The following is a 71,425-nucleotide window of genomic DNA, read 5'->3' as shown; positions in this document are numbered from 1 at the left end:
TGCTCGCCACTATTGTGTGTCATTAGTGTATGAAAGATTTGTGTTTTGAGAAAGAGACGAGTGGGAGGTGCGCACACTGTCTTTTGATGTTGTCAGGTACTGAATGTCTCAGTGCAAATGGTTTTAGTGGTCAGAGGAACAAGTTATAGCAGCTCCCTGGTCTTCACACTATAATTGTGATGTTGTGTATGGAGAGGGTTAGATCCAGAACAAAGTGTTATGTAAAGAAACATAATGTGGAAAAATGCTTTGCTTAAAGCTAAACATTTTGACGGCACTGTTTTCCTTTCTTTCCCCAAAGACTGCAAGTTATCATTTTGCACAGACAACTGCTCAAAGCTTCAGTAATGAGTTAAAGCTTCTCTCATCAGCATTTGTATATGAACTATTAGTAAAAATCTGTCATGTGTGATACAGTATGTGGCTTACAATGAGTTAGCATCTCCTACGTCTGGGGGTCCAATTAGGTTTTTTGTTCAAGTTTTTAGCTTTATTTTGGGTGTCATGGCCAGCAAATGATCATTTCATCCACTGTTTTAAGCAAAACAGCTCTGTTGAACCTTTTCTATGCAACCTGCTGAGCTCCAGACCAGAGATCAGACAAAGTTACGATCTGGCTGATGAACAAAGGCAAACTTTTTTCTCTCAAAATTTGCTAAATGGAGCCAACAAAAACATCAAATGAGAGTCAGATAGGACGACTGATAACACTCTTGTTTCTACAACGAATATAAAGCTATCACCAGCTGCCAGTTAGCTTAGCTTAGCACAAAGACTGGACACAGCTCTGCAGTCCACATCCATCAGCCACAACATTAAAACCATCCGCCTAACATGGTATCGATCTACCCTGTGGTGCTAAAACAGCTCTGACTCATTGGGCCAGGGATATGGTACCTTTGGGGGTGTCCTGTGGTGTCTGGCACCAGGACGTTGGCGATGGATCCTTTGGGTCATGTGGGTGGTGGGGTGGGGCCTCAGTGGATCAGGCTTCAGGAAACTAGGGGGTTTGCAGGCTGGAGCAACACCTTTGACTCTTTGTCTTGTTCCTCAAACAATGTTCAGGTGGGTTGTATGTTATTCACATGAAAATCAGGACCCAGTATTTCCCAGCAGAACATTGCTTTGTAACGAGAGGCCCAATGTTGTTAATGTTTTGTCTGACTGGCGTATGTCCAAAGGTACCAGAATCCGCATAACAGCACCAAAAGCTCCTTATTTGCAATTTTCCATGTAAAACCAAAGTGTAAAATGAATCATTAGCAAATTTTCCAGGGGTTATATGCGATAACTTCCTCTGGACAAATTTATCTCCAACTGAAAACAATAAAATCAATAAGTGTATTTCCTAAAAGACCAGCCTTTTATTTTAATATTCTTCACATGGTCAAATACACATCTCTGAACAATTGCGAACATTGCTCTGTGTCTTTTAGGTACCGCTACTGTCTGCTATGTTTGCCAAAATAACTTTACATAAAGTATCTAAAAGTGAACTTTCTGCTTATTCTTCAGGAGCTTCAAAGGAAAAACTAAAATTGATCTATTATTTGAACCTGCATATTTCCACATAGTGTGCATTCTTTCAACACTTTGAATGAAACATCCTCTCCGTTTCTTTATTGTCTCCTTTTTCAACACTGTTCTTTTTTTACATTGTCAGTTAATTTTCTAGTAAACATCTTCAAACCTCCTCCACCAGTTTCTCCTCGTACAGTTGTTCAGCCACTTCAAACTTCCACACTCTTCAGCTTCCCAAGCCAAGAACCATCACCTTTTATCCTTTCCTCTTCCTTACATGTAACTTCACTGTCATTTCTTCTCTCTGTTTATTCTCGCTATCTGCTCTACATTATTTTCATCATCAGCCTCTGCAAATGGATTTTCCTGTAACCATCACTTTCTCCTCTTCTCGTCTCCATCATGCCTTTCTCCTCCCTCACAAATTTTTTCTTTTAATTTTACCCCACCGCCTCCGTTGCGTGCGATGAAGAGAGGTATACTCTTTCGTCAAGCCTGCACAAGTGGATGGAGGAGGGGGTCAGAATTAAGAGGGGAGGTGGTGGTGGTTGGTGGAGGGCTGCTGGGACAGATCCATTTTCAAAGCGCTATCTTTTCATTTGTTTTCCTTCTACATTTCATTGCTATTTAGGAGGAAGAGAAAAAAAAAGGGAGGGGAGTAAAGAAGAAAGGGAAACCATACACATGCTCACACATACCGAGAAATGGCCCAGATGGCCATCACTCATAAAGGCAATCTTTCAGGAACGACACACCAGCCCATCCACCATGTTAAGACAAGACACCCCAGCAGCCAGCCCCCACCCCAACAAACCGCAGCTGCCAAAAGGAGATTTGTATCTGCCTGGGAGAAAAAGCACAGAGCTCCCATCCAAATGTCACCCTAAGTGAGCATCAAACGGGACTCACCTGTAGTCACAGAGCATTTACTTTTATTTGAAACTCAACCCGTCCCAAAAGAGAACCACCTCCCCTCATCTTGGCAGGCAGTGCAGGCCTTAATATCTGTCTAGATTGTTCCTCTTTTCTTAAATCAATCCAAGAAGCATGAATTCGCCCCCTTGAGGCTGCTTTTAATCCCCTCATCATGAGACAAACCGCAAAATCTCCTCATAGTTGTCTCCAATCCCACAAGCATGCTTGGGACAAAAGCACATTTTCATTTATCTGGTGGAATCTCTTGTCAGTCACAGGCTGTTGTAAAAGCACAGGAGGAGGGAGGGATGGAAACGAACAACCAGGGGTGTAAGGATGAGAAGGGAAGAGGAAAGGGTCGCTTCTCCGAGAGCGATTACCTCAGTGGTTAGCACTTCATTACCTTGTGTCTCATGTTGTTTTATGTGCGCCGCTGTGTCTTAGGTGGGCTGTAATGGGATAGCGAATGTCAGGCCACACGTACTCCTGGGAAGTTTTTTTTTCCTCTTCCTTTTAAAGAGAGACAACGGTAGATGGACCACCCTGACAGGGATTAATGTGGATGGGGTCACGGGGTTGTACTACCAAGTTATCTGAATGTGGTGACGGTTCAGAGGGGTCAGGTAAACAAATAATTCCTGGTGATATGTGGTAATATGTACAGTGATTCTTGTGAGCAGATTATCAGCATGGACCGAGCACACAGTTTCAAACAAGCTGCTGAAACTTGACATTGGCTGAAAATGTGAAGTGGTGAACCGTCTGGATGTGAAAAAACAAGAACTACTTGTGTATTAGCAGTTGTATACTCATTTACCACTGAATATTTATTCTTATTTTTATTTATTTTTTTACTGTGGATTGACCTGATAACAAGCTGCCAGTGCTTTCCGGTTGTAATTCCAAGTATAATTTGGCTCCTGATGTCAAACAGGTCTACATTCCTCATGCAGATACATATGCTGTACCTGGGTATGACGTGGCATTTTCTATTCTGCCACTGCCTTGAAGAGCTAAAATCTCACACTTGAAATCTCATCAAGCCCCCCTCCGTGTGAAACTGCCACTTGTAGAGAGCAGTAAAGGAAGAGGAAGCAGAACAAGGAGTCCACACCCGCGCTCATATCAATCACTGTTAAGTCAGTCTGAGGATGGCCAGTCAGCTGGCGTAGATGGTGAAGCCATGTGAAGAGTTGCAGACTGTGAGAAAGCGTGATAGTGATGTTACAACATGTTATGTTGGTGCTGCATCACTGCACACTAAGCAAAGATAACATATTATCTACTGTTTGCTCCTGCAGATCCAGCAGCGTAATCGCTGGTGTGAGCTTTCAAATTGCTATATTTCTAGGATGAAACAATGCTTTAATTGGTGGTGAAGTGACAGCAGGACAGAGCTGGATGGGAGTTTCCCTGGTACATTTTTTGGGGCCATTTAAATTCACATGAAAACCAGATCGGCGAAAACGGCAGAGGGGAAACAACTGTGAATGGAAAGAGAGAGGAAAAACATAGGGAGGGGAAAAAGAAAAAGAAACTTTAATCACAGAAACACTGACCCATAAAGAAGGAGAAGCAGACACAAGTGGAAACCAGAGGAATGTAAGCCAGCTGGGGGATACATCCATCCATCCAGCTCTTTCTGCTGTATTTCTACTTAAAGCTATGGCTGAGCTGGATTGGGGTGGGGGTTGGTAAAAGAAAAGTCTCTGAAACAAAAGCCAAATTGAAGGATGGGCTAAAACCAGCAGTGCTAAAACCCTGCGGCCGTGGTATTGGGTCCCGGAGCAGCCAGGCCGCACATCTCTGAGTTTTAGCCAAGAACGACTTTGCTTCCCAGCCCTCGCCTTGGCCTTTCACACTCTGGAGAGACACAGCTCTCATACAGAGTCTTTTTAATTACCTGCCTGGCCAGTTAGATGGACAGCTCGGCCATGGCGTCTGACGGGCTTCCTCCCAGTCTCCATTCTTCCCTCTGCATGGCCTAAACTCGGCCCCATCATACTGCTGCTAAACCCACATCCTCTTATTAGAAGCCAAGACCAATTAGCTGCATCCATACTCACACACTGCTGACTATTCGCTTTTCATACTTGCCTGTGTACATCCTAATGCTAACAAGAACAAGATGTTTTGTGTTGGGAATTCTTATCAGTAGCTCAAGGATCGACGTGATGCAGAGTTCACTGATTTACAATGAAAGGATTACATGCCATAGAAGCATTTCCTCCGCTTGGCTTCTGAAGAGGCAACGAGTGCATAAATACATGTTTTAAAAGACTTGGCTGTGTCCCGTTGTGTTATTTTTACACCCTCCTGTTCATGCCCTAATCACTTGGCCTGAGGGAAACCACTCCCTTGCTGAGTGAAATCTCACCACCATTTCAAAGGCCGGGGTTCATTTCATTAAATATGATGTATGTAAGATACACCCTGTGGATTCAGATTGTGGCCTGGGGGAAAACATCTAGATAGCAATGATTTACTGAAGTGACAAGCAGCAGTATTGTTCTAAATAGCTGTATCATTTCTGATTGTGCAGGCGGCAAAAGAAAGTGTGCATCACTGCTGACCGCATCGCTACGATTGCATATCAATTCATGCTTGCCTATAATGCCCGTATTGCATTGTAGGGCATTGTCTCTGCTTGGGTAATCTTGCGGAATGAACGGGCCTGCCCAGTCCATTGATGTGATTGAGTGGCATACTGCAGTATGTCTCTCGACAAGGCCCAGCTCAAGCGGATCTCTGCAATCATGAGCAACAGGTGGGCTTGGACGGTGTTCCCTTCACTGCAAACAATTTTGCTTTGAAACCCCTTAAGCCTGATCCAAGACAGGAAAAACTTCCCATTAGTGCTGCTTATTTTCTTTTCGTGGACCACACACACACACACAAAGTGGGCACACACACACACACAAAGACAAACACACTAAAACTTGTAAGCAAGGTAACATTGCATTGACTTTCATTCATTTCCTGGAGACTTAACCAAACTTTAACTATAACCTACCTAACCCCAACCCTTACCTTTGCCTTAAAGAAATAGGCCAGTGTTTTGGGAGATTTATTTTGTGGCAGTGAGTTTCCATTGAGAAGACTGACTCACTTTCATCATGTAAGGCTTTAGTAGCCAGTGGCCAGTCAGCTTAGCTTAGCATAACAACTGGAAACAGGGGGAAGCAGGTACCCTGGCTCAGACAAAATGTAAAAAACAATTCAATGACCAGGACTTAAATCTGAAAATGACAGACCACCACTACACTGAAGATGCTAGGAGGGCACTGATCTTTGGACAGAGTCAAGCGAGTGGCTTCTTAAAGTTTCCAGATGTTTTGCTAATTTATACTGTAACAGACGATTGTGAGTGTGATCAATCTTCACATTCAAGTTGATGCCAGAGATTGAATATGCATATTTTTTTAAATAAGAAGTTACCCCAACTCTAGCCTTGCATAGCTAGCTGATTCGCTAACTGTAAAATGGTCTGACTGCACCTCATTTTCATTCTGTAATGCTGTGTTCACACCAGACGTGAGTAAAATCATTCGTACAAATGATTTACATGTAAAGTCAATGTGAAGATGCGATTAGACACGAGTAAATGTCCCGCGGTGCGAATTGCGTGATTAGTGCAGCGCGGATGACGCGAATTGAGCAAGTTATTTGCACAAATGATAATTGATGCAAATTCGCTTTAGACACGCAAGTGGAAAAATCTGAAATTTAGCAATCTTTCACGCCATAGTGGCTAATCAGCGTTGAGATACTCTGGTAGCGTCAAGAACATGATTCATTCAGTTTTTTGCAACTACACCATGAATACTGATTGAGAAGATAAGTAGCCACATTACTAGCCAAGGCAGATCCCACACACAAGAATTACACCCTTCAACTTAGCAAGCTGGCGAGCCGAGTTGCTAGCTATCGCAATGTTAGCGGGATTAACCTCCGCTGACTCCTCGTCGCTGTGGTCAACGTGCTCCTGCTGGTGGTCGCTCGTCGGTGTTATTGTTGTATGTGGCGAGGAAAAAACATCGCTCTATCCCAGCGAGCACCTGTAGTTGGTATCCTGGTACCGAGCCTCTCCAACAGCTCATCAAACTGGGTCCGGGTCGGCTGAAAATAGCGCTGGAAGTCCAGGCCGTCATCCAGGCGCAGCTCCTGGAGAGGGTGGTGGAATTCCCCGATCTGTGTGTGTCTCTGGAGGATCTGATGGACCCGAAAACGGCGACGTCTGGATTCGCGCGAATGCTGCAAATTCGAGTGAATGATGAGAATAATTTGCAGGAATCTAGCGAGTGAACTCAGTGCATACACGTGTCCAACTACGTGCGAATCACGCAAATAGCACGAATATCACGATGAATTCGCGTCTGATGTGAACACAGCATCATAGGGGGAAAAAGAAAGAAAACTACTGGGTCTCTATTTCTTTAAACCAATCACAGTCATCTTGGGTGGGTCTAGAGATGCTTCATTGCAAGATCCAAACCTTTGGTAAAACTTGAAATTTTTATGGTAGTTGGAAAGCTGTGCAAAATGTGCTGCCAATAGTTGGTTAATACCCACAATTTACATCCAATGAGTCAGACTAACCTTAACCCTAAAAGTTTATCTTGCTGTCACCAGTGCTCTGTGAGACGAATCCCCACAATAGCACTGTTTGAACCGGTTGCTTTTTCTCCAAAACAGAAAAGCTCATGTATAGAAAACACAAAGGTCAGTCACATAAAAGCACTTCAGCGGTAAAGGGCCCAGACAATTTCTCTTCTTGCTCCAGCTTTGTGTTTCTGCTGGAGGAAGAATGAGCTCCAGCTACAGCGGGTTTAAAGTTGTAATCAGAGCTCTGAGCCATCCGCCCTGCGCTGGGACTCTGGAGTGGTTTGAGAGTGGGCCAGACATTCCTGAAGAGATCGCCGCCCAGACACCAAGCAGCAGCCAGTCAGCAACAAATTCCAGAATAGCAGTGCTGCCGCTAAAAATAGTCATCTGGACAGGAGAGAGGGATGGAGAGCTGGGTGTGTGGAGGGGGCTGCTGGATGGAGGATGAGTGATAGAGGAGTGGAAGCTGAACAGGAAAGGAGGGTGGTTTATTCCATTCCATATCCAGTCACAATGTTATCACAGCGGCGCAGAGGAAAAGGAGTCCTGCAGGGATGTGAGTTAGGAACCTGTGTGAGCGCTTTCCGAAAGAGTGAGAAAGAATGAAAGCGGACTTATAAAAGTGTGCATGTGTGAGTGCGCGCGGGCATTTGTGTGTATGTGACCGTGATAAAGCATGGAAAGCGGCCTCTCAGACTGTTATTTCTAAAACAATGTGTCAGCTAACCGAGGGAACACATGCTCCACTGTACTCAGGACTTTCTTCAGGCCCGGCCCTCTGTTTATTTTTCCTGCAATGAACGGGCAGCTCAGTTTACAACAGCCACCCTAAACCTTCACTGTGGAACATCCTGCCTGCAACAGCAGTCAGATGCGCCAAGGCAGCACCGACGCTGCCAAATCCTCGCTGCTTTTTGCTCAATTTGCAGAATATCCCCCTACTTTCTTCATATGAAGCCATTTTTTTTTCTTCTTCTGGAGACAAAAGGAGTTGTAAACTGATTTGGAGTGCATGTAAATTCTTCTGCTTTCATGTCCCAAATCCCTCTGCGTGTGACGGCTTTTATCCGTTGCAGCTCGAGGGGGCTGCGGAGGGAGAGGCCTCTTTTAAAGTCGGGTGCTTCAAGCTAAAAGCAGAGAATAGCTTATATCCTCCAACATTATGCAGACTTCCATATCTGCGGGGCATAGAGTCAGGGTCACGCTAAAGGACCGGATGGGGTCTGGGGTGGTTTGGAGTGTGCAGTTGGGTATGCCGTCTCCCCCAATAAACCCTCACCCTCCACCTCCAGGGGCAAACAGGCTCACCTTCTGGAGATGGAGGGAGGAGGGTAAAGGAGGGAACAGTTCAGAGGGTCTAGCAGCTGGACTTTATTTAAGGGTCAAAAAGTGAACCAGAAATTGTTCGGAGGACATAAAAAAAAAATCCCTTTGAAACTCAGATCATATCAGTATCAGGGGTGCAGCCGCTGAGGTTTCAAAAGAAGTTTTTTTTTTTTGTTTTAATCCACATACCACGGTCTGTTTTGGCCTTTGTATATGACTGATAATAAATTACTGTAAGCATTCAAATTCTTGCATAATTGCCGTATTATTGTTTGTCCTTGCTGTATTACATCGCCTTTCACTTAGACAGCTGGAATTTGCATTGAAACAAAAAGTGGCCTGTGCCGGTTCCAAAAGATAATTATCGTGCTCCTTTTGAGAAAACATCCCAAAAGAAATAATGACTTTAGACGATGATTGATGTAATTTTCTGTAGTTTACCGTCAGCGTGACAAAAATGAATATTGATGTAGGTGGGATTTATAAATAGAAGGCTTAACTGCTGCTTTTGTAGCTCAGACTAGCTTACAAAGGCCAATTTCGGACTTAGGATAACAGTTTCGATGTGTGTTTGAGGAAACCTAAATCCTGTTCTGCACTGTACTCTCAAGGTATTTCATGTTGTCCTCATTCAAGGCCTTGCAGCTTGTGTCTGGCCAGCACAAGTTGGGGATGCTGCCCTGCTCATCAGTACCAAAACCCTGAAAGACTTGCAGAGCTCCCACCCATCCACCCACTCCCCCTTGCAAAAATGTGGATCATATTAGCCCAGCAGCAGCAGCAGCAGCAGCAACGTTCTCCCTCGACAATCATTGACTCTCAAAGTCCTAAAAACAGACACTCGTGTTTCTTCCCTGAGCCAGACATGAACTGTGTCCTCTGCTTCGTGTTGTCTGCCGCTGTTTGTTTGACTCTGTCAGTTTTCTAATGACAAAAAAATTGCATTTCTCCAGAGAACAGAAAATGCTGTTTTAGTCTGCTTTTTGGGTAATGACCAGCAGGTGTGCAAGGACCAGAAAAACAATACCATGCACCGAAGATGTAATATCAACACTTTTGTCACACAACTGCTCCGAGGATTTGTTTTATATTTGCTCTATTTTCCAGCTTTATTTGGGTGAGCTGGTACCTGTGTGTTGGTTTTGGCATGTTTTATCTCATTAGGGTGTGAAGTTGTTGCTCATATAGTTGGCAGCCCAGGTTTTAATTGGACCTGCTCAGTGTCACAGTTTCCTCCCTTGGGGCTGAGTGTCGATCAACCAGTCTGAGCTCACTCCCAGAATAGTTGAGTCTGTGTTCATGAGGGCAACACAGGTGCTTTTCTTCTCAGCATGAGAACATTTATCTTTAGACTTGGAGTTGGGACAATGTGATGCTTGAGGGCAACGAACCCATATAACATACATGTCCTAAACAGTGGACTCCAGGTTTGGATCTAACATCCCCCCATTTCCTAATTTGTAGTGTTGACTTTGTGGTCAGTTGAATTCAGATTGATTCGATGGTTTCCAATAGTCACCAGCTGGTGGACAAAGCATCAGTCACAATTCTTCAGTCATGTGGTTTTTATTTGTCCTATTGATTGGTTGTCAACTGTCAAGAATCTGTAAAAAAGAAAGGAAACAGGAAAGAAAATGCCACGTTGCCAAGTTGGCATCCTACAGATGAAGCAAGAGGCTTCTTTGGATCATGATCATGATAGACAATGAGTAACAACACTCATCCCACAAGTATCCTGGCTTGTTTTTGTCTATGTGTTAACTCATATGAACTGAATCTATTGCTGAAACTGACAGCCACCACTGTACAGTTGGCAACACAGGAGGACGCTTCCATTTGCCAAAATGCGGCTAAAGATACGTGACTCAAGCTCATACAAGTATTAGTTTGCACATATTTAGTGCCTGCTTTTCCCTCTACAGAGCTGCTCAGTCTGACAGTACTTAGTTTTTATTAATCCAGGAGCGATCTTCAGATATGTTATCTGTTTTACAAGGCCAGAATAGCTACGTAATGGTCAAAAAGAAACACAAAACTTTAATTTAAACTATAACCTTCATGTAAAAATGTTCAGTGTAGTGATCGAATGTCTGGAATGAAGGCAGCATTTCCAGATAATAAGTATAAATTTTTGTCTGACATTCAGAATAGAATATAATACACTTGACCAATCACCATCTGGCCTGAAGAATCTGAATCTGGCTCGAGCTGACATGCCACTGACAGCCTTGATAAGCAAAACAACAGCGTCGAGACAGCTACAGTAGATCTCTTGACCAATGGAATAGCAGGAGGTGGGCGCTATAATGTGTGCAAACCAATGTATGTGACCACTAATGAGCTAGACAGGCTTGTATGTGAGGAATGAATTAAAAGTTTTGCCAAGAACCACATTTTGGCATAAATATGATATGTTGGGATGATACGCATACGAAGTGACAGTGGCAAAATAGATTGTTCTGCAGAAGTGATTACAAATCTTCCTATGGGTGCTTTGATTTGTGTTTTCTCGGTAAAAACGGGTTACTATTGGAATTTATTGTAACTTCAAGCTTACCAGAACCACTGTGCTATTTACCAGCCACCTTTCAGGCCTACAGGGAATGACTTTTAAATGTTGTATTTTGGGTGGAGTGTCACTTTAACATCCATCAAGTTAATTTAACTTTAACTACAGCAGCTGAGACTGCGTGGAAACACTGGCTAATTTCAGTACCCAAAACTGGCTCGCTCTCGTTGGTAGTCCCGCATTGAAAAGGCAGAGTGCCATCTTCAAACAGGCCATGAGAGTTTAACAAATCCTCTAAAACTATGTCAAGATGACCTTTACTCTTTTAGCATCTTGACCCCAACCAGTTGCCCTCATAAATTCTACTTGTTTGATGAACTTGGGAGTTAAATATTAAAACAGGACACCGCTGCTGACCTCCTTTATGCATCAGTGCAGGTTTTTGGGTCACACATTCTTAATAGGGAAAATAAATTAGGACACCTCTCCAATTATAGTTTAACTTGTGTCCTACTGTAAGAAGAACTCGGTGAAGTATTTGTAGTTCATTCCAAGTCTGCCTTCTGGGAGCGCTTGTTTATCCAGTTCTACTTCTGGAGGAAACCAGTAATAACTAAGTTTAGAATGTGAAGACCTTCCAATTTTAAGGAGAGCAGTGAAAGTCAAACTTCAAGGTTTTAACTCTACAAATACATCAAGTGAATGGCAGCTGTGTGTGTGAGAGAGTAATATGGTCTGTTTCAATGGGATGGAGCATTTGCAGTGTGGCTATCATATAAATCAACACTGATCCCCCTCATTACTAGACATATTGATGTCTATTTGTATTCAATTTTTTCCATTCCTGCCTCAGTGGAATGTTGTAATTACAATTTAACATTAAATAGCTAAAGCCCTGGAATAAAAAGGCAACACAAAGCAGAAAAACAAACACATATAACTTTCAAGATCCATTTATTTGAGTTGATACAGTACTACAGGGGCATTGTGTTGACTCGAATGACGAATTAAGACATTTTACAGGATTTCAGGAACTTTTATTGATTGTTACTCCTACGGACACACGCTCGACCGCTGCCTTCGCAATGAGATGATACCACTCTATTTTAAACAGGCCACCATATTTTTTGTGTGTGTGGTACGAATTGAACACACGGTCTGAAGCAGTCGAAGCATGAGCGCGGAGTACTTTGACAACAATTTTAAATGGCTTGATCAATAAATACAAGTATAAAAAACACATTGATAATAATTTTCATTATCAAAAAAAAAAAAAAAAAGTTCATGAAAGATACCGAAGGCACGCAACTTAACAAACCTTGGCAGTCCAGGATCACCCACAGACAAAAACATTAAAACCAAAATTGTGGCAATAGCCAGCAATAGTAATGAGCTGTAACGAAAATAATACTTAAATAACATAATAATACTAATTTATTATTATTGTCATAACAATATCCAGTCAAGTTTTCCTATGATTAGACTTTCTGCTAACTAACAGATATGCACCAGTTATTTCCAGTTTGGCAGAGTTTAAGTTTCATCACCAGATTCTTTTTATTGCTTTAGTTCTTTTTCTCTTTTTGGTAGAGGTGGAAATACAATTGCTTTGTTGTCAGATGTTGAGCTATGAGTACAAATCTTTGCATATAGCCAAATAAGACTTTAATTTTCAAGAGTTTTCTTTTTTTTTTGCCATTTGGAGGCTGTCTGACCCACAATGGGAAATGAGATTACACCAATTTCTATCAGATTTGTCAGTTTTTGGAGAGAAATTCTAATACTTCAAGGAAGGAAGTATTTTTTCTGCCATAACATAAAGCAATATAAAGTTTCTTATATTTTGGAAAATCAAAAACAGAAGCATAATAAAACAAAATACTAACATAGTATAATTTTCTCACTGTAAATCCAGTTGACAATAAAATGCAATACAAAAGGCAATAAAATGCAATATAATACGCAGTGGGTCTTTCATTTGAGTCAGTACCCAGGACCTTTCCTTCACACGAGCAGACCACTGAAAACATTCAACATGTGATCTTTCTCCTTGGGGTCATCTACTGCATGCTTTTCCATCCACATCATTTGATATTCTGGATGATGTCAGTCATTGTTCTCCAAGTTTTCGCTGCTGTCGAAAAGCCTAACACACTTTCTAAGGCCATACAGAAGACACAAGTCGCACATTGACCCTCAAGACAAGCTGTATCAACACCCTCCAGCATGTCAAATAAAAGAAAAATAACAGAAGAAAAATAAAACAAATGTGAGGTAAAGCCAACATGGGGATGATTTCATTCACCGATGGGGATTCCCAAGTTAAAGAAAAATCCTAACGACTCTCATTAGTCCCTGATGTATTCGTTCCCATGAATCAAGTCAAAGCCTCATCCCATCTTTGGTATAACACAAAAACTTTCCATCTACTCTTTCTACTCACTTTCTTTACTTTCACTAGTCTACATTACAAATCCTTCAAAAAACAAATCAAACACCTTGACCTTTGCTGTGTTTTGTACAGGAAAAGTCCTCCGTAATCTCAGCACCGCTCCACGCATCGCTCTCTTTCACACACTTTTCTTTTCCCCCCTCTAGCTATAAATCACTATGCGCTGCCTCCCTCTTAAGCTCAAATGAAAACAATAGCTGGCTAATTGTGCTTGGTTGACATAATGAACTAGTATACACAGCTGGAGGGCTCAGCACCGACCGCAGATCCCACCTGTGCTGAGTCGGTCTGCGGCTGATAGAGATCTCGAGCACCAACACGTCTCCAGCCGCCATCTGAGGAATTCGCTGTGTCATCGGCGAGCTAAAACAAACCACCTTACTTGGCTCTTTTGAAGAGCTCCGGGTAAAATATTAACTAGTCAGACTATGGAAAACACCTAACATGTCTTTGGTAAAAAAAAAAAAAACACAACCCCCTGCATCTCTCACTAAACAGCCTGTTTTATCAGGTAGCCTCGAAAATGTGAAACAACCAAGGTTAAGAGTGCCAGGCACATTCCAGGACTGTGAGATGGTGTCTGCGCCATCTCCCCTCACTAGATGTCCCACTAGGTGAGCCCCTCCAGACCTCTTGTGCTGCCAGCAAAACTGTGTTCAGCCAAGCCACCTAAACTGCTGACAAACCAAACTATGGGCTTAAACACTGACAAAGAACACAGACGAGTGTCTTTTTTTTCTGAGTTGGCCTGCAGATGCCGGTATATCTGTGTGTGTGATTGTATTTATGTGAGGAACAGGGAGGGGGAGGAGATGAGACTGTTTGATCTGAACTGCCTCAGATTGACCGTTGAACCCCAACACAAGTAAAGTTAGTCAGCTGTGCTCTGAAGGCCCTGGGTCTCTCCACATTCACAAACAACATGAAAATAAGCACAACTGGTGACAGGTTGGCCTGGCTTTTCCCTCCACTTTAAGGAAATGACATACATAATTTTTCATTATGAATCAAAAAAGGCACTTCCTACATATTCCATAGTATCATACACATATATAGGACATACGCTTTTATGAAGGTATACTTGCCTGCGTGTTTTACATGCGCAGACACAGTTATATATGTTGAGTATATATATGTTTCTCATCACAGAGTAACATAATTATATATGTCAGTTCCACACAAAGAGTTGGAGACAAGGAGCTTTGGACTCTTCCAGTAATAGCCAGCACCCACCAGTTTTGCACTTAAAACTAAAAGCTACAAAATATTAATAAATAATCAGCAATGTTAGTTATTTTTGGAACAAGACCCTGGTTTGTTTGTTTTTTTTTTCTTTCCAAAGGAAGTAAAGATCACAAAAGCATGTGCTCTGTGTGAGTTTTAAGGTGCTTTTGTAAACTCATATTCAAAATGGGTGGTGTACAAAGAGAGCCAACCAGTTTCTGGTTGCTGCGTTTGTGATTCTAACTTGCCTTCTTGCTGAATATGTAAACATGTTGAACACAGCAAAGTCTATGGGCGGGCCAAGAAAGCAGACTGGGTGGCATTCTCTCGTGCCAGCTCCGACTCTCTCCCATTCACACAACCTTAACAGAATTTTCTCTTTCCGCCAGAGAAGTGCACCTAAGTGTGTACATCTGTGTGTGCATGTGTGCGAGCGTAGACATATCGTTTCCATCAAGATTTCAGCCCCTTTTGAAAAAGCCACAACCACCCAAAGGTGTATCCCGGTAACGCACCGGTCGTTAATGCTACACACGCGCATCGGTACACACACATTCACACACGCAGTCATGTTTAAATCCCTCTGCTTCTTCTCTCTCGGCCACCCGTCTGTTAGGTGAGGTTGCTGCTGATGTCCAGGGCTTGCTGGTACACCTGAGTCATGTCCTCCAGGTCCCCCAGCAAAGAGAAGCTGCCATTGTCCCCTGGGGAGCCTTTCATTTTGGGGCCACGGCTGAACTTGGGTCCCTGGAGTGGCTGGGCTGCCTGGAAGCCCTTGAAGTTGGCGAGCTGCAGCAGGTTTTCGGCCGAGACACAAGCCCGGATGTTTGGGCGGAGGTGGGTGGTGGAGGGGTGCCACTCAGCCCCGCTGAGGGAGCTGGGCGACAGGGACAGGACGGAGCTGTCCTCCCCCACTATACTGGAGGGCCGACTCTGACTGCGGGACAGACCAGAGTCGGTTGAGGGAGGAGGCTCGCCGAGGACGCCGGCCACCGCTGCTGCTGAGGGAGGCCCGCTGTAGGTGGAATACTTGCCATTTCGCTTCAAGATGCCCTTTCTCCCCATCACTCTCTTGGGGGGGGAGCTGGCGAGCAGAGACATACTGGCCCCTCCTAAAAGCTCGGAGGACTCACTGCGCTCTGGGGAAGAGTAGTACCCTGATTCCCGCTGTTGGTTGTTCTTCAAGATGCCTTTCTTGGGCAGAGAGGGCACCATCTTGGCTGGCGAGCCTCCTCCCAGAGTTGGCTCCTCTTCCTCTCGATCTGGACTTGAGCTCTCCTCTCCCCCTTCAGCTTGCTGAGGCAGCGCTGCCTGACCCAACTCCACCTCTTCCAGATTGGCGGACTGCTGCTCCTCAGTAACCCTGGTTTTCAGGATGCCCTTCGGTCTTTTCAGACCTGGCTTATCCTCGGCTCCGCAGTGGGTCTGTCCTGATTCAACGTTCTCCTTCTTAGACTTCTTGGGCCTCTGGCGCAGCAGCTGGGGCATGGCTGCAGCTTTGGCTCCAGAACCACGTGGCTCAGTGCGGTTCTGCCAGTCGATGAAACGGGCCAGCATGGGCGAGCCTCCATGCTCACGCTGGGTCTCGCAGTCACACACACTGTTCTTCCAGCCCCAGTTTACCCACCAGTGGTTGGCTATGTCCTCGACTGTAGCCCGGCGCTCAGGGTTCACCATCAGCATCCAGCGAATCAGTCCACGGGCATCTAGCAGAAAACAGAACCATCTGTAAGATGAGTCATGCTGCAAACCACTTGACATAAAAGTGGCAACAGCGCATGCTATTACAGCCTTAAATGGAGAAGACGAGTTAGTTTAGCACATTTAGCACTATCTGAGGCTGCCTTAATTCAAAGAAGCCGGAACTGACATAACTGATGCAGTGATGTAATTGTTTTTAACATTTCTATTTTTTTAACTTAAGTTGCAATTATTCAATTTAGAGGCTTTTAAAAACCACTGCAGTCCTTTTATATCCTAACTCAATTTTATAAATGATTATTTTTCCATTGTTCATTGTAAACCACAATAATGAATCCACAGTTAAATAACATGTCAACACATGGCAATGACTAAAGCACCCGAATGTCTTGTAACATTCAGAACTGGATAATAATAGACAGGAAAACAAAGTTATTTTTCCAATTTACAATGTTATTTTTCTTTTACAGATTCTACCATGTTACTGAGGTAGTGACACCAGTTAAAACTTAAATAGATTTAAAATGAATATGTTGCAAAAAAAAAATATAGTGAGTAGTATGACAGGTTTGTCTGCCCTGACAAAAATAGCAGTGAGCAACTAAAAGTGTACATTCAGAGCACTCTGATCTATTTTCCATTCAGTTCTGTTTATAGACCAACATCTTAAAGACTCTCATATTTTCTGGAACTGACATGAAAAGAGTCCTCCTTGTTTTTATATGCGTTACAGCTGAACTAAAACGGTCAAGTGTAGTTTATGATGCTGTTGTATAAAGGGCACTGGGATCAGACGTGTTTTCTTCAAATCAAAAGAAATGAAAACTAAGGAGGAGATTCCTACAGTACCTGAGGACTGAGTTGGCTCTTTGTACTCGCCATTGCTAATCTGGCGAATGAGGTTCTTATGGTCTCCCCCATCAAATGGCATAGTTCCATAGACCAGCGTATACAGCAGCACCCCAAGAGCCCAGCTGTCCACCTGGTGAAAACAAAAGAACCGGTCATAAATTTGTTCATTTCGTCATACGCAGAACACGCTCTGCCTATCAAATAAGGCATGCACAGTACGTATGCAGCATGCAGCGAGCACATAAAACAGAAAAGTTGAGGTGTATTATGCAATGTAAATGCAGTCATCCAAGTCCTGTTTTGATTAGTGATTCATGCCATTAAAATGAATGTTGTGGAATCAGCTCTGTTTAACATCAGAGTAAAGCCATGAACGATGCAGTTTACTTTGACACTAATAAGCAACCCAATCGCTTTTTCATGCAAATGCCACATAAGAATATCTCTGTTAAAGAGCTTGTGACACTGCTCTGGAATATCCTTCAAAGAAATCATGACAAATGCCTGCACTCTGGTGGGAAATGGCTTGCTTACACACTAATAAATCGCCTCCGCTCTCTCTCCTGCTCCGTCAGGCAGAAGCAAGGACTTTCTGACCACTAACTTAATGCAATGTGGCTTTCAAAGCAGTTACATAAGAGTTTGTGTCTGGGGCATGAGGAGGTGCAGAGCCATGGGGGGAAGTGGTGGGAGCGGAAGAGGGTAATGAGACCAGCAGAGATAGCAGAGTCGTGATAGCCTAAACTCCTGACAACTCGCTGGAGAGAAGCTGATGACCTGTCTGTGTGTGCTTGTGTGTGTGAGTGAGAGGGATAATGCGACAGAACAAGTGTGCGTTGACTTTAGATCGGGGAAGACGAGATGCTCTGAGGAATGTGCTACTGATGGTTGCAGCTAAAGCTTTGAGACATAGTCTAGGAAGAGGAAATCAGATAGGGCCAGTTAAGGAGCTGGTGTACTTCCTTTAAGGCTCTGGACCCACATCAAGAATGTCTCGCTCCTCTGTTGCCATTGGCCCATTCCCGAGGGCGAGACAGGGCACGCACTATTGTTGTGTTCTATTTTTGTTGCCTGTGTTTTCTGTAATTTGTGGCCTCACCCCAACCGTGGTTCTGTAATTTCGATCGCAATCAGACTGCTGTAGTTTTTAGCACTCTCGAGTAAATTATAGTGAATCATGCAAAATTGAACGGTTGGACTTGAATATCTAAAAATGAAACTTTTTTTTCCCCTAAGTTGCTTTCTTTTATGCAACTGATGCAGTTGTCGAGACAACACCCTACAGAATGACTCTGGACTTTCCAGATAAGTGGTTTTAGGGAGACATTTTCACTGTTTCTTTCACCAAAACTATTTGGTTAGATGCTGACTTTAACCACGAGTGCTCTTTGAGGCTGTGGAGCTCATTCCAATCCCATCAAGCTGAAGGGAAAGTGAGCAAAAACCATCCTCCAGTTCCTCACTTCAAAGGACCCAAACCTTGTAGGAAGAGGTGCACAGGGGAAGGATGCAGAAAGTATCTACACTGACCCACTGTGGAGTTACAAGAGAGACCTCCCCTTGACTAGGGACTAATGCCATTAAAAAGGCTGAAAATAAAGCATAACCACCACATTGTATATGATGATGATGATAATCACTGGTGAGTTAAAAACGATGGAAGCTATATAAGGTGAAAGATACCAAATTCCTTTTCAAGGGAAGATAATAAATGTTCAAGTTGCCAAACACACAGCTGGGGTTTTAGGTTCACTGAGCCTCACCTCTGGGCCACGGTACGGTCTCCCATTGACGATCTCTGGTGAAGCATAGAGCGGGCTGCCACAGAAGGTTTGCAGGAGCTTGTCCTTATGGTAGAGGTTGGACAGCCCGAAGTCAGCAATCTGTGGAAAGAGGCGTATGTGTGAACTTTACACAAGCCATGTGATGGTTAATCCCTCATAAAAAGATCATTTGAGGTGAGGTATTATAGTCTGAGGGGTAACGCATCAAAGATCAAGGGACAAACTTACCTTAATATTACAGTTTTCATCCAGTAGCACATTTTCCAGTTTCAGATCCCTGTGCACCACTCCATTCTGAAAATGAATGAGGAAAAGAAAATAAATAAATAAATGATTGATGTATCAGTGAATTCATTATTCATGAGAGATGGATCCAAGTAATAAACAGTCCATTGTATTAAGAGATGATTTACTCTGACAAAGATAGCTTGCGGCTCTCTGGGGAAATCAAGGCAGCCTGTTGGTCTAGTACGTTTTAATTGGTCTTGTCCCCTCAAGAGTCTTTATGCTGACATCTGCTGTGATTTTCCCTTTTAAATCGACTCACACGTGTCACATAAACATGAGCCTGTAATTACCACCCTGTATGAATGATGTTCTCACAGTATCTCGGGATAAAAACAACTATGCTGTTAATGCATTGGTTTTAAGAAAAAAAATGCCGGCATTAACATGTGGTATGCAGACAGACGGAACCCAGCTCAGATGTGGAGGAGTGACTTCACCCGTCACCCCCCCGAGCCTGCTTGCACTGCTGTGCATGGCATCTCCCATTGGTTATTGTCTGGCATGGTGCTGATGTTCACATGACCGTGATTGGTGGATACAAGGGAGAAGTGGTTGCTCGCTTCTTGTGTCAGTGACTCACACCACCCCACCCGGCGGGAGGCTGCGCTTGGTGGTGATGATTCATCATTCATGGCTGTCTGGGACTCTCCTATCCGAGGACCATGACATCATCTCTATCTCCAGCTGGGAAGAAGAAGAGCATGACAAGAGGGGAGCCCGTCCAAATAAGCCCAGGGACCTTGGGGTTTTGATGGGAGTCGGTGAGGTGTGGAACAGGGGTTGACATGGGTGTGGCCAGATTAATCTCCAGGGGAAGAAAACAGCTCTGGGGGTATCTTGGGACGTACAGCCGTGCGTGCGGCAACCGATGAGCACAGAATTAATGTGGGGCTTGTTTGTTGCACAGCGCTGTAATCGGAGCATAAGCCTGAATTAAACTGGCCTGTGTTCCATCTTCACTCAGAAACAGATGACTCCCAAAGACCCGTGCGCCAAGAAAAGCATACTGTGTAGGGCCTGCAGATTAACTGGCTATATGGCTGACTGTGGAGGCGCATGGTTAGTGTTATAATAAGCCTGGAAAACAAAGTCTGGATGTATGCGAAAGAGGCATTGAGAGATTTAGTGACCGGAAAATGAATGTGCGCGTTTCTTTCTGTGTAAACCATGGAATGGGTTTTCTCACCTTATGGCAGTGGTGCACAGCAGAGACTATCTGTCTGAAGAAGTGTCGTGTCTCTCGCTCACTCAGGCGCCGACGCTCGCTGATGTAGTCATACAGCTCGCCCTTGCTGGCGTACTCCATCACGATCACGATCTTGTCCTTGTTCTCAAACACTGACAAGAGATAAGGAAATAATTGGAGTCCATTAATATCTCATTTCAGAAAAATCTATCTACATTAACGGCAACGGGGGATGGGAGGACAAATTCTAAAGCGCTTCCAGGTTCATGCTATCATGTTAAAAAATATAAATTGTTATGTAAAAAGCAGAGTAAACCAGATTGCCCCCCTTTTAGTTTTGGAGCAGGAATCCAAATTCCAGAAGAGCACGTTACAATTCTACACTTCTCCCGGGGTTACATCATCCGAACCCCACCTCATGTGTCTGGCTGCTTCACAACATGGCAGGGAGGGGCTGTTAACTCAATCAAGCCCACTCCTCAGAGACCGGAGCAAGCGGAGAGCAGCAAAAACAGATCGAAAAGCGAGAACCAGACTGCGAAGTCAAAGAGTTAGCTTCACGGACAGGGAGTCTGCTACAGTGTGAAATGATACCCTTGACACATAATGTTTCAGCTTCACATCATGTCTCCACTTTTCACAACACACTCCCATATTCCTCACCACCAAACAGAGTGTGGGCCTTATAATTGACTATGCCATGCTATGCTTTACTCATAAGTGATTCACGAGTCAACACAGATAAGAGCACCCTCTTTAACGGTGTAATTAAATTGCCACTGCTGTATTTATATATGTGAATCATAACGGAAACCAAGTAATATTCATGTCAACTTTTCGTCTATGTAATTTTTTCTCATTTCAACAGTGACATTATACTGTGTCTTTTGACTTTATGTGAAAAAAAGCAAAACCAGGATAAGGATAGAAATCAATGTTGGGTAAGTAAGCTTCAGTCTGACTTTTAAAATCTACAGCAACATGAATGAAAATGCTGCTTTGTTACACATCTGCTGACTTTTGAAAGTATTGCTATTACAGTTGTATTACTGTAAGTCATTGCTATCCAAACGTAGGTCACCAAACATATCATTCTGTGTCAGTTTTTAGCCTTCTGCTGTATAATTTCAGCTTGGCAACATACTTCATACTCCTTGGCATGAAGGGAATGACAGTGGTTAGTTGGAGAGAGGAGGACACAAAAAAAAGAAAAGACCATGGAAGCACTGAGGAGATGACAACAACACAGTCAGCCATGTTGCTACATATTGTGTGTGTTGATTTTCCCACACAGCAGGGTCACCGGGGGTGAGGGCCTCTGCTTTCTGCACCCTTGAGTGAGCACCTTCATAGTCTGTCACACTACTTTCCTCAGGGGCCTCCCTTCCCTTCCCTTCCCTCTCTCACTCCATCCCTCCCAGGGTCCTTTTAAAGATATAATCCTCTACCAAAACACACAGTTGCTGAGTGATGGTAACCCTCCTTATTGTGACTGTCTGGCTGCTTGGGAAGTAACAGACGGGACGTAAGCCAAGCACTCTGGAGGGCAGAGCTGATCTGGCCCTCTGATTGGCGGACAGAGTGCTGACCTGGGGTGTCATTCGCAGCGATCCTTGGTGAGGCTGTGCACGGAGAGCCAATTCTCAGCTTGCACTCCCATTTACCTTTGACCCCTGGTGCTGCAGTAATTACCTGGCTTACATAACTTGGGTTTGTTATGGCCTGTTGGGTATGCCAGCCGTCACTGCAGTCTTGCTGTCACTCACTGGGCTTTGTTCACAGGTCAGGCCCTCACATCTCACTAATTAGCACCTATTGTCCCAATGTTTGCACTGATGACAGACCGCTGTTGCAAACTTGCACATGGGACAAGAAGCCGAGTTCTACTACAAAGTGTAATACTGAAGCAGAAAATATATAAATGTAAACTTTTGGATTTAGGTGTCTCTATGCTAAGTACCTCTCGGTTATTGCTTGAATTGACTTTATTTACCCAACAGCAAGATCATCAGAAGCACACTTATTTGTGTTCTTGCAAGAATAACATGAGAAGATGGAAATCACTCTCATAGCTGTATTGCATATATGTAGCTGTAGTCAGCAGCCAGTTAGCTTAGCTTAGCATAAAGTCTGGAGGCACGGGTGAAAAAGCAAACCTGTTTGAAGGTAACAAGATTGTACACTATGTTGGTTTTGCGGAGGTTAATGTGTCAGACTATGGACCAGATACCCGGCTGCTGGCCTCAGTCTCCTCATCTTACTATAAAAAAGCCCTCAACACACATAAACATGGTAGTAACATTTTATGTGGATGTATCAATTTGTGCATTTACAGCATTCTTTGGGGTTGACTAGCTGCTCTGAAAGGAGGACACTAAGATACATGGCTATGCCTGAGGAGCAAAGACCAAAATCCGCTTTAAATGCCCCACACAGCATGCTGATGGATGCAGAATGTGAGGGAGTGGTAAAAATCAATCTTCACGCACACATCTGGTTCAGCTTTGCTTCACACAAGGCAGTTAGCAGGGGCTGTTGAAGAGGGTGTTGCCGGATACACAAATCTCTGGGCCTCCTATATATCTCTAAAGCAAGGCTGGGCGGGGGCCAGGCCACAACAGTAAACGCTGGGTTTGAGGAGAAACACCAAAGAGCAAGAGCAATGAGTCTGGTTGAGTTTGTTGGTGGAGCAGGCTGCGTATAAAGCAAGGCAGAACACAAAGGAACACCATACAGGCTCGTCTGAGTTTATAAATCTGTGTGTACTTTTAATCATTCTCTTACAAAACACATTAAACTCAGCTGCACTTCAGCCCTCCAGCTGACTGCTGGCACGTTCCCATGACCAATAGTGATGTTTGTTGCATATACACATTACTGATAACGACCTGGGGACTTTGAAACTGAACAAAGGGCAGTGGTTAAGCCAGTTTGGGCAGTGGCACACAACCTGCTGCGATTGTGCCAGGGCAGCTATCCTGAAAAGGGCATTGAAACTGTTGCTTTGTTGACATGGGCATAAAAATAGTCACGAGTCACAAATCATATGAAACCAGCTCACACTGTAACGCCTTGTGACTTTAAATGCCTGCAAATAGGCCAAGACTACATCATAAGGGATGATTAATTGCTGGCAATATGTTGAAAAAAAAATTCAATGGGAATTGTTCAAGCTTTACACTCACCATTAATTCTAATCTCCGTTTTCTTGCAGTGAGGTTAAGGTCATGCAAAAGGACAGGTATCAAAAAAGGAGGTCCTCAAGAATAAATATGCGTGCTGTCTGAGCTTGACTTGAGGGCTTTGATATTTAGAGGGTTGCTTCCTGAGGTAGATATATGTTGACGTTGCTCCAAGGAAGGCTTAAGGCCTTTCCTCCCACTGCATAGCACTGGTCCAGAGTCAGACAGGGTGCAAGCCTGGGTGACTGGGGTCAATCCAGTATCTCCCTCGCTACACACACACACATGCAACCATGCACACAGGCTTATACATTGACACAAACACACACATATATCTATCTATCTATATATATATACATACACGGACTTATATATGTGCAAACACACACATGCACAAGTACAGTCTGGTTCCCAGCTGCAGTTGTCTCTAAGTATCAGCAGATGTCTGGCCCTGAGATCAAGACCAGAGTAGACAAGGGATGAGACCTCTTAGATGTGGGAGAGGCAATCCCTTAGAATATCACCCCTCTTATAAACACAAACTTTCAGCACACACACACACACACACACACATGCACACACACGCACACACATTCAGAGAGATCCAGACGCACACCGTCAAAACCATCCAGACTTTTACTGGCCCAGGCAGCCAGACAGAGAAGATGAATAACATCCCAGAGCTGTAGTCCAGGACTTATTATGACATCTGCATGTCATAACATGACAGTCCTGCAGCTTGGCCACGAGTGCTAAATGAGCTGAGGGAGAGAAGAATTTTGGACTTGTGTGTTTTTGTTTATGTGTGTTCAAGTCAAACGAGTGTCTAGGATTTGTCACGGGGGTGCGTGTGTTTCCAGACATGACCCTCACCTTCATATATAGAGATGATGTGTGGGTGGCGGAGGGATGACATGATCTCGATCTCTCGGCGGATGTGTACCATGTCCTGCTCATCCTTGATCTTCTCCTTCCGAATTGACTTGATAGCCACCTGGAAACAGGAGACAGAAAACACTTTGATCAGATGACTTACAGCAACATAAAACTTAAACTTTGCAGTTGAAGAATTTAGGGTTCAAAGTAAAAGACATCTTGAGAGCACGATGTGTAACAGTTTAAAACACAAGTTCCTTTATTCAAAAAGGCAGATTACATAAACATGTGTACATAAAATGGGACTAAAAGACAATGCATTTATGTCACACGCATTATCTCATCAGTGAACTATAAAATGTACATTAAACTTGCACAATACATTCTGCACACTGTGTGATGCCTGTCTGCCTCAGTAAAAACATTGCTTCATCTCTTTGTAAAAAAAAAAAAAAAAAAATCAATCTCATTTACCTCCCCTTTCAGGGGCCCTACAAGGTCTGTGTGATAACCTTTGACCCCAACAAGGCTTGCTGACATACCAGCCAGGGTCTAACAGACAGAGATCTAATCCCAGTTTTGCACTGTGTATTTTACTCTACATGAAGTCAAGTGAAGGTGAAAAAGAACCAAAGTGTTAGTCAGCATTAAAGCTCAGGCTATGATAAGTGCTGCCAGCTCCTCTCTAATAGAAACACCAGAAGGCAGATTCACACAGGGAAACACGATGTTTCCATGGCAACCACTTACCTAGAAACAGCTGTTGGGAAAAACATAAAACTAATCATCTGTGTGTCCCCCGGTACACTAATTCACTACTCCATGTATCACTGACACTCAATAGGCTCACTCCGTACAATGCTCTAGTCATTAGTGATTTCAGGCACAGCCACACCAGCTCACAGTAGAGCTTTGTGCTAAATGCTAACGTCACCATGCTAACATGCTTATAGATGTCATTATGAGGTATAATGTGAGACACCATGTTCCCTATGCTACCTTAGTGTGTTAGCATTACAAGGCGAACATTTGCATTTTACTAGCACTATGCACAAAGTGCAGCTCGGGCTGTTGGATGGCTTTATCTTTTCAGGAATGCAGTCATAAAAAAGTGTCAGACAAACTGAAAGTGTGAGTGCGAGAGAAAAAGTTTAGAGATCCCTAAAGTTACTGCAGTTCATCCAGTGGGGACCAGGGATGTCTGTGCTAATTTGTGTGGCAATCAATCCAACAATTATGGAGGCATTTCTCTAAAAACCACAAATGTGAACCTCATGGTGCCGTGAGTGGAAAAAAGTCGCAGGATACAGGAAAGTCAGTTGGCTTCTCCCTCTGGACACCATCAGTGTCTGTGCAGGATTTTATGGTAATCTATTTAAATGTTGTTGATATATGTCAGTCTGCACCAAAGTGGTGGATGAACTGACTGGCCGGCGAACACCATCATCCCTGGAGCACATAAGGACCATGAGCATCCTGAAATAGAGGTGAGCAAGGTGTTCGCAATCTCTGGAGGAAGGAAGGGAGGTCGGGAGGTCAGAGTGCTCCTCCATTAATCAAACTGTCAGTATTAACCTACACAGCCATGTTTCCTCCCCTGTCAAAAAGTCCTTGAGAAGACACGAATCACCAACCAGCCTCTTATTTTTAGTCATTCTGATTAAGAACTGGTAATGGCCCACAATTGAAACAGCCTGAAAAGCCGGCCTGCTGGGAGTTTTATGGAGGAATCGGGAGAATGAGAAGGGGTCGAGGAAGTGATTCAGTGTAATCGCCTCGCCAAATGGGTCTGTTACAGGAGATTCAACAGTCAACAACAGCACTTGATTTGATGATTTTTCATTCTCATGGCAATGCGACCGCCGCAACTGGATGCACTCAAACCACTAACCTATGCACTCCATAAATGAGAGGTTAGCAACCTTCTCCAAATAAACCGATCGAGAGTACACAGTCTAGCACATCACTCTAATTGTAGCCTAAACATTCTGGATTGAGTCCTGGGTTTCCTTTGATCAGGTCCATATAGAGTCTGTTCACTCCGAAGTTCTGTTAGTTTAAACTTTTGTCCTCTCCTAGCTAAGCTGCAGTACTCGGAGGAACCCAGCTTTATTCCATGCAGCAGAAACCACAGGCAGTAGCGAGTGCCAAGCTAATTACCGTGTACATCAATAAAAATAACCCCAAACCGGAATAGCTCCCATCCAGAGCACGCCTTGATTACATAGAATTTAAAGAAATGAAACCATAATAAACAAGCCAGGGTCCAGGGGGTTCACATGCTGAGTTCTTAATTGGTAAAAGTTGTTTGTGTCTTAACACTGATGGTTTCCTTTACCTCATCAGAATCATCAGGATTTTATCACTGATCCCCAAAATGTGAGTGACTCTGGTGTTTCGTAGTCAAGCTGAATGTGAGTCACCTTTCTGGATTTAACGCAGGAATTCCGTAATTTAGGAAATAATTGAGAAACGGTCTATGAAAGTTACATGCAGAGGCAAGTAAAATGTCTCTGTAAAACTGCTGCCTAAAACCAAAAAGCTTTTTCTCTCCTAGACGGACTGTAATCAATCTTTAACAGTCATTATCTTAATTCTACACTGTAGGCTAACTCACTGAATGAGCCAGCTCTCCCACATTGGGCTTGAGACAAAGCCAGGTATCTCTTGTGTATCTCCTCATGTTCTCTTGCCCTGACCCCGATGTGGATCATTAAACAGGACTGCAGATCAGCCACTTGCCAGCTGGCCCGGCCGGCTGACACAGCTACGCTTGTCCTTAAGTGGATCCCTATTACTGTCACTCACAGTAAACAGGCGCTGCACTGCTGCCCATGCTGGCCCCTGCCAGGTATGGAGCGGCCTCATCTGCCCCCCCCTTCTGACCCAACCCTTGTTCTCAAAAGAGCTTGTTTGAAGTGAAAGTCCATGTTTCGCTTCAGTGGAGCCTGACATCTTCCTGAGCTTTCTCAGGCCATTAAAATAGATGAAGTATTCATCACAAGCTCGTCCGTCCCTGCATCGTTTAAAGATCATGATCATCTGTTGTGTCGACTGTGTGTCTGAGTCAGAGTTGCTGGTGGTGGGAGGGGGGGAGACAAAGAGGAGAGAGGTAGAGAGTGAGTGGGAGGAGGAGGAGGAGGAGGAGGCCCGTCACTTTTCCAGAGAACTATATTCTCAAACACAGCCAGGAATCATAATACCTCATCAGCGGCACCACATATAGCAGAGGAATGTCAGTGTTTTCCCTCTTGCGTACCTCCTCATTGAATCCATTGTTGGGGAATGATGTAATCTGGTGCTTTAAGCTCATATTAATATGACTGTAACCCCTTTAACTGAGGCTGTCCCTCCCTTGTTATGGTAGTGGGCTTCCCTGTATCTCTGTGGTAACTGCTCACCCCCTCCTGCCTGTGATGGATCTTCCATACAGGATATTAACCTTCCCTTCCAATCTCATTTCCTGCTGGGGATGGCCTTTCATGTGTCAGTGTCCATTTTAGGCCTGGCTGTCACCACGACCTTTTCACTACAGTCATCTAGATGGCATATAATGCATTAAAACTCTCACAGTGTCCTTCTATCTCTCTCACGAGTATACAAACATGGAACACATCTTCTGGAGTCATGAGCTTGTGCATATGTCACATATCTCCACGATGATCTCTGTGATCAATTGCACTTTATATAATGTTGGGTTTCAACTAAGCTGCCAAGCAGTATGAGATATGGCTTTCCAGATCGAAACAGACAGTTGCTCAGTTCTGCTTTTGCTGACACACTAAATGCGCCCACATCTAATCAATCTTCCTCAAGTGCCTCCAGTTCTTTCCCACACACGTGCACACACACACACAGTCGCACAACTTCCTCAGTTTATCACCTCGCTCTGCTTTTCTCATTGTGTTCTTGGAGTGAGGCAGGAAAAGGTGCAGGGAGACGACATGATTGCATAACAGTCTCACCGCCGCTGCTGTATCTGCCACACGGGTACAAGGGACTTCCTCTGGGTCAGAGGTCAAGTAAACTCTAGCAACGCAGTGCCGGACGCACGTGACCCATGAGGTGGCTGGTAGTCATGCACTGCCGGTACTCCACGTGCAGAGACGTTGCTTCTTCAAGGACTTCCTCAAGACAGTCTCAGACAAAACACAGTGATGGAAGGTCCTATACTTTACTCCTGTACTTTTCTGTTGCAAGTCGAATGCTGTGCTCAGCAGAAAATAGAGGGATTGACCCACAAGGATGCATTTGTGTATGCAGAATTCTGGTATCAGGGTTGTAGTTTATTTTTCAACTTCATTACCAACATGGTTTGCTCTATTCCATGGTTTCAGAAACCTTAGAAATGTAGACCATGTGACAAATTCTATGACTCCCTCAACCAAAGTCAAGAAAAGCCAACAATGTGAGATCAAATAAACCACTTTGACCTGAACTGCAAGCATACACAGTGCCGTTTTGTGATGCGAGTGAAAGTAAGATGGTTCACAAGTAGGTCAAGGAGAATAAGCTCTACCAGAGGGTTTATGGTTACTGTATTGAACTCTCATTTGTCAGGAGCTATGAAACATTTGGAGACATTGTTGACCTGTGTTAAGTGTCCCCCTGGCATTTCCAGCGCATGGAAAGTTCCTCGTGCCCTGCCAGAGTGGGCACAGGGGTCATATTTTGCCGCACGTGGAAATTTGGAGAAGTGTACGGGTCTGCGGGGACATAACAGCAGATGATGGGTTTTCTATGACGAGTACAGCTAATCACTTTAAATGCAGAAACAGAAAGTGGCGGACTGACCCATCCAAAGAAACTCATACGGTGTGATTCAAACAAGGAGTAACTTTACAGAACTGTGCAAACTTCTCAACTGCTAAAACTGATGCTAAAAATAATGTGATGAATTGTTTTACTCATCAGTTCACAACATGCAAAGTGAAGTAAACAACAAAAAAAAAACTAAATCCAGTCAATGTTTGCCCTTATAACAGCACCAGTTTTTCAAGCTACTTGGCAGGTGGGTTGTTCCAAGCATCTTGAAGAGCTTGCCACTGCTCCTCTGCAGATTTGGGTTGTCTATATATAGTTTGTCATGCGCTGCAGAATGAATCTGAGACCTGATCATATGCCTGCTTGATGAGATGGATACGAATTGAAAAAGACTTTAAACTTCTGCACAGTGTTGCATATATAAAGTTGTTCACACACACACAAAAAAAGTGAATCAGCCTTGGTAGCATCTCTGGGGGAACTTTCAGCTGCTTGTGAGGATGTTTACCAGGGTCACATCAGTCTGTCAGTAGCCAAATTTGCACTCCAGCATCCGGTCGTGAGGCCCCGCACAGGACAAGGCGTGTGCAGTGCAGCTCCCTGGCCCCATGGGCCTTTTTTGGAGCATGGGGGGGATTCCCAGCGGGGGAAGGACATGCACAAGCCTCTGAGGGCAACAAACCACTTAATTTGGGACCAGTGCTGTTTGTAGTGACTGGTGAAGGGCGTTACAGAAGCAGAGCTGTACCTGTTTAGTGGGGGACTACTGTTACAACCAGGATTCAGCCCCCTCAGCATCATATAGCCCAGACATACACTGCACTTTGTAAATAGTAGTTTTTTCTGTGTCACTGCTGTGTGTTGATTTATAGGCAGAGACAGTCTTTCCCAAGAGCAGTAGGAATAAACCCACTGGAAAGCCACTTTTATCCAATAATTGACTAAAATAACCCAATTAGAATAACATGACGTTACAAAGGTATGCACGTGTTCACTCCGAGCATCGTGCCAGATGTGTCCAGCTGGTGGCTCACCTCTCTGCCGGAGTGCCTCTCAATGGCCTTCTTGACTTTGCCATAGGTGCCTCTCCCCAGCGTCTCCAGCAGCTCGTAGCGGTGTTTCAGGTTGTGCTTGTGGTGGTGTTTCTTCACGCCCGAGTTCCTCCGTCCATCGCTGCTTGCCGGGGTCTCCTCGGGTGAGCAGCAGCCGGCAGGTAGAGGTGGAGCCGGAGCCGGAGGTGCGGGGGAGAGGTCGCCCACCGCCGCTTTGCCCGCCGCGCTCTGGCCTTTCTGGGCGTCGGGACGGGTGACCCCCCGGTGGGGCGATAAATAAGCGGTTTCCATCTCACTAGGGAAGCGTCCGAACAAGCTTCCCACTGTTAAATATATATATTCAAACTACCTACTTAAGAAAATTGATAATATAATACTTATAGGCCTAATAATAGTGATAATAAATAAATAAATTACAAGGAATAACGCTAGTCATGTCATCACACGTGGAAAAAATAACATTTCCAGATTGTCTCGGTTGATCAATTGGCTTTGATCATGTTATTATCGCTATATTATCAATCTACCAACGCATTACTAACGAAGATCTACAAAATCCACCATAATAACTGGACTCCTCTATCCTATCACTGGATTAAAATTAATTCTAGTGCCAATATGGTTATTAAAATATATATATAATCGCCTATGTTCAGATTTCGACAGCAGGCTGCATGCCAGAAGCTGAACACACTTTCCATTCAAAGATGCTATTGGCTATAATATAAGATCCATCCCATTTCAAAAAAAAAAAAAAAAAAAAAAAAAAAACTAAATCGGTCTGATCTCCTCACTCCTCAATGGACTTGACATGCTCTTAGCTGTGGTTAATTCACATTATCTGTCGTGCCGAAAACGCTGCCAACATCACGAAAAAGGCGAGAAAGCTGCGACGAAACCGGCGTTTTGGATGAAGATGACCCTCATTTTGTCCGCGGCCCAGGTACGGCTCCTCATTCATCCGGACTCTGTCTATTGTGCGCCTGCAGGCTCCGTGCCGTGATCAGCGGGGCTGGAAGTGCGCTGGGATCGGACACTATCTCAAGCTGAGGCGCTCTGGATACTGCCATGGTCGTTTCGCTGCTCCCCCTCTAAATTCTGCTCCTTCTTCTTCTCGGTGCGCCCTTCTTCTTCTTCTGTTTCTCCTTCTTCCCTTTTCTCTCTCTCTCTCTCTCTCTATCCTGAGAGGGGGCTGTGGAGGAGGAATGCGAGAGGATCCGAGACCAGAGAGGCGGAGTTTCGGCAGACCTCCTCCTTCCTTCTCTGTCTTTGCTCTTCCCTTCTCTCTCTTTGTGCTCTCATCCGCTCCTCTCACATCTCTGATATGATGATCAGGGGCGTAGCCAGGAATCATGTGTGCAGGAGGAGACCCCCCCGACTCTCTCCTTCACTGTCTTATAAACACCATCTCATCCATAGTAGTCCTCTACAGCACTGAGACATTTATTAGGCTTACAGTTAACCTCCAATGCATAAAGGAATAGACATTTTTGGGGGAAAAATAGAAAAACCCAAAGATAAATACTTTATTGATCTTCTTGGGGACATTCAAGGTATCCAGACATGTTATATTCAAGAAAAATAAGGAAACCAATGCACAAAAGAACATGCAATTAACCCTATTCAGGACTTTCATGTTGCAGAAGACCTTTGAGGGTCCACTGGACCCCAAGAAATAGTATGTACAAAATATTTGTTGGTATTCATCATAGACTTTTATACTATGCTAAATAAATTTTCTGATAAGTTGACGTATTATTGGGTCCAAATGCATGACAAATATCCCTCTTTTTATATATATATAAAAAAAAAAATCTTCAAAAATAAATAAACTATACCTGTCACCTAAACCAAATGTCCTGAATAGGGTTAATATGCAAAGCATGCTGCTTTAAGAAATAAGGTTCAAAAATAGCTTATATTTACAATAAAGGTGATACTATCTTCATTTTTTTTCTGAGCAGAGACAGCTGGTATCCACTCTTAGTTCGAACCATCATCTATTATTTATAGGCATCAGCCAGGCTTAGCATAAATAGGTCTATGGCACAAAAAGACTAAAAATCAGGAGTAAATATATTCCACAAAACACACACTCACACACACACGCACACAAAAGATAATAAAGAGAGCGAAAAAAATATATATAAATATTTAAAAAATCATATCAATAATCAGTGTGTGAGTGAGTTGTGTTCATTTATGTATGTATTCATTAATGTTGCATGGACTCTGGAGATCTGGATGCTGACTGTATTTACATATTGTACAGGGAGGGTTTCGAGTAAATTTATCATTGAGATGATGCATTAAAGATGTTTTCCTTGTCTATTTGTCATGTCTAATGTCTTTAATATGTATATTGTGGAATTTATTCTTCGCAGTTGCAGGTTCAACTACATATGCAACCAGAAAGTTGAGTTTTTTTGGGGGATTGCAGTTTTGGACTGAGGGGATTTTTAGCATGCATAACTTAGGATTTTACCCATTCAATTTTGATAATTTTTGGAACATGTTTATGCTTAGTGAACTGATGTTTTGTATGTAACGTTATAGTATGTGGGGTATGTTGATTGGTTAGAGAGTTAAAGTCACTCTGTATTTATGATCGTTGCCAAACCATTTGTCTGATTAAGGTCTGACACCAAAGCCTCACAGATATATTGTAGCGACCCCAGAGCCGGTTGCTACGACTGAACTTTTGTGCCGCAATGCACCATGGAAGTTCGAGGTGATGGGGTTATAAAAGTTGTTATTGTGGTTCATGTTGGTTTAACATTGTTATTAGTGTTTGTACCTCATTGTGCTTTTGTGGTTTTTATGGTTTAGTTGGTTGAGACAGTTAAGTGTTGACGGTGCTGTGAGTGAGAAGTGTTGTGTGTTTTATGTCTTCCGGCCACTGTTCACAAGTATGTGTTCCTGTGTTAGAATAAAAACGCTTCCTTGGGCAGTATGCATAAAAGGCAAAAACTCATGTGCAAGTGTTGTCTTTTCATGCAGCCTAGCCATAATATGTGTTTTGGCAAGTTCAACAGTATGCAGGAGTGTTTTGGACACTGTAGGAAATGCGTATTCCTCTTCTACGCACCTGCCTAATAAAATAGAAGCATGAAGAGTTTCTTAAATCACAAATAAAATCCATCTACCAGCATCCCTTAACATAAATAAATACGAAAGACATCATATATTGTTTGGTTAAAGCAAAATGCTATAGATAAAATGTTTAATGGGCCTGTCAATTCTGACATTTTAGGACAATGAGTGGAGAGGAGACATCCAAAATACACATTTAGGTGTTTCTTTTAGTACACTTTTTCTATTTGCATGTGTCGCTTTTAAATGTAGTACATATCGTTACAGCCTGGTTTCTTAAAAAGAATTTTGCTCATACGCTGAGCCAGGAATCTCCACTTCCGTAGCACTTATTTCCATAAAGCCTGATCTACAGAACATTTTATTCCAAATGACATCATGAAAATCTTGCTTTTGCTTTCGCTTGTGTTATGGCTACGGAAAGTATTTACTGATTTACTAAGTGATAGAGATTTCCAAAACCCCCTCTGTAAAAAAAACATTGACTGTTGCTGACTCACATGTCAACAAAAATGAAACTAAAAGCTTGAAGCTAACTAAACCCATTGTTCATATTTCTGTCTGAAAATATATGTAAATCAGAGCATTTTTAGAAATATAATGATTCATTTGCATTAACATAGAATTTCAAAAAGATTGTAACACAAAAATCCTTGTCTTATTAGTCATCAACTGCTTTGTGGTGATATCTGCTAGTTAAAAAACTTGACCCTATTTAAAACGTTGTGCTCACCGACCAGGTTATTTCTTGGCCTGGAGGTTGCCAGACAACCAGAGGAGGCTTTAGGAAGGCACCGGTCCCGGCCAAGAAGTAATGTAGTTTCCAAAATGTCAAATTGTTCTTTAAAGCTATAGAGTGTGGGACGTTGACATATAAATGGACATCTGTTACATTCAGGTCCTTTCCAGAGAAGTTCAAACTGTGCTGATTAAAACTATCAGCGCCAGGTAAATCTCTCTGTATTTCACAGTATATCAGAGTTTTAAATCTGGCTTTTGTAGCAACATTCCCATGCTGGTGCACCAGTAGCAATGTTTTATGTAAGCCAGCAATGATTGGCTTAGCAGAGCTGAAGTTAGGAGCAACCAAAGCGATGTAGATGAAGGAGCGTGGCTGCATAAGGGGAGGTGACAACAGTTTCAAAGAGCAAAACCCAAGCAGGGTCGACAAAGTTGGTGTAATTACTATTGCTGCCTGAAGAGGGAGACAAAAGCTCTGCACACAGGTTCAAATTCTTCACATGGCCTGGGCTGAAGTGATTTGCTGTGGGAGACAAGTTTAAGCACACTCTTGTATATAATGCACTTGTGACATTATTGTCTGATTAGATATGTAAATAGATGCTTAATTAACATGGTTGGTTTCAGCATGCCACAAAAAATGGGAAAAGCAAGCAGCTCAGAAATGACATGACAAAAATGGAGGCAAGCTGTTGAAAGCAGAAAACATCAACCTTTTTTATGCTAAATATGTGCACAACTGCATTAACTTAATGACACGCAGAACAAAAATAAAGGCTTGAACTAGAAGCTACTCTGAACTGCTACATGTGTCAAGAAAAGGCAGGAATAATGTTGTGCCAAACAAGCAGCAAACTCCATTGATAAAAAATAAAGCCAAAATGCCAAAAACTACAGTTCCTCAGATGGCCACTTGAGGCTAAAAACAACTCATCCCCACACTAAAACACCCAACTTTATAGCAGAAATAATCATGTTTACAGCCTTTTAGAAACAAGGTTTTGGTTTTTATAGCTAAAGTCTACGTTCAGGTCCACTCCATCGCTGGGTGAGCTGGGAATTAGGAGTCAAGTCAAGCCGGAAGCAGCACAGTGAGCTTCAAAACTGCAGTTCAGGAAACCTGTGGGGTATTTAGAGACAGTCAGTGGTAGTTAAGTATCAAAACAGATAGCTGTGGGGAGAAAAAAAGTAAAAGTACGATGGTTACACAATTGTAAGGAGTACTGAACAGAATAATCCTTAGTGATATTTAACACATAGGATGGCGTTGAATCATTTTCACATTAGCGTTTCTTTTATACTGGAATTATGTGATCACTCCTAAACTTTCTGTTTGTTACAGAAAAAGTACAAAATACAAAAAATGTCAATGAAATTAGTAGGAGGCAACAAGAAATACAAATCCATTCACACATGAGGATCCAGGTTAACACTGCGATTATTGTCATTTTTGAACCATTTAGTATCTTGAGCACTTCCGAAAATAAAATCTACCTCCGTGCTTGTTTAAGCTCACATCTCGATCAAGACACAAATGCTGTTAGCATTTTTATTATCGTTATACCAGAAGCTTAGTGCAACCTTTGCTAATATTTGTGCTTTCGAACTGACTGCTTTTTCAGCTATCATGACATTGATTATAGGTGATACATGGATCTTTACAAAACAAAAGCACCGAAAAAACTGCAAAAAGAACCTCAGTCAAGGAAAATTTAAAGCAAACTGTAGAGATACCTCTCGGATGACAACAACATGCTTTGGTAACGTCAACACATTTTGAATCGATGTCATCATCAACACGTGCAAAAATGTTTACTTCCCCTGTTTTAACTAATTGCAAATATGTCTGTAAACACTTACACATGTGACACACTTTTCCTTGCAGTACCGACGGCAGGCCAATAATTCTTTAAATAAAGGATAGCGACTCTCACTCTGAGGACACGACCTGCTGTGGCCAAACTCTAGCTGCCAGACTGCCAGCACCGCACTGATACTTGTTCATGTACCTTCAGCTGCTGATTAGAGGAAAGTTTGAACTCACGTCAAACATTATCTGATTAAGTGAGGAATCTGTTTTTTCCTCTGGTCCCCTTAATAGCTGGCACAGATTTGCATGGCATTTGTTGCCATTAGATAGAGCTGGTAGAGTGTCCAGTTAGAGCAACTCAGACTCTAAGATTAGTATCTGATCTGATTCCTTCTCTGGCCTCATTTGCACTCTGTTGTGGAAACTGTAGATGTTGTGTGTACAAAGAGCACCACCACTGCCTCCCTGTGGTAAAAACTGGAACACAACACTGCAAGCAGGGACTAAGTAGAACATATAAGTGATCAAAAGAGTCACGTCAGAGGTAAGCAATGTGAAAACTTCAAGCTTAATAAAATGGGCTTAAAATATATGACAAAAACAACAGAGAGTTTGGGTGGTTATTCAGTGTACAAATTGTTCTCATCCAACAGCTAAAACTGTACAACTGCTGCATGTGCTCATGAAACTATTCTGGGCCTCAACCGTGGAAAGTATTTAAACGCTTCCTATGTAAACTGCTGATGTTAATGTCCTAGCGCCACCCACAATCTCCTGTCGGTACAGAATTTTAAACCAACCACATAAAAGTGCCTTTTGGAAACAACTCTAAATCTGCTATACAGACCATTTCAGTGTTTTTGCAGGCTTTACTCTTTTTTTCAAGTCCATTAACTAAAAACCATATGTACCTTGCTTAATTGCTGAGCCCTTTCCAAAGTATGCAATTAAAAAAAAAAGTTTGGGATATTTTTACCCTGTCCATTTACATGGGACAGGAACCAAGTCACAGTGCACTATGCTCAACCTTATTTTTTATCGTAGTTGAATCTATTATTTATTTATTTAAGTAATTAATTTAGTACTTAGTGGGGACTTTGTTTGAATTTATTTAAATGTTAAATACATGCATTCACATCATAATGACCATTAAATCCAATAGCTTTTATGGTATCAGTTTCAGTTCTGAAATTTTAAACATCCCTGAAATTGCGAGTTTAATAGAAACAGTCATTTTAATACATCAGATGTGAAGTTGTGAATGTTAATACACAGCACAGGATTTTATTTCATTTTATTCTGTGCTTAATTGAACCACTGCAAGGAAGTTACTTATGAAGACTAATTTCCAGTGACTGCTCTGGACATGTAATGAGTTGGTGTTATTTTGATCATTACCTTGACAGCTCCCAGTCTGACATCCATAATATTAATGCATTTAAAAGCTAGACCTTAAAATTCTGCTTGTGTGATGGGAAATATCAAAATGCTGACTGTGAGTAAGGTGCATAACGTGAATCTGTTTGATGCCAAACTCCATTATCTTTTAAAACAAGTCAGTGCTTTCTTATTGTTTGTCTCTGTGGGTTCAAACTAGATCACATGTTATTTGTCAGGAGACCTTCAGGATACAGAGTTAGGGGTTTCCACCAGAACATTAACGCACTGAATGATTTATTGAATTGTTTATGTCTGGCCTGTTTCAGGTCTTTTCAGATTGAATTGTTATGGCACAGTAAAGAAAGTAGGAAGTTTAATGTCAATATTTCATCATATTAAAATTTGACTGTTTAAGCAAAAACTCAAAAAAGTAAAGAAAAAAGGTTGTGCTGAGGGCCCATTTTTTATGACCCTCCATGGAAGACAATACTAGTTAATTCAAACATCTTAAAAATACATGGTATATTTTGAGCAATGGCTGGCAGTAAACAGGCAGACTTCCTAAATATGCACTATGTTTACTGCCACTAAGCTTGACAAAGACGTATGCCTGCATATCACTGTGTTCTATTATAGTAAGACAGAGGCTCCTATACAAGGAATCCAATCGTCAGTGTCCCCAATATTTATCAAAAAAACAGCTTTAGAGGAGATATTGGCTCTTACATCTTCATGCATGTGGACAGAAGAAAAACATATAAGCTTTGTGTTCTGTGATACACGGCTCCCTTAGCAGTGCTGCCTTAAACACATTTCCAGTGTTAAATGATGCTCACTGAACAACTGGTACTGTGTCCACATAATGAGAATAAAAATAAAATATGGGGCTAATACTTACATGTGAGAGTGAAGGCTGAAAAGATCAAACGCATCAAGTGTTGACCTTATGCTGAAACAATACTGAGTGACGTAAAAGAAAATGTGACAGTGTATGAATAAGAGGAGGATAATGACAGAGGAACATTTCACACTATGCAGTCAGGTCAGATCACATCAGCCGACTGATGACTCACCGGTTCAGTTTGTCATTAATTCAGTGAACTGAGGACACAGATATTTACCAGACAGATCACAGATGTGAATGCGATGGTACTGTGGGAAAGTGCAGCACGATGCAGTTTACAGTGGTCATGCCCAGTGCCATTTAACAGTTTACAGATATGTATGTCAGCAAACGTTGTTACTCAAAATGACTTTCTAGAAACTAATCAATTCATGCCCTACGTGTTTTTTTCTTCAGTAAATTATAATGATCTTGTAAAAATCACTGGTTTTTTTTTGTTGTTGTTGTTAAAAACATTGCTGGAGGTGAACAGCTAATCTGGATTGAGGGAGCAGTGGTACTTAAATTGTATGGTGCATTCACGTTACATGAAAGGTATAGTAAGGACGAGATTTCAATGTAAATAGCGTCGCATTAACATATAAATGGCATTAACAACTGGGATAAACTCAAAATTTTCTGAAGCTCTGGTACCAGCGACTTGACTTCTAATAATAAAAAAAGTCTAAAAACCAATGAAATAAAATACATATGTAAGCCTCACATCAGCTTAAAAATGTCTTTTTTTGCCTCAACAATCATTGAACTCAAACTCAAATTAAACTGCTTCAATGCTGTATAGATTCAATGTACAGTAAGCGCCAATATGTAAGGGATAATGCCCGACGAGGTGTCCATTATCAGAAATTAATGGACGACGCGGAGGCGTGAACCGTCCGACGCGAAGCGGAGGACGGTTGCTTCCGCGAAGTCCATTAATTTCTGATAATGGACACCTCGAAGGGCATTATCCCGCTTATACCATGGTCACTTACTAAATAAATATTAAATCAATTATTAATACGTTAATGTTGTTTTTTACCGTTAAAATCGTAAGTTTTCCACAACAAGCGGCTGAGCGGACTATTTCATGTCTCTCGTTGTGACGCGTTGCCAAGGTAACCGGTCGGCCACAGCTTTATTGCTGTCTTGCCGTTGTGATAAATAAACTGAAATAACGTATATTAACGTATGTTCTGAGTTTCTGTTGCCACGGTTACCAACTACCGTTTGAGTCAGCGCATTAATTTAGAACAGGATCAGGTTATTTGACCGGAACTTCTTTATAGGTGTCGTATATCACTTGTTAATGGACACCCTGCAGCCAATCAGAATCGAGTATTCACCCAGACCATGGTATAAAAGAATATAATCATATACTTATGACATATAAACTCGTAAACAAAGCCGTTATTTCCCATCTATCCCACATAGTTTGAACGCTGCATCACCCAGAGCCATTTTCCCAAGAAGAGCCCAACTTCTTCAGGTTAACGAAACTTAAAAGATTTAAGTTTAATCTCCTCACATACTGATTTTTAACCATTTGACTGCAACTTTCACGTCAGTAGTATACGGTAGGAGACAATTCACCTCAAATTTAAATGTAAACTTGCATTGTTTTCCCGACCCAGTCCTCCTATTACGCGGCTCTTTTGGCGGTAATTTACGCAGAGCCGCCATGTTTGTCACAGCACCGCCCCTCCTCATAACCGTGACCGAGCTCTCCCGCACACGTACAGGTACCTGTGAGGAGCGTGAGAAGGTCAGGCTGCAGCAGTAAGCAGGTGTCGACCTAAAACACGTGAACTGGACTTGCATATTTTGTGTTGAACACGGTAATTTAAGAATATCCTCACTCCTCTCTTGTTCCTTAACGTTACTTTCCTGTAAGTGCTGCACTTGGCGCTGTAGCTAAGCTAACTTTTAGCCAACTTCCGATGTGTCAATAGCATCTTCTCCGAACTGACTAGCATTAGTTAAAGAACTTAAGCTATGCGGATTAACAGCTTTCTATTTTTTTTTTAGTTAGATATATATGTTTGGCCACTGTCTGTAAATCAGTAAAGCACAGCAATTGTTCATGTACAAATAACTTTAGGTGGCAAATGCTTGAGATGCTAAGAACTGCTCTGTCCTATTGGTCGATGTGCATAGCTAGCGTCTTTAGCCACCATTTATTTGCAGATATGCTTACTGCCGTGCGGTACATGCTGTCCAAGCTGGTGTCTCCGTTGTGGAGGACAGTAGAGGTGGATGGAAACGACACTTTCTGCGATACGCCAGGTAAACACGACATATCTACAAATAAAGTCTATTTCCTAATCTCAGTCATTCTATATTGCTGGTAGTATAACACTAATACGTTTAATCCTGTACCGATTGCCAGGCATGGAGGACATTAGCCACCTGCGAGGCAGTGTGGTTACCCAGCTGTGTCTTGACTATGGCATGATAGACGATACAGTCTACTTCACTCGTGGTGAAGTGTTGGGTGGAATACCACTGAAGGAGGGAGACCTGGTGAACTGTATAGCAGTAAGAGATGGCGCCCAAGGAGGATGGAAAGCTCTAAGGGTGAGGAACCTGTGTTCATCTATGTGGCAGCTTGAATGTGCACACCACATACTATTTATATTTACTTTGCATCGGCGAGGTTGTCAGTATATACTGTCTAGTTGTCTCACTAAGAGTTGACACCAATGCAAGGGAACTGAAACCTGTAAAACTTCGTAGCGCTGTGATCTAATACAAAAATATAGAAATTTTAACCAAGTGGCAAATTTACTTGTTCCACAATAATTGTAACAACATTAGCTTCCAGAGGTATTTAAACATTCTTATTAATGCCACAGAATACATACATTGCATTTAAAACTATCAAACTGATTTAAGCTTAAGAAAAGTGTTATATCCCAGGGCAGGTTGTTTGGTGAAACAGTTTATTTAATAAGGCACATGTTTCTATCATTTGGAGAAAATGCATTTTGTAAACAGTGACTTTTGACTCGGAAGTCCTTATTGATAAAGTGGTTGGTCAGACTCATGTTGGGCTCTGTTGTCCTATTTAGCTGCATAATATTCCACAGCTTGGTTTCAACTTGTGCCTTGCATTTTTAGTACAGCCCTGGGATGGAAACTTGAAGAAAAATTACTGCATAGTGGTATTACAAAATACATTTACACTTGAAATCCAATCTTTTTAAGACCCTCTTTGGTAACTGTGTTGTTTGATGTCGAACCTTTTGTGATATGAAAATGATCACATCAGTATCTGTCTGTCTGTCTGCAGTCTTTTTTTTGTGTGGTCCAATACTGGCAAAAGCATCCCAAAATAGTTTTTTTGCTTTGATGGCACTCAAGTCTGACTTTGGACTCTTACAGAGCTTTGTGATGCCAATTTATATGGCCAGACATGTGGCATGTGATGTTAACAATTGCAGGACTGCCAACAGAGTACCTGGTCTTGGTCAACATCATCCTTTCTGTAGCCAAAACATTTCAGCATACCTGATGTTATATTTCTTTTTGCATCCATGTCTTTCTTTACAGTGTTTTTCTCCTGTTTAGTGCTCATTTCATGTAGCCTGCATGTCCACAAACTTAATGTCTCATTTAAATCATTTTTTAAAAACTCTGGTGTCAAAGAACCACTAAATTAAAGCAAAATATTCTCTATCAGACAGAGTCCTCTTGTAGAACGTGAACGATGCAAGTTTTTTTTTTTTTTTTTTAAAGCATAAAGCAGCAAAAAGTCATAGTATCATGTGTTTGAGTTAATTAGCCTTAATTAGCATTACACATCTTGCAATGTGACTATTGAGTATGCATACATCATAGTGTCAATGCTGAAACAGTATATCGTGCCCTAATGTTTTGTTTGTTGTTCCGTCCATTGAAACATTTTTGATGAACTCTGTCAAACATGCGCCATTTAATCTTGTCATTTAGGTGGAGAAGAGTGCAGATGCTTGGGAGGATGGAGGAAGAACCTCCTTAGAAGCTGACAGCATGCAGTTGCGGCCTCTCATTGGCACAGTCACATCATTTGATGGCGATGGTGGCTACATAAATCAGACCACATACTTCCCACGCCACAGTCTCTGGGAAGGTACTGATACTTTACTTCACATACGAAATTTGTGAGCCTCTTGATGCTTTGCATAAACTTACTCAGTTCCAGAAACCCACCCTGACTTAATGGCCAGCATTTTAACCCAATTTAACAACCACTTATATCATTACAGATGATGTTTGGTTAGCTCTCAGCCTGAGAGGAGATTAGATAAACCTGCAACCACACTCAAATTTACCACCAGTCTGCGAAAGGCTGATGTTAACTTTGCTGTCTGTTCACATGCTTTGTATGTTTCTCTCCTTTCCCATAGGTTATGAACCGATGAAAGGAGACTGGGTCCAAGCAAAATATTTTATCAATCGTACCCGGTGGACCACCCAGGCTCATTCTGTGACTCCTTTACGCTACTGCCGCCTAGACCAGGTAATTGTATCATTGTTTTTGAGTGTACATGCACGTTAATAGTGAGTCCAGTTGCTAGTAATTAAACTGTAAAAGATAAAATGTATTATGCATAATTCTGATCAAATTATCAACGTGAAACTCCTTATTTTATTTCTCTCCTGTCCTCTGAATGATCCACGTTCTCTAGGTGCGTGTTACCAGTGTGTATGGCAACAACGGAGTGGTGGAGGACAGTGTTTTCTTCAGCCTGGACTCTCTACTGCTGCCTGCAAACTACCAGCCTTTACCAGGTCATCTGGTCAACATGGTAGTGGTGGAGAGCAGTCAGTCTATCTTCTGTTGGAGGGCCTTGTGCATGGCACCCTGCCTTCAGAAGTAATAGTCCCAGTCTTTGAATGTGCAAATAACTATTGTCATCAGTTATCCTGCAGATTATTTTTGTGATTGATTGCCTTGCTTCTGAAGTGTTAAAAATAATGAAGCAAATAATTATATTTTTAGTTTTGCTGATTGCAATTTCTGCTTGATATATAACTGATTGACTGATTGTTTTAGATTTATATCCTTACCATCAAAAATCTAATCTATTTCGTGTTTTTTTTTTCTGTCATCTTTTTGTTGTTAGTTGCAATGGGAAATCTTCTGCCACACCTCTCCAAGGGACTGAACTCCAGAAAATCTTGGAAAACAAAGGAGGGTTGGATGTAACAGACTATGGCCAGTTTGGGGATGTAATGATTGGGGAGAGACGAGAGCTGGTTTTGTGGATACAGTGAGTTGACCAAAGAAGAAAGAAATTACCATTCTGAGTGTAAAAGTAAATTAAAGCGCGAGATAAACATTGTAAAATATTACTTTACGTATATTACTGTGTGTCTTTACAATTTTAAAATAGCATTTGTGACACCAGGCATTTGAGTAGACATTTCTCAAATGTGAGAAGATGAAAAGCTGCACAATATAATGTTTAACCTTCACTTTTCTATTACAACAGAAATAAAGGTTCAGAGACCCACAGGCTGAAGTGTTGTGACTTTGCTGGCTGGGACTCAGAGGAACAGTTCACCCTGGTAACTGACAATGGATTAACATCACTTAGCCAGAAACCACAAGTGTTGCAAGAAAACTGTCCTGAGTCTTCAGAAAAACAAGTGAGAGATGCCAGAGAGGTAGGCAAAGAGAACGGTGAGACACAGAAGGAGACTGTTCATTCCACTGGTGTACGAAGAGAGGAAAGAGAGGTGGATATTTCACCAGGAGAACGACTGTCTGTCACAATAGCCTGCCATACAAAGTAAGTTTTAAAAACTCATGTGGTGGCAAAACTATTAAGTAGCAGAGTCAGTTGTAGGAGTTATAAATAAAAAAGATAAATATGAGATTAAACATTTTTTGGCTTAGTCTCTGTCTGAGCCTGGTGTCTTGTCAAAATGGAATGCTAAATTCTCAAGTAAAACTAATTTATAGAGTTATTAGGGGTCTTTTGTTTGTATGTTTTCTTGACAGCTGATTTTTTTTGTTTGGACAAACTCCTTAGGATTCTGGGAAGCTGTGCTGAGCTGCTGCTGCTGCATTTCTCTTCTTTCACCATCGGGAGGCGCCTTGAGGTCACGGTGGGCAGTGAAGAGGAGAACCTGCTGCAGCCCTCTGTGCCCTACAGTCCCAGTGATGCTCGTCCAGTTTCGGCAACACCCGCTCACGTTATCACGGTATCTGCTCCAAAAGACACACCAAGGTATCGACAACTGGTTCCATTGAGTCTTATGGCGAAGCTTGAAATATGTTGACGACCTATCTTGGAGTTTGCCAGGTCGTTTGTACACAGTAAATGCTAACATTTTTTCCAGTATCCACAAAAAACACCCAAAAAAACAAAAAACAGACAGGATCAGTTTTTGCCGAGGATAGCCTAAATAGAATACAGTATTTGGAAGTATAGATAATGTACAGCTGTAAAACAAGTATTAAGTATCAGTTCAACCATTAGTGTAATTCCTCTTGTTGTGTTCAATGTGCCTTTTTAGGTTGATTGGATTCAGTGAGTAATAAGGTTTTGCATTTCTGAAACTAAAGTTATTTGTATAGAATGAAATATGTTGCATCTTATTTAAGATTGGCTTTCCCACTTGTAGACTGACTAAGCGACGGCTGCCAGTCTTCATGCCTAACTACCCGGTGCCTCAGACTCTAAGAGACTGTGTGGAGGCACAAACTGATGTGCTGGTAGTTCAGCCCTGCTTAGGACAGGTGAGTATTCCCATTGTCCAGTTTAGCAGATTATGTTAAATAACTAAAACAACACAAAAAATGCAGATTTAGAGTTGCCTTTGATCAATGTTTACCAGTGTTTATTTATATATGCATTCTTATTCAGCTAAACAACAGTGTTTAGATTCTAACAAGGGGTCAACCTTTGGGTCTTTAAATTTTACTAACAATTTTGGGTACTATGTGAATATTACCATTCTTTTCCTGAGTGTGTAACAAAATTTGCTAATGTGGCTGCTGTTCTGTGTCCTGCTTCTCTGTTTGTGTGAAAGGAAGGTAGCGAAGAAATAGAATTTGCATCAATAGAATGTAGAAATCCAAATATCTCGACGTTCTCCTGCCGTGTCTGTTCGCTCAGGTGCTGTCACCAGCCAACATGCATTCGCGTTTCTCAACTCTTCTCTGGCTGGAAGAGTTGCATGCAGAAAGAGAACTGAGAGAATTCTCAATCAGTGGAGCCCTTCTCAGGAAAGGAGGTGTCTACCTACATCTTGAGGTCCATGGGTTATCTGAAGGCAGACCTAGTCTCAATACAGGTAAAGTGTCTGTTATTATCATTGTTGAGTTGTTGCAAAGGTTCATGTAAGGTTTTTGCTTACCACAAGCTTTCTCTATAGGGGACAGAATACTACTGAAGAAACCACAGAGTGATGGTGTGGTAATAGAGTTTGTTAGTTATGTCACAGAGGTAAAGAGATCTGTCTTTTATGTTTAACCATATTTTCAAACTTAATGCTGTTTGAATGTAGATATAATGTAATGCTCTGTTGTGATGCACAGATCAATGACGAGGATGTGAGTTTGAGAGTGAACTCAGAATTTCAACGCAGGTACCTCGGAGAGCCACTCGACGTTGAGTTCTCCTACAACAGGTGAGAAAAAGTGAGGATCTTACTATCACCATAGATTGTGTATACAATTTCTTGAAGGCAGTGCATTTACATTTCACCTGAACACCATGTCCAGTAGTTTCTTAGCCTCAGTTTGCTAATTCTGCTTGCATTATCAGGGTGACCATGAGGCGGTGTCACAATGCGCTTGACCAGACAAAACTGTTTGGGGAGAGTAAGTCTTATTCAAATTGCTTTAAGTCTTTGCAAAATGTGTTTCTGACAGATAAGGTAAAGAGGAGGAGGAGTGGTTCTCATTCTAATACCATGCCTGGACTTGCAGTCATAGGCAGCAGTGGTATTCCGATAAAGATGGAGGTCCTCTTGCATATTTTCCTGTGTCATGGCTTCTGGAAGGTTGAATTAAGAGTGACATTTCACTTCTAAAAACTTCCAAGCTGTGTTCACAAAGAGTATTTCTCTATCAAAAAACTGAAGCCCACATTGTCACCAAGTACACAAACTTGGTCACAAACGGTGGGATGGTCAGCAAACAACCTGACAGTTTGATATAGTGTTGAATTATCACTGTATTCATATTTTCAAATATTGATTTATTGTTATTAATTTTGTTTTAGTGGTTTATTTTGGCTTTACCACTGTTTACTTTGGACAGTGTTTTACTACAAAGTAAGCAAATGAGTCTTGTGTGTCTCTCTGAATGAATGACTACTCATCCTTAAGTGCACTAATTTCAGTCAACCTTATGTTTCTTTGCATTGACTAGTTTAAACATTCCAAGTTACTTTCTCAACCTGAGCTTTTACCTCCAACAACAACAACCGTGCTTCAAATACCAGTCTGAAAGGTGATAGGTGAAGTTATGTGATGATAGCAGTGAGGGTCATCCTGCACTGAAATTTTCCCATTGTAGACTGAATTGTCTTTGATTGTATAGCAATGGATCCAAGTATCATCTTGATGCTCATTGGGATGGAAAATGTTTCAATGCAAACACCAAACAAATTTGTAAAATATAAAATATCATAAAGTGATATTTTGCATTCTAAAAAAAAGGGGAAACATCTGGTGGTAACATCCTTGACTGGAAAGATACACAATGACATGCCCACAATATAATTGACACTAGAGGGTGCTGTTTGTATTTCACTTCAGCTCTTGTGTTCTCACAGTGAAGGTATACTGCAGTATCAACGTGCCCACATGCTTAGTAGCCTTTTAAAAATAGCATTTTATTGCTTGATAACTACGCACTTGGTTTTATACACAAAATCAGTGATATTTACATATTATATTAATTTACAAGTCTAATAAGTCTACACATTTTTGAGAATAACATAAATACCTTTTTTTTTAAATTTAAAATGAGTGTCAAAGATTCGCACAAGCTTTCTTGATTAATCATATTGTTACAGTCGTGTTGTCAGTCTTACAGGTGTCATTTTATTCTTGTTGTGTAGTCCTCTTCCCCTCCAGAGTGACACTTCAGACCCCTCAGTGGACGGGAAAATGGATAGACAAGGAGGAGGACCAAAGCAAAACAGTGGAGGACAAAAAGGTGAAAAATGAAAAAAGAAAACAAGAGATTTGTTCATTAAATATAATTTTGATCAAGTGTGAATGTATTTGACCACCAGACTCCAGCTGTAGAAAATGGAACAGCATCAAGTGCTGCCATGAAGTCAAAGGGCACACAGACTAAAGGTAGAGACATTTGGTTTTCAATTTTGTACAAACTCTGCCTGTTTGTAACTGATAAACCTTAGCAACAGCGTCAGTAACATGTGCAATGGCTTCTAGACAGTAGACTGCCATCCAAACCCATCCCCAGCAGAGGGCACTTCTTTAACCCAGACCTGAACCCCCCTCAGAGAGAGGCAGTAAAGAGGATCCTGGCAGGAGAGTGTCGACCCATTCCTTACGTGCTGTTTGGACCTCCAGGCACTGGAAAGACAATCACCCTCATAGAGGCCATTCTGCAGGTGCAAACATAAAGCACTAGAGGACACGGGCTGGTTTTATTATAAGGTTTAAAGTACTGCCCAACAAGTGGATGTAGAAGGAACCTCCTAAATGGATGATCATGTGTAGTAACATATCAGTGACTTTAAAACCACTGAGGTTTTGGTAAAAGGTAATTTGGCCAATATTTAAACAAATTTATAAACAAATACATCCAGTAATATACAATTATTGAAGTGGCACTTAGAGATTTTTATCTTCACGTGTAAGTCTGTTGTTTTAACCCATGAAAACTGTTTTTTTCACAAAGACTGTCCAAGATGATAAAACTATGAAAGGCCTCGTAATGTAGTGTGGATAAAGAAAAAATAAAAACAATTTGAAAACACTGACACTGATAGGAAAACATAATAACTAAGAAACTTTGTCATATTTATCTTCAGTAGCATTAGGTGTTATGCTGTCAAGGTTACTCCCTCAACTTTACAGAGTTTTTCCACCCCCAGGTTTATCACTTTCTGCCCAGTAGTCGGGTACTCGTTTGTACTCCCTCTAACAGTGCTGCTGACCTCATCTGCATCCGCCTACATGACAGCGGATACCTGCATGCTGCAAGTTTGGCTCGTGTCAACGCATCCTGTCGGCAGAATGAGGTACTAAGCAGTGTCAGAAAAGAGAAACTCACTGTGCATTTTCTTTGCGGTAAGGTCTGTACAGATGCCAGTGGTATTCACGACCAGTTGAGCAGTACAGTTGTTTTGAATAATTGTTGTGGTTGTGGTAAAGTGCTTGGACTGCATCTGTCTTTAGTACTTTGCTTTTTCCATAGTCTATCCCAGAAGTGCTGAGACTGTACTCGAGAGAGGGTGAGGACATCCGTCATGCTGCTTTTCACAGGATTGTGGTCAGCACCTGCTCCAGTGCTGGCATGTTCCATAGTTTAGGAATACAGTAAGACCTGCACTGTACTAGGGATCAGAGTTTACTGTTTTTCTCCCACTTTGGTCTCAGTTTATGAACTGTGGATTTGTATTTCCTCAGAGTGGGGCATTTTACCCATGTGTTTCTGGATGAAGCCGGGCAGGCCACTGAGCCAGAGTCCCTGATCCCCATCAGTCTTGTATCAGAGAGAGATGGGCAGGTCAGCACAAACACTGTCTTTAAATCTCTATCCAGTGCCTTTGTTTCAGTTGCAGTTCAACAGGGACGCCACATCTATGTTTCAAATGTAATTTATTCCAGCCATATTTCTGGTGTGCAAGAGCAACACTACCTGGACTTGTGAACTTGTTTTTGTTGTTTTATTTATTATGGTTGAGCTGTATCAATTGAATGATTCCTTTCTCCTAAATGTGTTCATCCATCCATCCATTATCTATACACCGTTTAATCCTCACTAGGGTCGCGGGAGGGCTGGAGCCTATCCCAGCTGACTCAGGGTGAAGGCAGGGCTACACGTAGAGACAGACAACCAAGCACACCCACATTCACACCTACGGACAATTTAGAATCACCAGTTAACCTCCTTGTGGGAGGAAGCCGGAGAACCCGGAGAAAACCCACGCTGCACAGAGAGAACATGCAAACTCCACGCAAAAAGATCACGGGTGTCCTCACCGGGACGCAAACCAGGGATCTTGTAGCTGTGAGGCGACGGTGCTAACCAAGCCGCCTTGCAGCCCCTAAATTTGTTCATGCCTTTCTTTTCTTTCCCCCACAATGCATTCCTGACTAATCCGATTCCTTGTGTACATTTTTCATATTTGATATATCAGTTAAAGTTACGTTAAATATGTGTGAAATATCTATGGAAAAACAGAAAGTAGGTTTCCTAATTGACTGATAACTTGCCTGAGCTGAGCTTTTTTTGTCTTTACCTGCTTAGATAGTGTTGGCTGGAGACCCTCGTCAGTTGGGTCCAGTCGTGAAATCTAAGCTTGCTGCTGCCTTTGGCCTAGGGGTGTCTTTGTTGGAGAGGCTGATGGCCAACCCACTGTATTCCAGAGAGGACTGGGGCTACAACCCTAAGCTGGTTCGTGCACTACATAAAAAAGTCTGATGTTTTCAGTAACTTTAAGTTGTTCTTTGCAAGTATCCCATTAACATTCATGAAGATATAATGGTTTGCATGCTGTGCAGGTGCTATGCTACACAGTACCTGACGCCATGTATTAACATATTTACCTATTTTTATTATCATTGTACCATGGTATAAATATGTATTTAGTGTTATTACTGATACAAAGTATTTGGCAGTCTAACATAAGCACTAGCAATGACTAAAACATATGTTTACAGGAATATATTAGCAAATTCTTGTGGGCATTGCATAAATAGTATTATAAAACTGTTTTTTGTTTTTAAAACATTTTTTTTTATCTCAACAGGTGACTAAGCTGATCTACAACTATCGTTCTCATGAGGCCTTGCTCACACTGCCTTCCAAGCTCTTCTACCAAGGGGAACTGTGTTTTAAAGCCCCCAAGGCAATTGTGGACTCTCTCGGCCAGTGGAAAAACCTGCCCAAAAAAGGCTTTCCACTCCTTTTTCATGGTGTCAGGGTAATGAAGAATTATATGAAGTACACATATGGTCTTACAGATTTAGAGCTAATGATGAACAAGGCCTATTTGTTGTCTTTCATTGAGTATACTTATATATAAAGTTATTTTTTGAGGAGTCTAATTCATTTTGTTCAAGATTATAATGTCACTTCTTGTCACTGGGATATGTTGTTCCCACATGTATTTCAGTGATTGTGTTCTGTTTTAGGGTACTGAAATGAGGGAAGGTAGCAACCCATCATGGTTCAACCCAGCGGAGGCCGTTCAAGTGATGCTCTACTGCTGTCAGCTGGCAAAGAAGCTCTACAACCCTGTGGATGCGTCTGACATTGGCATCATTGCCCCCTACAAAAAACAAGTATGACTGCGCTGTTCATCAGAGGATGAGTTGCTCTATTTTTCTAGCTTTTTCTGCATGAACAAAACAAATTCAGTGTCAATTCAGTGCTAACTCCAATGCATCTTCAAAGGCTTTTAAAATTGGTAGCTATACAGACTGTAAACCCTTAACTGTCTTTGTTTCCATATTACTCTTCAGTCTGAGAAGATTCGAGTGTTGCTGGGGAAGGTGGGCCTGTCTGACATTAAAGTGGGCTCGGTGGAGGAGTTCCAAGGACAAGAGTTCCTGGTCATCATCTTGTCTACGGTAAGATAAGCGCCTTGGGTAATGGAAGTTAAAAATATCAGAATGCACATTCTTCTAAATTAAAGCTGGACCTCATCAAGTGTAGATTCTGTTTGGAATGTAACTGCAAGTGTTGGGAAAGCTGTGTTGGGCCTGCACAGAAAGAAATTTGAATTTAAGGTACCAAGCAAGAAAAAGTCATTCTTTTCCATCAGTTTAGAACAGGGGTTCTCAACTGGTCTCACCCTGGACCCACATTTTCCCATGGTCATGAAGTCGCGACCCAATTGTTTTTAAAATTCAGTAATCAATATATTTCCCTGTGCAACATGCATTTCAGAGCATATAACATGCATAGTAACTGGACCATGACCACTGCATGTACAAAACTGCACAAAATAGAAAAGGCCACAAAACAACATATTTTCACTCCATTTTGAACAAATTTCTAAGAAACTAAGGAGGACCATGACAACTGCATGTACAAAAGTTAATAAAATAAATATCAAAACTACTCGAAAATATTCAGAGATCAAAATTGATATCCCGATTCCAGCACAGCGAAAGAATAGTTGGCTACTTGGCTATTCGGGTCCAGCCCTAGTATGAAAATCAACATTTTAAATACTCTGGGTCATATTTGCACTTTGCCATCTTGGACGCCAACATCAACACAAACTTAAAATGAACGTCAAACACACTATGGTTACCATGCCTGTCAAAATAAAAGTTTTTTCAAAATAAAAAATAAGTCCAACCTGAGACGCACATTATATATTTATTTAATTTTGACCAGCTGTCTGCGACCCACCCAGAACAGGTCCAGTTGAGAACCCCTGGTTTAGAAGATACTGACCAAAATTGTAAGTCATTTCTTAGTGTGACCCTCTGGTCAACTAATGTAATTTTTGTTTATTGAGTGAGTTGTTGAACCCATCTCTGCCCACTGTGGTCGACGCAGGTGTTTTAGTTTCTGAGATCCTGATAAATTTAGGACAGAAAAGCAATCCCAGCTACTCCAAAAGCACAGAAGGTGCTTGAAACATATACATTAACAATATCAGTGAACATTATGCTATTTTTTTGCTGTCTGGATTTGTCAAAAAAAAATGTATGTTCTTTTGGCTTAATCACAGCAAGCATCTGGCTTTTTAATGCAGCAAGCTTTTGCTGAGTTTGTGGAATTAAGTTGCATCATCTGCCTTCTACAGCACCCCAGAGTGCCTTGTGATATTTCAGTATCTTAAATTGTCAGTGTGCTGTTTCACATCTTAAAATCTTATAAAAGATTAAATAGGCTGAAGTCTAGTGGGGTCTGCTATCTGTGGAAGCAGAGCCTGGCAAGGCAGCAGCCATTGATCTTCCTTGACCTTGCACATCCAAATGATGAGTGGGCATGATGTCTATATTAATTAAAATGTCATCCAAGCTTTTTTTTTTCCAATAGATAGATAGAAAAATAGATCAAGATCTGTTCTTTTCGCCACTTGATGCTACATGATGAAGGCTGTGAAGTGTTTACTTTGTTTAGCTTGCTACAGGATTTTTTAAAGAGCAACTTGGTGTCATAGTTGTTTCTGATCAAGATGTGCCTCTTAATGTTTGTACTTTTACAATCTGTCAGTCAGTAAAAGTGGATGTAAGCTGTAAAATTGCAGAACTATTTTTACAATAATATATGAAGTCATAAACATGTACTTCTGCATACTTCAGTATCCTTAAAACTACACATTAGGACTGTCACAAATAAATATAAATCTCAACATAACGTAGTAAAAACATCACATAAGTGGGGGGTTTTTTTTGGTTTTTTTTTTTTTTTTGTATGATATCCATTTCAAATTACAAGACAGTCTGTGGTGCAGAAACATCAGTCTTTACCTTCCCATAGTTTATACACCAATGTGGGATTAATCCTCAAATATTCCATAAATGTCATTCTTCTAAAATGTAGGTGCGCTCTAATGAGTCCATTCAGAGCGATGATTTGCAGAGCACGCTTGGCTTTCTGGCCAACCCGAAACGCTTCAATGTGGCCATCACTCGTCCCAAAGCTCTGCTCCTAATTGTTGGAAACCCCCACATTCTCATTAGGGTGAGTGACGAAACACACTGTTTTAATCCTAGGTTGTGTAAGATATGTGTTTTCGATCATGCTAGTGTGTAATGCCATAAATCCGACCTATTAATGAGTGTTAATGTTTGCAGGATCCATGCTTCAGGGCTCTACTGCAATACTGTTTCATCAATGGGGCGTATCTGGGCTGCGACCCACCTTCTTCCTTAAGAGACTCACAGATGTACGTAAACTGATCAGCCCTTATAGACTTTATTCACAATGGGTGTTCATGATTGCCATTACAGAGTGTTAAAGATAAAATCCTTCTATGGTAAAGCATGCTTCAGAACTGCTTATTGTATCGATAAATTAAACAGATACGATGACAAATACCAGCTTTAAATGTGTTTTTGTCATAGTAAAATGAAATCCACATGGTTTAGGTTGTTGTGTGCTAAAAATAACCACCAAGAGCACAAACAGCTTCTATTTTGATCTAAGTTTTGACGAAAAGTAAACCTGTCTTCTTTTCTATACTTCCACAGAGTTGCAGAGGAGCAAAGGAGTGCATAAGAGGAAGATGTTATCATAGATGATGTACTTCAGCTTAGTCAACCTGACAGTCATATCATGTTTATGTTCATTTTTCCCCCCCTTTTCCATTTCTTTAGCTTGTCTCTGTGTTGGCTGTTCTCAAAGGGAGCTGTAGCTCTTGAGTGAATTGCTTTAAAAAGAGAAATATCTTATTTCTGTAAGAGCCACATGCAATTCCACTGGGGGTAGAAATAAAGATGGCACTCATGTGCACTGCACAGTGTTTCCTGCGTCCTGTCATTGTTAAGTTGATGTGCTTGACTGTGCATAAGATTCTTTACTGATTATGGGTAGATTACTAGGAATTGGTCATTGCAGACCCACTGTGTTCTTCTACCAAGGCTGCACAATTATGCTACTAAACCTATTTCAATGGCACTGACCTGGTTTTTACAGCAGAAATATCCCAGTGCCTCAGTGTCAGCTCTTTGTTGTGAAAGAGAAATCCAATACTAGAAAACATTTAAACTTTTTGCATTACCTTCCACGCATGTCTGCAGAAGTTGTCTGCACACCTCGGCGTGGCAGCGTCTGCCCATAAGGCTCGGAGACTGGATGTGACAATTGAGTGCTATTGACAGTCTGCACAGGGACTGTCAGTCCTACTGGAGCCCAGCAGGATGGAGGGAAGGTGGTGGTAGGGGGGGAAGAGAAAAGAGGCAAATGGGGGGGCTTCAATCTCTTAAGTTAATGAGTCTCTTATGTGCAGGGAGGAGACAGCTTTTATCTGAGGTTGTTGTGCTGTGAGGGAGCCCCACTCAGACACCCAGTCCCCCTCCTTTTCTTCCCAAACACGCCTTTGTCTTTGATGTACTGTATGTCTCAGGTGTTTGCTCTACTGTCCCACTCTGCCAGTCAAAACTGTTCTATAGAGAGAACAATACCACAAACACCATTTATATTGTGCTTTTCAAATGATGGTGGGAAAAAACCTAAGCATCTACAAACAGACGTCTACTCTACCTGGATGTTGAGGCATTAAGACTTGAGTTGATAAGGTTATGATATATTGTGTTGATTGCTGCACATGTAGTCTTGCTTTTCTGCTGTTTGGTTTGGAACAGACTTTCAACTTCCGAATAAACTCTACAGTATTATAGAAATACTATGTATTGTCTTCACTTCAACTTACTATTCATCAGAAATAGATTTAAACAATACTTTTACTAAATTGCCAGCAAAATCTCGCACAGTGCTACAGCTGAAACTGAACATGGAAAGAAACCTGCAGGAGCTGTGACGGAGACGTTAGCATGTACAAGGATGGCAGTGCCAAAACATAACCCGTAGAAGCTAGAAGCTGAGTCCTCATTAGCAGATTTCTGAAGTTGTACTGGTGGCTTGCAAGATCATGGTAGTCTTATTTTTATATTTCATCCTGAGATTGATCACGTTGCGGGGTGATCTTTGTGTTGCAACTTTAAGCTATAGTGTCTGTTCTGCCGTTTATCCAGGTTCTTTGTGGTGTTTGCATTGTTACCATGACAGACCTGTGGCTGTGGATCGTATTTGGAGATTTCTTACTTAAAAGACCATGAGGCATTTTTTCTAAATCATTTGTTTGTTTCATGTGGCTTATTAAAATCAAACACTGCCTTGTCCAGATTGTATTTGACAGACAGGTGTCCAACCAGTAAAAGCTCATACTCAGTAGCTTAAGAGAAGACTTACTCTAATTCACAAATGAAAACAAACATGATATATGTTAGACATGACATAAACTATATTTTAGTAGGGATTTCTCTCGAAGCACAGATCTTGGTGAAACATTTGGCAATGATATATCAGAAGAACTGAACTGTAAAGTCCAACAACCATGAAGAGTAGTGTGTTGTTGAGGTGGTCCACAAACACAGTGACAGTGTAGAGATGTTAGATACCCTGCATTTTACAAAAATGTGAGTTGATAGTGTGTACTTTTCCTAAATTTCCTAAATCCTGTGAATATGTTGCCTTTGAGCATCTCCACTGAATATATTTAAATCCCAGGTATAATAAGGTAGTTGTTGGTGTTGGAGGAGAATCGTCTAGGCTACATTGCCTACTGGTCTTTTTGAGAGACAGGTGCCCAACCATTTAGCTCACCACACTATCACCTTCTCATTAACTGTGGTAGGGCCAGGCAACACATTACCAAGACAGACACAGTGTCTACAGAGCAGCCATTAGGCCCAACAACAGACCCCTGCTGGGCTCCTGGCAGGGGGAGCTTGTTAAATGTGTGGACCTATTGTTCTCCCAAATTGGCCTGTGACTGTAATTGCCCAGTTAGTCCCCTCTTAGGGGCTACGCTCGTCTACCCGAACTGGAACCAGCCTCCGCTCATCAGATCAGGCTGTAAAAGTTGGCTGTGCTGGGGCCAGTGGAGGGCTCTGCCTTGTTGCTTGTGCATTGTCCTGGTCTGGTATACTGCTACAGAAAGGAGAGTATGGCCGAATCAGACTGGACTTTACTTTGGCATCTCTTGAGCCACAATGACCCTAAAAGGCTCGAGGGAATAGAAACCTCTGATTCATGAGGGAAAGTCTTAAAAAGGCCCAAAGGCATCCCTCTCAGATAATCATCTAAATGTGGAGGCAGACGACGTCCAAACAAATACGCTTTAATGTGGCTCCTAAATACATGAGACTGAAAGAACGAGACAAATGAGTGTCTGTACCTCTGATCTGCATCTGAGAACAAGATGTCTTATCTGTTGAATGGGATGTTAGCATGTTATTTCTGCATGGCAGCAGCAGATGTTGCTCTGTTATTTATATGTAAACAGAACACAGAAACACCTTAGTTTAATATCTTTTGTCAAAGTATTGTTTTTCAGTTCAGATTTTGTCTAAAGAAACTGCATGGTTATATTCTTTTTAAAAAAAAGAACATCTAAAGCTTCATACTGAAATTGCATCAACTCATTCTAGCCATATCACAGATCTTGTGCCATCGTGTGAGCACCGTGTACAGTAACTAGTGAGGCAGAAAGGTCCTTGCTGGTGTTGCATTTTACAGACAAACAAAAGAGGTAGACTAATAGTATTTTGCATGTGGATTTGAGTTTGTGTTATTGGCACATCAAAGCCAGGTATGCCACAAGAGACGCTGCTTTGCTAATGAGAAGTGGAGGCTGCGACGATGAAGCCCTCCAATTAGGAAGCAGGGACACATGAAAGAGGCTCGCAGTATGAAGGAGACTGTCTGTCTACAAAAACCTCAGGAGGAACTTTCAGAGATGCAGAGCCTCTTTGGGGGATTTTTGCTTTGCATATCAGCCGATGCAAATAATAAAAAAGAAATTGTTAGATCATTGTGTTATTTTTTTTTTTTACGTCTTTTGCTCAAAGCTGATATAATGTTGAGCTGGACATAATAATAAACAAACTCAGCATTTTTGTTGTAGTTTGTGAACACAGTGATGATTGCATAGTTCGCCGCATATACTTCAGAGTTTAGTTCTTTGCCATGAAGTGTTGACATTTTTTTTTTTTTTACCTCCTGGACCTATGAGAGCAAATGAAGGAGCTTGTATGGAGGGTCGTTCCTCAGTGAAAGCTGCCCATCGTCCCCCCTCCCTCCCCCCTAGCTCACACACCCTCCATCTGCCCCCCCTCTGTCTGCAGTCATCACAAAACAAGACGATGTCTCCAAACGCATTGTCTCTGCGTCTTTGATAGGTAGTTGATAACAGACTTCCAGGCTGATGGGGCTGGCTGATGCAGCTGTATATAAAGGAAGCCACATCAGTTGGAAAAAGCCATTCAAGACAGCAGAGACTGACGACAAGCAGCCTCAGAAGTTTTTCCATTTACCTTGCGGACTCTGAATTTTCCCCAACTTTTCACTATGGCTGTGTTCTTCGCTGTGACTTTCCTGGCTTTGGCATGTCCTTTACTGGCATTTGACATGGGCCAGTCCACACGTTGCGTCACCATCCCCAACCAGATGAAGGTCTGCAAAGACATTGGATACTCAGAGATGCGGCTTCCCAACTTTTTGGGCCACAGTAACCTGGAAGGGGAAGTGGTGCCACGTTCAGAGGACTGGAGGCCCCTGTTGCAGACCGGCTGCCACCCTCAAGCCCAGGCCTTCCTCTGCTCCCTCATTGCTCCTGTCTGTCTTGATACGTAAGTAGGCTTTTTTGTTGTTTTTTCTTTCTGAAATTGTTACCTTTGTAAAACAACTGACTATATTTTTATTTTGATTGCAGTTATTGTTAGCCATCATCTAACGTTTTCTCTTCCTTTCCATCAGTTTTATCCAGCCCTGCCGGAGTCTGTGTCTGACAGTGAGGCAAAGTTGTGCCCCAGTGCTTGCCTGCCAGGGACACCCATGGCCTGAGGCTCTTGACTGTGACCGCTTCCCTGCTGAGGAAGACATGTGTCTCTCTCCCCATGCAAAATTCAGCCACTTTGCTAAAGGTAAAGGCAAATTATTAAGATGTTATTTTACTTCACTGTCATCCAATTGGAAACATTGACTACCATGTGCTTCAGTTGCATTAAACGATGCTTAATCTTATTCACAGGCTTACCTAAACCTGCCTGCCAACACTGTCCTTCTGTGGAGGAGGCTCCTGCAATGAAAACAGTCCTGGATGCTTTTTGTCACCACCACTTTGGTATGTATTAAAATTATTTCACAAAGCTAATCTGCAATGTATTTTCCTTTTTAGCATCACAAATGTCAATTTTTCTCATGCTAATTATTTTTTTCCCTCTTCTCCACAGCCGTGACAGCCAAACTTCATCGCCTTCGCATCTCCACAGGAGAGCCAGAATTCGTGATCGAGGGCCGCGTTGAGTTCATCCGTCAGGGACCTTTGTTGCCTTACGACACCCGGCATCTTCTCCAGCAGTGGCTCCTCATCAACCGTGCATGTGCTAGTGGTCTTGTGCGTCCTGGGCGGTCGCAGCTTTACGTGCTGACCGGTTCCGTGCAGCCTGACGGCAAGCTTGCTCTAACTCGTGTCTTCCCTTGGCACAGAAAGGACACAAACATTGCACTGGCCACTCGCAAGTGGAAGCACCACAGATGTTGAATGGACATGAAAAAAACTGGAGCTCTGAATCTGTGTTTGGTAGTGTAAAATCACATAAGGGTATAATTCCTCACTTAAAAAGCACATAATTTAGGATGAAATCAAGGGGGAATATTGAGAAAAAGAGCAAATTTTAAGGGGCTTTTTGTAGAGAAAGATAAATAAGAACAGATGAATTTATAACACTCTTTGTTCCCTTTAGCAGCTCATTATCTCATGTCTGCTGTCTTAGCACACAGTAATAGGATGCACTCAAACCTGTACATAGTATATAATAAATGTAAATTGATGGTAGATTCTATTTTCTATAAGGATAATGGTGTATTTATAACATCTTTTTTTAATGTGTGTGTTTTGTGAAAAAGATGACAATAAAATAATTGTTGATTGAAACTATTTTTCTGGGTTTTTCTGTTCCATATTTCTTAACCTTTTGCATTTATTTATTTCTATGCTTATCAGTGGTTTCACTAAGGTGGTACACTAATGGAGAAATGCAGCACTGGTTTACTATTGTGGTACCATTGCAAGTACTAAAAGGGTGCAGAGACAAAGTATTATGTATTGTAGAAAAAAAAAAAACATGCGTGCATTAACGTCAATGTGGATTTTTCTCTTTTTCTGCCTGAAAAGTGGCTCTGCGTAAGAAGTCAAATTGAAATGACTCATGACTGTATTCACAGCAGGCTGTGTAGCACTAATGAGAAGATAAATCACTCGCTTTACATTTGAATAGCCTCGTTTTTACTACCAGGCTGAGCAGACCTTGCTAGGGCTGCTGGACAATACTTCTTTTTATTTACCATTCAGTTTTCTGTTGTAGCCTTCACTGATGATGTCTTGGAGGTTCAAATAAATGCTGAATGTTTGAACATTGTTAGCGGCCCCAGTGAGCGCTAGTTATCTCAAATGTATGAGTTTGTTTTCCCCTGGGCATAGTTGAGTTGCAGTGAAGTCCTAGCATCATTACTCCATATAGTTTAATAACTGTATCAGACTCTTGATGTGATGTGATGCTACAGCATTAGAACAGTATTGGGACTTTTGAATGAATCATTTATTTCAACATAAGGTTGAATGTAAACAGCTGGAAACCCTGTATTGTCTATTTCTTTCCTAATACACTTCAGAGAAACGTATTTGGCCTACTTATGAATCACAACAAATTAAATTTTTATGCATCTAGTACTTTAAATTGCCAAATTGCCAAAGCCATTCTGCAGCGTATAGTGCTTTTTCTGCCTCGGTTAATTTTGTCTGCTCTTGGCTGAGCATTTAACTAGACATAGCGTGTGACATAGAGAGACATGTTTTTTTAGCCTCTGCAAACGGATTTGTTTAATCAGCAACGTCATCATTATTAATTTCAGCCTATGCAAGAATAACTCTGATGGCAAAGAACTGTACTCATCATCCGGTTCTCTACTACAAGAAGGAAATCATGAAACAAGGTAAGATGGCAAAAACAGTCGAGTTAAATGTAGTTGTGAATTTTGCTGACTTACATGTTTTGTTTTTTTTTCCTCCTCCAGTTTGGTTTGTCGTCCTCATACTGGCATACATAAACCTTTCCATGAGGGTTGGCACTGCCCCGATCTGTGGCTATGGGCAGGATGGATGCCAGGTCCTTTCCCTGGCAGATATCTTTGACAGGGTCATACAACAGTCCTCAAGAATGCATGGCATCTCCAGTGACCTGCACTCTCAATTTGTGAGTTTTTTCATGCTTGACATTCCTCATCCATCACCATCCATCACCCCTTGTCTGCCATTTATTCACCATCAATCACCCTCGTTGGAGTTGACTTCTTTTTTTTTTTTTTTCCAACCTCTGGCATCACAGTGTGGTTGTATATGTTTTAATCTACACAGGAGCAATATTTCTTTCCTAACAAGAACCTCATAGGAAAACAGAGGTGCCACACATACGGGATACTAACACCAGATGACAAAGAGAATGCACAAAGATTCGGGGTGAGTGTTAATATTACACACACGTGGCGATGCATGCGCAGAAGTGATGTCAAAAAATATAGCAGAACAATTCTTGCACGATGCCTGGGCTGTGGCTTTACCACCAAATTATTTAAGCCCTCCTTTCACGTGCAGAGACAGGAACTGACAGAGGTGATTCTCATGCTGCTTGGGGCCTGGAGTGACCCCCTGTCACAACTCTACTGGAGCATGTCTCAGGATCAGAACCAAGACTTCAACCACTACACCTCTAACAAGGCGCTGGAGATCACCGACATGGTGCAGGAGCTGAGAGATGGAGTGACAAAAATGGCTGAGAAGGTAAAGATCCACTTATGGTTTCTGTGCTTATAGATGTGATTATATAAATTTTTTTTTTTTTTATAGTTTAAGAATAAGAATTCAGAAGGCTTTCTTTGCCTGTAATGGGTCGCACTGCAGTTAGAAATCCCTGCACATCTGATATAGTTTATTTTTAATGTGCTGGGAGGAATTATTCAATAGAAATGGCAAATTGGCACTGTTCGTGAGGTATGTTATGTGTGTTCTCAAAACTCAGCAGAATTTTCATTTTCAGTTACCCACGTAAATTCATCATCTTTGAGCACTCCTTGAAGGAGCTAATGTATTAACTTTGATTCTGTCCACCTCAGATGAAGTTAGAGGGACTGCTTGGGAACACTGTGGGCTACATCTCTCCAGAGAGTTTGGTTCCCTCTTCTGCCTTTTCTTTCTACAAACGGGGAGAGCTGGACTCAGTGGACCATCATGACCTACTCTACTGCTTCCGCAGAGACTCCAACAAAGTCAAAAATTATCTCCGTATCCTGAAATGCACCACCCTTCCGGGGCTGGACTGCTGATACTGAAGTGATAGCAAAGCCGAGTGAGGTATATTCAACATTTGACTCGAAAAAGTCTGTTATCTGCTTTTAACTGTGCTTTATGTTCTTACTGTAGATGCTTAAATTCCTGATGCATTTCACTTGTCCCCTTGCACTATTGTTGGTATAGCTAAATAAGTAATTATGCTTTTGAGCATAGCGCATAAAAAGTTCAAAAATAATAAATAAAAAAATGTTTCCTCATGATCTATTTTGGTCATTTTCTTTTCAATGGGAAGCCATATTTATAGAGATGCTAAATGGTATTATCGTAGAGTGTTCATTAGCATGAAAATTAGAATAAGCAATGTGGAGATCATGATTTATTGAAACGCTTTATTTACAGTTATTATTTTCAATCAAGATCATGAAAAAAAAAATATTTACAAAATATACCCAGTGAAATATGACCTCCAAAAGGATTATAAACAGAGTATTAGTGTAAAGCTCACCAAAACATGAAGTATAAAAAAATAAAAAGCTTGATATGCAAATGGAAGTAAATGAAGTGACTCATTTGGGCCTTTAAGTGATTGCAATTACAATTGAAGAGTGCAGAATTTTTCCTGGAAAGACTTGTCAGTGTAACAACCGTGAAATTGCTCACTGGAGCCTGTGAAATGCAATAAGATAACCACTGACCAAGCAGTTGAGCCTATTTACATTCATGATGTAACAAAACGTGGCATGCATTCAGAGTAAAGTTAATATTATCAGTGTTAGTCTTCACAGATGGTGTATTCCATCCACATACTTCTAACATCTTTCCAGCATTGCAGTCTTTTAGAGGGTTTTGGGGATCTAAGAAAGTCACTTTTACTATCCACTCGTTTTGGCCTCTCATGTGTCCCGGGTACCCTTCTGTGCTGGCGATCGCTCTGTTTTTGTATCAGTGTGATTTTGCGATGGTTCTTCCTCTTCCTGAGCGAGACCTCGGGCCATGAGCTCATCCATTGGGGAGCGATTGTTGTGGACCTCCTTCTCCCTGCAGTTTCTCCACTTCATGCGGCGGTTCTGAAACCAGATCTTTACCTGAAGGAACAGGAGAGTGGAAAAACATTTTAGTTCAGCTTGTTCACTCAGTTTGTTTTAGCTGTGCCAGTCACGTAGCTCTCAGGATAACAATATCGAGCTGTCTGTGCAGTACTTTGACTGACAGACTGAAGTATCTGGAAAATGTAATGTCATGAAGTTTTGTTAAGACAATTATGGCACACCGAGGAAAAATACTCTTGACTTGATGCCTTTATTTTACCTCCAGTTCCTCTCACTTATTCTGTAAAATATGGTGATTTTCTGACTTTTTATTTAGCTCCACCATAATTTTCGCAGTGGCAACAAATTTTCAGATGCTCCTGTATCTGTGTACACCTAATGTAGCTACTGTCACAGCTGTAGGCATATATTCATGAGGAAAATAATATGTAATTCCAATTTTAATTACCTGTGACTCCTTTAGACTGAGATCAGCTGCCAGTTTGTTCCTGTCTGTTTTGCTGATGTACTTCTGTCTCCGAAAGGTTCTCTCCAGCTCCTTCCTCTGTTCTTCAGAGAACACCGCCCTCCTAAGGATTCCTCTTCGTGATTTAGGACTTATGTTAGCAGACCACATTTGAATATTGGCTCCCTCTGAAAAATATATTGCAACAAAAACAATATGCGGATGTGAGTGTGTTGACCAGAGTTTCAGTGTCATCTAAACGTCTTGGATGTTCAGTGGATCATTGGTTAGTGCAGCAATTAAAAATGGTTCCTTTCTGCCACGAGGTCTTACCATCACAACATCAAGTGTAGCTTCATGAAAAAGTGGAGAGGTGGTGTGCAGTGAATGGAAAATAAGCAGCTACATTAATCGTTATTATGTCCGGATTTGTATATTTTTAACTTAAAGACTCAAAATCTGATTCAGTCCCTTGTCAGTGTGTATCTAACAACCGTCCCACATTTCCTACATTTTTAAACCACGATGATGGCTGTTTTGGTCACACTCACTTTATCACTCACTTTTGATTTCTCTCCTTCTGTTTGTCCAATTTAACAAAGTGGGGGTGACTAAAGAGAATAGAAAGCCGCTTCAACTGAGAAAAAAAGGGATTTGGTGACCTGTGAGGACCAATCCCACGCTGCTTCACTCACAGGTGCACGCACAACAAAAGTCAAGTGGAACAATTTATCCAATCTATTCAACGTTGGCTTTTTAATCTGTACGACAAATCTGCACATAGACCACCTCTACAGAGCACAAAACGGGTTTGGACATGCTTCTCACTTCTCTATTGGAGCTCAATAGCGTTCACTTAAATAGCTGATTACCAGGTCATTCCTGGGCAACGTGTGTGTCTCCCCTAGTGGGCCAACTATAGAGCTCTGTGGGACACCAACAATAGAACCGTTCAATGGAAATGCCATTACTCGAAGGCTCCGTGGCCCAACACTAAATCTTTTCTCTTGCAAGTTTGAGGCCAGTTTGTATGTGAAGATGAGCTCGAATAAGTCTATAAAAGTCACTTTCATTGAATGCTTTATGTCCTAGTCAAGAGGTCTCCAATGGGCAGGAATGAGAGTTGAAGGACAGGAGAAAGGAGGGGGGTCGGCGAACCAGGCTCTTTAGCCACACAATGGGCGGGGGATGTTCCTTGTCCAGCCCTCTTCTGCAGAGAAATGGGCGAGTTTTTTTTTGTGCTGAGTGGAGTTCATTGCTGCAGTGAAAAATTGCAGCGAGGTCGCGTGTGGATGGTGGAGTGAAAGTGCCAATTGGTCACGGCTGGAGTTGGCATTGTTTTGTTGCCGGGCACTGTGGGAAAGTGTCAACCTACTAAGAGGACTCCAGGGACTTGTGGGATGAGGGCTTTCTGATTTGTGCTATTTTCCACAACTCTTGACAGGCATCATCGGATGCGGCAACTAATAACTTCCAATTGCTCAGGGACAATGCCCAAATAAGACAAACGCTTGCCTTGATTAATTCTGCTCGACTTTCTACACAAGTCCTAAAGGAGATGCGCTGAAACATTTCAGACGCACATTTACATTTTCCATCTGTGGAGAATGTAAACATTTCAGGTTTACTTATATCTTTCCTGGTTGTTGTCACATTTAATTTAGCTTGAAGATTTAACTTGAAACTGTTGGGATTCGCAACCAGTCTCTTTTTAATGTGCTGAGGCTGTGCAAAGCTTTGAAACTATTTGTCTTACTCAGCAGTAAGAATCCACACTTGGTAATTATTATTTTAATATGACAGAAGACAAGATGTTTATTAGCGCTGCATATTTGCACTAGTAAACGTGTGTATTTGCCAGTACAAAACAGGGGGCCTCTGGGACTCCTAAAAGCCTTGCAACCCACCCCTCTTCCCCGTCCTAAACAGCCGTGAATGGTTATGAATAGAGCTGTGCAGAGTTGAACGGAGAATTAGCTCTTTGGCATTGCATCAGTAATTAGCTGTGGAGAGCATGGGAGACCCTGCTGCTAATGCTTAGAGAGTAGCTGAGGCATTGCTGATGAGGCATAAAACACTCACTGGAGAAGACAGGAGGGGGGCTGGACCCACCGCAGCATGCCAACAGATACTGCGGGCTGCGCAGGAAAACGCTGCTCAGCACACCTGCAAAGATAGAAAGGGACAGTCGGATGTAGAAATGTTACAGCCAGGTGGGAGATGTGTATAAGGACTGTACGTGAATTACTGCCAGTTTCTAACAGCATTTGGAGGTTTTACTTTGTATCATTTTGAGAATTAGATTGAAAGTTTGAGAGTGAAATGCTTACATGATATTTGGGAGGCGATAATGACCAAGTCGTGATTAGAAATCTTGCATATTTGTAAAAAATCTACCGGATTTATAGTTTTAAAAAAAAGTTATATGAACTGAGAAAAAACATTTGCAGCCATTATTTTTTTACACTGAGGCTGAGAATGTTGAAACTGTTTGTGGAATAAATCGATTGCTTGTTTTCTGCCGTATTTAATATTAAATTCTGTTCAAATTCACACCACCCAATTTTATTTGTACTTTAAAGTGAAATTTGGAGGCTGTCCCATCAGACATTTAGACAGTATGTATGGACATTGATTAAAATTTGAAAATGTAGTTGATAGTTGATATCATAAATACGTTTTTCTTTACTTTGAGTTTTCAGTAATATACATTATGAGAGAATATTTCTACATGCATTTCTGTAGAACAAATTTACAAAACTCGCTTTATTAATGGCAGCATGTTGGTGACTCATCCTGCTTCACTGTGACTTCTAAAGATGCATAGAATCTACCTTTAGATACATAGATTCATACAAAATCTATGTACATTTCCAGCCTAGTTTATCAAATTAATCAGTATTTATCCTCTACATTTGCTTAGACAGAAGAGGTAAAAGGAAGAAGAAGAAAAAGCTAAACAAAAAGTGCTGTTTGAGTGTAAAGATGTAGCTGTGCATATTCAAAGCCCTTGACATAATCTGAAGGTATGAGAATGTGTTCAAAAACCCTGCTTGCAATTAAAAACAAATAAAAATCTGTTTACCTGAGTGTGGCAGAAGTGGTCCTCCTAAGTCTTTCACCTGCTGAGGACTTTGGGTCTGGCTTTGAAAGGCTCCATGCTCAGGGCCCCAGGTTCTCCTCGGACGTTCACAAGCCGCTCGTCTCAGGTGTCCACTTGTCGTCCCCTCCGGACGGGCTAAAGGTGTCTGAGACTGCAGCAGATTGTCGATAAGAAAACTCTTTCCTGAGCTCCCAAAGCCTGGTAAAGCGGGAGGAAAGCCTGCCATATTCCTTCTGGTACAGCTCTGAACTGAGACCATCCTGTTCACACAGTGACCCGAACACTTGAGTTCCCTCTTCAGCAGTCACAGCTCAGTGACACTAAATTCTCCTTTAATCCCCTATTGAGTGACCAGGCCAACTTCATTAAACTCTGAAGAAAACAAAAGTTCTCTGCTCTTCCTCTTTTGGGCCTGCACTTTGCTACAGGGCTGCGTCGTGATTGGCTGAGAGGCTCTAATGTGCTTCTCAATTCAGATAAGGCTGGGGCCTTTCTGGAGTGGCAGAAGGTGGGTCTGGCTCATTCATTATGTCAACTAGCCTATTAAATGATAGACACCAGAGACAATGCAGTGCTGGCCAAAGTTTAACATGCACCAAACAGTCTTCTCCAGTAGTAAATAGTTTTCTCTTTTCTCCAGCCTCCCTCAGAGCTCCATTGTGCCCCACACAAACCCCTGAGCAGTTCATTTGAAATGTGCTTTTCTTCTTTCAGTTTAATTTCAAAAACTCTGTGCTCTGGGAGGGTTTTCTTGGTTGCGAAAAGATTCAAAAACAGGCCACGTTTTTGTCAATAAATGGGCTGATGGTGTAATGTGATCATGACATTTTCCCCCCATCATCAACTAATTTCATGAAGCTGATGAAAAGTTCTGATCTTTTCGCTGAAAATTACACCACCGAAGGATAGGATACCTCACACTGCTTTACAAGATGGCTTGACTTAAAAAAAAAATCAAAGTTTGATCTCTTAATGAATTTATTATTTATTACCCTTGCATCTGTCAGTGTTTTTCCTAGCTTTATATAATTGCAGAAAAACAAGCACATTTATGATTCTGTATAACAAATACATATAACATATGAGAGTAAAATTTACTGTTGTAAGTCTTTAAAATTAATTTTTTTAAACTCAATATTGTATAAAATGGAATGTTTCCATGGATACAGCATATTACTAATATACAGTTTGCATCTCTGAGGCAATTTTTCTATCACATATTAGTGTGTTTGATAAACTATTTCATTAGGAAGAGCTGTTTAAGGATGAACGAAAACCTTGCAAACTGTTACTTATACTTTTTTTTGGCAGCTGTTTTATTTGTCTATTAGCCAAAACCTTAATTTTACATTTACAAAGGTCTTTACAGAAACATCCATGTCACTCCACTGACAGGCAGACTCAAGCACTTATATTTATTTATCCAGTTTTTAGTGTCGTGATTGTTATATGTTGCATTTTAGGGTGTTGCAACTGTACAAACGTGTAATGTTGTGCCATAAACACGTCCAATAAGAGGCTTGTGTAACCTTTCACACTGCAACTAATGATCCTCAACATTCTAATAGAAAGTCCAACAAGAGGGGCGACAGACCCGGAGTTTAGGCACAGTAAACAGGCATATCCACACTGCTCTATGAGTGTGTAGGGGGGTGACTGGGAGCCGCAGTCTGCACGTGTAGATACCTCATGCTGAGCATGGAAATTGGCCCAGACAGCTCAGCCTATTGTGCGATGGCCAGGGAGCCAAAGGTTGCTTGTAATCAAATTTGAGGTTTTATTCCTCAGACTGGTGGAGAAGGCATAGCGCTCTGTCACATGATGAGTGTTAGCAAGTCTGAGTGCACTATCCACTTTTGTGTAGCGAGTGTGTGTTAACATGCTACACATAGACAAGTGGCTGTGATAGCCCCCCTAAGCCTTTTTTGTTTGCTGGAGAGTCATTTGTTCATATGACAGAAAACCGGAGGGAAGCCCAGCCTGCTCTCCGGTGCTACTCTTAACTGTATTTGTTTAGACTTTGAAAACATCCTCATTGTGCTGAAGGTGTGCTTTATGAGATAACATTGAGGATATGTGTGTGGTTTATTCGCTTTTCTCGGAAATTTGCCTTTGAGCAACAAATGAGACTCTGTTGAAAGTTTAAAAGTTGTTACAAGCACCTCAAAGCAGCCGACACTCATTATGGGGTTGTGTGATCATATTAAATTGTATATTTCTCTGTGTTCACTGACATTTTAGGTAGAACCAATCTCACGCGACTTTGCGCACAATTTAAAAGGCATCGCTAAGAGCGTATCATTATTAAGATTCACCACTGTGTAATTAGCCAGATTCCAATAGAGCTCTCCAGGAGAGGGAGGTATAATTAGGCTATTCTTAAACAGTAGGTCTTAGAAACAAGTTCATGTGAATTTATTTGATGTCCATCTCTTTTTAGAAATGGAGGGAAAAAAACAGGGGTCCCTTCATTCAGAATCCTCACAATGGGTCTGTTGAAAGCTAGCACTCTGCAGACGGGCTGAGATCCCTTTTCTCTCTTTCTTAACCCCACTAAAGCTCTTAAAAAGATACCGGCCCATTGCACACGCAATTGATATTCCACCACTCGAACTTAATATTGTGAATGGAGGGCCAGGTTCTATGAATCAGGAGGACAATGCGCTTAGCTTAGCAGCAAACTGGCACTTTGTGTGCGGTGTCTGTGCCCCAGAGGAGGAAGTTTCTAATGTGAGCCTCACAATTGTGTGTCTATAGAGTTCTAATGAGCTTCTGTATGCTGAGTGAATGGCTGTGGGCCATTCACCATGAGGGCCCAATGAGCCAGCTCACTGCACACATTCACAATAGGATCCAGGGGGAATGGGAGTGGCTGTGTGGAGCAACTGCGCTGCTTAGACAGTCTATAAAAGCTCAACATACGTAAGACCATGTTTTGATTAAGAGTACGTCCATATTAACCTGGCTGCATTAAAAAGCATTTCTTTTTGTCTCAATTTCAAGCCTCCGTCAGAACCATGCAGGTGTTGTTCCCATCATAGAAGGGGGCTTTTCCAAAATGATCAGCAGAAGGTATACAGGGAAACATGTCAGATTGCTATCTTATTGTGTAGCTTTCAGAAAACAGTGTCACAAGCCAGTCCAGTAATATTTGTATAACAGCAAGATTTAGAAAAAACATGCATTTAAACTTTGGAATACTTTAACATCAAGGTCCTCAGGGATCTGAGTTTTCAAGGACACATGGAGTAAATGTGTAAAGTTCTGAAAAGTCATTACTTTTAGTGCCTCTATTAGACTGTTTTTGAAGGAAAGGAAGATTATTTTATTTTGCTAAGGCTGCAGTCTAAAAAGAGTTAAAAGTTAAGCATTTCAAAGGATATCTTTTATTATTTTCAATTAGTTATTTCTGAGTATTTCTTAGGCGCAATGCTCATTAAACACTGGCAAAAAAACAAACCTTGACTGAAGAAAGAGCCAACTGATTAAAAAAGGTCATAGTTAGAGAGTTATTAGAAAAGAGGCTGTTGCTATTCACTGATCTTGGTCTAGACATCACTGTAATAAAGTGATGCAGCTTCCACTGGCATTTGGAAATAACTTACGCTAAATGCACACAGAAATGCGTTGTGAGCTAAAGAAAGGGCCACAAAACTTATATTAAGGAAATAGTGTTTCACCTTTTTCCCTCCACTGGCTCACATTTAGAAAGCTAAGCAATTGTTTTGTTCCCTTCCCGTGTCCTACGTCAGAGATGATGGCAGATGCAACGGGTGGTCTTGAGTCATACTGCCTCTGATATACAGCATCTAAAGAATATTTTAGCAGCATGTCACCTCAGTGGTGGTTTAATTATGTCTGGTGTTTCAAGGTGCTTCTGCTTGGTAAGTCAGAGAAGATGTCATCATCACCAGGGTGAATTTTTCCAACCCTCTTTTGGACCACATTTGCCCTCAAAGACCCGACTCTGGCTCTTTTAATTATCTCACTTTCTGGCTTGTGCCTGCAGTAGCTGTGTGTCACCCATTTTTCATGTAATCAAGGATTCAGCCTCGGGACGGTCCAAGGGTGACACTGTCTGTCTGACCTCAGTACTGCTCTGCTGTGATGGCGTGGCTGCAGTTCACTGCCATGCACACAAGATGGCACTGAGAGAACGAGAACCATCCGTATTTCAGTGACGTGAATTAAACAAAAAGTCACATTCCGTCTGGTGTTTGCCGTCGTTGCCGTCTTTGATCCTCTTGTCGAAACAAAAGCATCAAATCCCTACGAATGCAACGTAGCATATAAGAGATGGGAACCTGTTGAAACCATAATGATTCGAATCACATGTTGAAATAGAAAGCTTTCATTTATCAGCATCACTTAAGTTACATTTTCCTCTATAGTAAGTTAATTAGAAAACATGAAACCATAACTCCTCAACACATTATTGGGCAGACTGATGCTCTGAATAATTACAGTTTTTGATAGAACTCATGAATGTCTGTTGGTAAGACAGGGAAGGTCATCACAACACAGAATTATACAACAGATACATCCCAGGAGAGCCCTGTGGGAACAATCGGCCAGCTTTTTTTTTTTCTTCGCTTCATTCAAATCCTGGCACAGCTACTGCAAGCGATTCCATTTTGTCTGTGGCATCAGTATGTCTATACAGCGCAGTTATGGCCAAAGTGAACAAGCCCCTGAGAGCTTTGAAATGCATCATCCATCTGGTCCTTTCAGAGATGAACGAAAGAACTTCCACTGTTCTTCTGACCTTGCCCTGAGAGATTTAGTGTCCGTGTGTGTGTGTGTGTGTGTGTGTGCGTGTGTGTGTGTGTGTGTGTGCATTCACAGCAGGAGAAAAGGTGTTTGTTGGCACTATGTGCGTTTATTACTTTTCATTCTTTCCCGGGCACATGCTTTAATGACTCTTATTTTCCTGATGGCACTTTAGGAAATGACAACTTGTGGGCAATACAAAGTAATTACATTTCCTGTGTCTGGACCCAGAAGAAATCTTGTTATTATTAATAATGAATAGTGGGTTGGAGGCCCTCTCACATGGCAGATGTGACATTGCGTGAAGAGCCACTGGTTGGCTTTGTTTTATTGACAATAGCCACCCATTAGCTGCTTAAAGTGGACATAGGAACAAGCTATCTCAGTGGGTGACAGATAACGGCATTATTGTCAGAACACATCTGTTTTGCATGAATAATATTTAAAACCAAACATATTATTGGCATTAGTGAAAGCTATATCGAAGGGGAGGCAGATTGCTGTGACAAATATGTTTTTGTTAATCTGGGGTCCTTGGGATGGATCTGTGCACCACACAGGATCTGGAACAGTCCCCAGAATCATATCTGCTGGCGGCCACTTGTCAGCACTTCTTCAGCAGACCAGCACAGCCAGCAAAAGACTTTCCCTGCGATCCAGGGATTGGCTAGAGTTTG

At 41.8% G+C, this 71,425-nt stretch overlaps 4 protein-coding genes across 4 annotated transcripts; 3 read left to right on the top strand and 1 right to left on the bottom strand.

Moving 5' to 3' along the window:
• Positions 1-11,813: 11,813 nt before the first annotated feature.
• On the bottom strand, positions 11,814-31,400 carry nuak1b (NUAK family, SNF1-like kinase, 1b). The gene is made up of 7 exons (XM_008276115.1): positions 30,220-31,400; positions 24,419-24,539; positions 20,364-20,515; positions 19,118-19,183; positions 18,869-18,988; positions 17,103-17,235; positions 11,814-16,258 (listed from the first exon to the last, which is right to left on the bottom strand). Exons 1-7 carry the CDS (start codon positions 30,526-30,528, stop codon positions 15,165-15,167), a joined length of 1,995 nt encoding a protein of 664 aa, XP_008274337.1. The 5' UTR covers positions 30,529-31,400; the 3' UTR covers positions 11,814-15,164.
• An 8,933-nt stretch (positions 31,401-40,333) lies between these two features.
• Positions 40,334-53,574, top strand: mov10l1 (Mov10 like RNA helicase 1). The gene is made up of 26 exons (XM_008276114.1): positions 40,334-40,430; positions 40,534-40,721; positions 42,096-42,255; positions 42,533-42,645; positions 42,815-43,002; positions 43,253-43,399; positions 43,622-43,921; positions 44,165-44,362; positions 44,760-44,874; positions 45,254-45,431; positions 45,513-45,583; positions 45,676-45,767; positions 45,905-45,960; positions 47,207-47,289; positions 47,384-47,450; positions 47,547-47,728; positions 48,215-48,361; positions 48,538-48,659; positions 48,750-48,849; positions 49,594-49,740; positions 50,096-50,269; positions 50,481-50,630; positions 50,811-50,918; positions 52,852-52,992; positions 53,106-53,197; positions 53,502-53,574. The coding sequence occupies exons 1-26, from the start codon at positions 40,334-40,336 to the stop codon at positions 53,527-53,529; spliced, it is 3,444 nt and encodes a 1,147-aa protein (XP_008274336.1). The 3' UTR covers positions 53,530-53,574.
• Positions 53,575-57,381: 3,807 nt separating this feature from the next.
• Positions 57,382-58,576, top strand: szl (sizzled). Its single transcript, XM_008276113.1, has 4 exons — positions 57,382-57,662; positions 57,790-57,956; positions 58,064-58,156; positions 58,266-58,576. The coding sequence occupies exons 1-4, from the start codon at positions 57,382-57,384 to the stop codon at positions 58,574-58,576; spliced, it is 852 nt and encodes a 283-aa protein (XP_008274335.1).
• Positions 58,577-60,017: 1,441 nt separating this feature from the next.
• Positions 60,018-61,413, top strand: LOC103353258 (prolactin-like). Its single transcript, XM_008276137.1, has 5 exons — positions 60,018-60,027; positions 60,109-60,287; positions 60,449-60,550; positions 60,686-60,871; positions 61,204-61,413. The coding sequence occupies exons 1-5, from the start codon at positions 60,018-60,020 to the stop codon at positions 61,411-61,413; spliced, it is 687 nt and encodes a 228-aa protein (XP_008274359.1).
• Positions 61,414-71,425: the final 10,012 nt, after the last annotated feature.

This window comes from Stegastes partitus, unplaced genomic scaffold (assembly GCF_000690725.1).
Source record: "Stegastes partitus isolate 25-593 unplaced genomic scaffold, Stegastes_partitus-1.0.2 Scaffold65, whole genome shotgun sequence".
Lineage (NCBI taxonomy): Eukaryota > Metazoa > Chordata > Actinopteri > Pomacentridae > Stegastes > Stegastes partitus.
This window is presented reverse-complemented; position numbering and strand designations above follow the sequence as displayed.

Coding starts and splice junctions, on each gene's coding strand:
- LOC103353258 (XM_008276137.1), top strand. Junction 60,551..60,685: donor AGAATGCACAAAGATTCGGG/GTGAGTGTTAAT, acceptor TTTCACGTGCAG/AGACAGGAACTGACAGAGGT. Junction 60,872..61,203: donor TGACAAAAATGGCTGAGAAG/GTAAAGATCCAC, acceptor TGTCCACCTCAG/ATGAAGTTAGAGGGACTGCT.
- nuak1b (XM_008276115.1), bottom strand. CDS start 30,528: ATGGAAACCGCTTATTTATCGCCCCACCGGGGGGTCACCCGTCCCGAC. Junction 19,184..20,363: donor CTGTGCACCACTGCCATAAG/GTGAGAAAACCC, acceptor ATTCATTTTCAG/AATGGAGTGGTGCACAGGGA. Junction 18,989..19,117: donor ATGAAAACTGTAATATTAAG/GTAAGTTTGTCC, acceptor CTCTTTCCACAG/ATTGCTGACTTCGGGCTGTC.
- mov10l1 (XM_008276114.1), top strand. CDS start 40,334: ATGCTTACTGCCGTGCGGTACATGCTGTCCAAGCTGGTGTCTCCGTTG. Junction 48,362..48,537: donor CATCCTGTCGGCAGAATGAG/GTACTAAGCAGT, acceptor CTTTTTCCATAG/TCTATCCCAGAAGTGCTGAG. Junction 52,993..53,105: donor ACCCCCACATTCTCATTAGG/GTGAGTGACGAA, acceptor TAATGTTTGCAG/GATCCATGCTTCAGGGCTCT.
- szl (XM_008276113.1), top strand. CDS start 57,382: ATGGCTGTGTTCTTCGCTGTGACTTTCCTGGCTTTGGCATGTCCTTTA. Junction 57,663..57,789: donor GCTCCTGTCTGTCTTGATAC/GTAAGTAGGCTT, acceptor CCTTTCCATCAG/TTTTATCCAGCCCTGCCGGA. Junction 57,957..58,063: donor ATTCAGCCACTTTGCTAAAG/GTAAAGGCAAAT, acceptor TCTTATTCACAG/GCTTACCTAAACCTGCCTGC.